Source organism: Passer domesticus, chromosome W (genome assembly GCF_036417665.1).
Source record: "Passer domesticus isolate bPasDom1 chromosome W, bPasDom1.hap1, whole genome shotgun sequence".
In the NCBI taxonomy this organism is placed as follows: domain Eukaryota; kingdom Metazoa; phylum Chordata; class Aves; order Passeriformes; family Passeridae; genus Passer; species Passer domesticus.
Window position 1 is genome coordinate 32,843,666 of NC_087511.1, and position 70,733 is coordinate 32,914,398.

Sequence of the window (70,733 nt, forward strand, 5' to 3'; positions counted from 1 at the left end):
CATGCAAACCCCTGGCCCCATGTTACAAGAGGATGGGGTCCTGAAATCTGTCCTGTCTCTGGATCCTTGATGAAGACTGGTGGTCTTTCCTTGAGCTTTGCCTGACTGGTATTGCTGAAATGCCTGAAAATTGGTGGTACCTGCTCCATAAAGGAATTGTTTAAGAAGTTAAAAACATATACAGCTTTATTCAGCCTCTCTATTGTAGAAAGCACTTCTGTCCCCCCTTTCTGTCTTTCTAGTATCATTTTCAATGACTTGTGTGCTCTTTCTACAATAGACTGGCCTGTGGAAGAATGTGGAATACCTGTGGTATGTTTGATACCCCAAGTTTTGAAAAACTCCTGCAATTTATTAGAAATGTAGGCTGGTCCGTTGTCAGTTTTGACTTCTTGAGGAATACCTAGGGATGCAAATGCTTGTAAGAAATGTTTAATCACATCTCTACTTTTTTCTCCTTGATGTGCAGAAGCAAAAATTGCTCCTGAGAAGGTATCTATTGATACATGTATATGTTTGAACTTTGCAAATGACTGATATTGAGTGATGTCCGTTTGCCATATCTGCAGGCTATTTAAGCCTCGAGGGTTAACTCCTGTTGCTATTGCTGGTATAGCTAATTTCTGGTAATCTGGACATGACTGAACAATTGCTTTTGCCTGATTCTGAGAGATGTTAAACATTCTTACTAAAGCAGGTGCATTTTGGTGATAGAAAGCATGGCTCATTCTTGCTTGTTCAATAACATTAGGAAGTGTGTGCTGGATTGGCATGGCTAACAAATCAGCCATGGCATTTCCCTCTGCTAAGAAACCTGGAAGAGAAGAATGTGAGCGAATGTGCATTACAAAGTAAGGTTCTTGTCGAATGGAAAGAAGTAAGATTAACTGTTTGAGCAAACTATATAACTGATCATTAGCAACTTCTTTTAGCAGAGATCCTTCTGCTCTTTCCACCACACCTGCAACGTAAATTGAATCTGTTACTAAATTAAAAGGAAATGTGAATTTTGAAAAGACCCGTACAACTGCTGCCAACTCTGTAATCTGTGCAGAACCATTTACTTCCTCAATATCTGATTCCCATTTTTTTGTCTCTGAATTTTGCCAAGCAATCACAGATTTTTTAGACTTCCCAGAACCGTCTGTAAAAAATGTGATTGCCTCAAGGGGTACATTACTTCTTAAAGGCTTATGAATTAATTTTAAAGATGAACTTAATAGCTCATGTTTGGGACAATTGACTGAAATTTTTCCTGCAAAATTTTCCAAAGCAAATTGCATAACTTCTGAATTTTGAATTAACCATTCTAAGTAGATGGTTGTGACAGGCAGAAAGATTTCTGCAAAATCTCTTCCTGCAAGGGAAAGCATTCGAGATCTAGCCTTGATAATCAATTGTGAAATAATTTCAGGGCAAGTTGTTATAGTTTTACCCAATTGACGCGATAGGAAAACCCACTCTAAGATTATCAGATGGTCCTTCTTCTCTAGATCCCACTGGAATATCAAACCATGAAGTTGTGGACTCTCCCCTAAAACTGCAAACAAAAAAGACAGGTTAGGATTATACCGATGAGCCTGACGTGACTGGATGGCTCTCATCACTTTCTCTAAAGCATTTTGAGCTTCTTTGTTGAATTCTCGCGGTGAGTTTAAGGCTGTGTCTCCTCTTAACAAATCTGCCAGAGGAGCCAAGTCCTGATTTGAAAGGCCTAGTAGTGGACGAAGCCAGTTCAGAGTCCCTACGAGCTGCTGCACTTCATTCAAGGTCTTTGGATTTGTCCTTAGTTGGAGTGGCTGCGGAGTTACCGTTTGTTCTGTGATCCTGTATCTTAAATATTTCCAGGGAGGAAGTGTCTGTATTTTTTCTTTTGCTACAGTGAGTCCTGCTTTCTCTACTGCTGAGATGACCTGATCTGTTGTCTCTTGCATTGATGTTTGGTCCTTTGCTGCTACTAAGATATCTTGTTAAAATCCAGTTTCTAACCTGAGATGCTATTGTGATAAAATGTCCCGTCCCCAAAGAACTATATCAGCTCCTACAATGAATGGTCTTGTGGTGGCAACACGACCTTCAGGCCCCTCAAATGTGACTGCGTGCGAGCTTCGAAAGCTCTCACAGTGACCACCAATACCTGCCAGCTGATCCAGCGTAGGCACGACGGTCCAGTCCTGTGGCCATTTCGATCTCGATATTAGAGTGACGTCTGCTCCGGTATCTATCAGGCCAGTGAGGGTGATGGCTTGCCCGAGGTGCTTCAGGACACAGGTGAGCTGAGGCCGCCCGCGGCTGATGTGCCTGGTCTAAGCGATGACAGCTGTGTTGTTCTGTGACTCTGGTAGGAGGAAAGCTTGCGCTATGGTTAACCCTTTGGGTAAAAAACATGGAGGGTCTGGACACAAAGCTAAGACTGTAATTTCTTGTGAACAGGTGACAGACAGCACAGTTGGAATGACATAAAACCCTTCTGCATGGGATTTGCTCACTCCCACTATTAAGAACTGACGTGGTTGTGATTCAGGTCCCAGCTGTCCTGTAGACACTGTGTGAGCAACAGCATTGGTTAGCATCACTGGCTGGGCTGTAGACAGCTCCAGTCTGGTACCTGGGGACATTGTGGTCGGAAGTCCTGCAAGGATGTGTTGCAGTTCTGAACTTGGTGGCTTGTGGTGGTCTCTGGCCTTTGGTGCAGTGGTTTTTGTATCATGGCACGCCACTGCCCCGTGCTGGACTGCACGTTTCCCGGCAGATGGCACGAAAAACCCTGTGCTGGGTAAAAGCTGTTAGTATTGTGACAGAAACCTCTGCATCCACTGTTTCTTGGCAATGGCCTTCTGCGGGTCCTAGGACATCCCCTTTTAAAATGACCTCTCTGACTACACGAATAGCACGAGTCCCTTGGAATTTGTTGGTTCTCAATTGCACCTTTGAATGCTATTAAAGCTTCTGCTAGGGTTTGTGTTTGCCTTTCTACTGCTTTTTCCTGCTGCTTTAGGGTGTTTTCTTGAGCTGTTGTGATGGCACTGGCCAATACTTCTGCCTGCATGGCTGCTGCATGCTCAGGGGTGCTCAGGCGGTTGCAAGCATCTACTAGCTGTGTCAGGGTGGGCTCAGGATCCTGTGGTAATGTACGTAATGCCTTTTTACAGGTTGGGTTTGCATTAGAAATTGCAAGTCGTTTTAATAACTCTTGTCTGGCTCGGTCTATTGGAATCTGCTTTTCTAATGCCATTTTTAAACGGTCCAAAAACTTAATATAAGGCTCATCTATGCCCTGTTTTATTTCTGTGAAATCTAGTTCTGGCTTGTTGCCATCAGGGACCTGTAACAAAGCTGTTTTTGCTGCTTCTTTGACATCCTGCAATACTTGTCTACTAAGAGTTCGGGCTTGTATTTGAGGATCTGTATGAGCTCTTTCACCTGAGAGCTGATCTATAGTCAAATTTGCAGTAGCTGGAGTTCCTGCATAACCTCTTAAAAGGTCGTTTAACAAACGTTTCTATGCTAGTTCCCACAGAGAAAATTCTGTTGGAGATAGCAGGGATGTGCAAAGCTGTTTTAGATCATGTGGAGTGAATATGTTTGCTGTAAAGGTGGCCTGTAATAGGCTTCTGAAATAGGCAGAATCTCTACCATACAGACGAGAGGCTTTGCAAATCTCTTTTAACTCAGCAAAGTTGATTTGTTGCCATGTACCCCTTGGTGTAGGACCTGCAGTGTATTTCACAGGAAAAACCTTCAATTTCGATGCAATTTCCCACTCTCTTTCCTGAACTGCATCCTTTCTTATCCTCTGCCAGGTATCTGTGACTCTCTGTGTGTTAAACTCTTCCTTAGATTGTTTGAAATTACATTGTGGAGCATAGGAATAGTTTGTTTTTTGTTCCGGTAAGTTATCGGACATGGGCGCCGCCATTTTGGACAGGGTCAGTTCCGGCGCATCACTTCCGGTTCCCACGCTCGGCAGAGAGGGGGTGTGCCGTCCCGGGCTGTGGGCGGGGAGCAGGGGCAGGGACACCGACCGGGCACCGCCTACAAAAGGGGCGCGTCCCTGCTCCGATGGACAGGAGCTCAGGGAGCAGCCACCCAGGGACTCCTGGGAGTCCGACGAGGATGGCGAGCCACGCCCACGAAGGACAGAGCTGGGCTCGGGGCTATAATGGCGATTGCCACGTGCTCTATTGTTCTCAGACTGGATTCTATCGGCTCGGCTTTTTCCAGTTTTACTGTCAAAATTCACCGATTTTGAACGCCAAAGCAAGGTTTTGAGAGGAGATATAGAGGACTTTGTTCTGGTAGGGTTTTTGGAAGACGGGTTTTGCAGACAAGCCTGGCCAGGGCTGGTCTGCTCCCCCCTGTTTCGGGATGGGGTCGGTGAGGCAGGCGGGGGGGCAGCTGGCCTGGCTGCCTCCCGGCCTCTCTACCGGGGTTTCTCGGCTGGGATAAAGGAAGGTTTTTGGGTCCCCTCAGAACTTCGCTTTCTCCTGTCTTCTCTGTCCTGCCTGCATTCTGCTCTCTCCCTGGTCTTTGCTTGCTTTTCATTTTCCATTATTACAAATTTCAATACCGTCCTGAATATTGGACGCAGCTTTAAGTTGGACTTCTTGTTCTTTTCTGTGTTATATAATTTCAGTCCAACTGAATCCCAGAAGTCTGGATCGAGTTTCTGAGACATGTCTGAGTTTGGGAACTCTTTTAAGACCCATTTTACAAGCTTTTTAAGCTGTTTTTTGTCAAACTGAATATCTTGGATTTCCAACTTATAATTAAAATACGAAAAAAATTCCTGCTCAGCTACTGACAACCGATTCCCCATGGTGAAACTCACCGAGTCTTCTGGTCGTCCTTCTTGGTATAGACTTTTTCCCGGGTCCTGGGTGCAACAGTTTCAGCTTAGCCGATTCACAGTATCCTCTGAGGGTGTGTGCCGTTTGCTCCCGTCCCGTCTGAATTATAGCCTCTTCTTCACCGGTATGAGGCTTCGAATTGGGATTCCCTCTAAACCTCAAATCTCTTCTTCTGAGTTTTCTTTTTTAACGCGACAAAAAACTCAGGTGCAGGCCTGCTTCCCCAAAAACGCAAATACCAAGGAAAATTGTCCTATTTTGATTGAGGTAATCAAAAATTCCTAGACCATCTTCCTCAATATGAGAAATTCTGTCCAGGTGCCACGTATTAAGTTTTGTTTCGTCGGGCCAGGGTTTTATGAGCTTTTAAAAGAAAACTTAATACCAAAGGATAGCTCAGCTATTACCTTTGGAGGCAAATAATGAGCAGGATGGCTTCTGCTGCAGTGTTGGAAACAAAACTGTTTAATAAAAGGAAAAACAATAAACAGAAAATCCGATCCAGGTACAGAGGTCTGCTCCTGGTAAAACACCTTCACAAAAGCCTCGCAGTTCTTTTGTCTTCTCTTTTTCTACCTGATGGCCCAGGCGGGATCTTTTGGCTCTCATCCAATTAGGTGACCCCAAGGTTTTAGTGAAGTCTCTGGGGTCCTATAAGGTGGCTTTTCACCTGATCGTTGGGAGAAACTTCTGGGCCTTCTTCCTTTTTTGGGGGACAAAGGCTAGTTTGTCCCTCTCTCATTGGGGGCATCCCCCTACACTCCTTCAACGTGCCTCCTGAAAACTGACATCAGGAACCAGGCCTGGTGAGTTTTGTTTCTCTGAGGAAAGGCCATGGTTCATGTCCGGGGCCGGGTGGCCCCGAGTGGCCGGCTGCCTGCTGAAATTCCGCACGGATCAGGATACGTCCTAGATGCAAGGTGCCCCCACCGGCAACTGTGGCTGGTTTGACAGTGCCAAGTGCCTCCTGCAAACTGACACCAGGAACCTGCCCTGGTGCATTTTGTTTCTCTGTGGAAAGGCCATCGTTCGTGTCCAGGGCCTGATGGCCTGGAGTGGCCGGCTGCCTGCTGAAATTCCGCACCAATCAGGATGCCTCCCGGACTGAAGGTACCACGACAGGCAACTGTGGCTGGTTTGGCAGTGCCAATTGCCGCCTGCAAACTGACAGCAGGAACCTGGCCTGGTGACTTGTGTCTCTAAGGGAAAGGCCATGGTTGATATCCAGGGCCGGGTGGCCCCGAGTGGCCGGCTGCCTGCTGAAATTCCGCACGGATCAGGATACGTCCTAGATGCAAGGTGCCCCCACCGGCAACTGTGGCTGGTTTGACAGTGCCAAGTGCCTCCTGCAAACTGACATCAGGAACCTGGCCTGCTGAATTTTGTTTCTCAGGGGAAAGGCCATCGTTCGTGTCCAGGGCCCGGTGGCCCGGAGTGGCCGGCTGCCTACTGAAATTCCACACTGATCAGGATCCCTCCCGGACCGAAGGTACCACCACAGGCAACTGTGGCTGCTTTGACAGCGCCAAGTGCCTCCTGCAAATTGACATCTGGAACCTGGCCTGGTGCGTTTTGTTTCTAAGGGAAAGGCCATGGTTTAGATCCAGGGCCCGGTGGCCCGGAGTGGCCGGCTGCCTGCTGAAATTCCGCACGGATCAGGATGCCTCCTACATGCAAGGTGCCCCCACAGGCAACTGTGGCTGGTTTGACAGTGCCAAGTGCCTCCTGCAAACTGACACCAGGAACCTGGCCTGGTGCATTTTGTTTCTCAGGGGAAAGGCCATTGTTCGTGTCTAGGGCCCGGTGGCACGGAGTGGCCGGCTGCCTGCTGAAATTCCGCACCGATCAGGATGCCTCCCAGAGCGAAGGTACCACTACAGGCAACTGTGGCTGGTTTGACAGTGCCAAGTGCCTCCTGCAAACAGAGATGAGGAACCTGGCCTGGTGAGTTTTGTTTCTCAGGGGAAAGGCCATCGTTCGTGTCCAGGGCCCGATGGCCTGGAGTGGCCGGCTGCCTGCTGAAATTCCGCACCGATCCGGATGCCTCCGGGACTGAAGGAACCACGACAGGCAACTGTGGCTGGTTTGACAGTGCCACGTGCCTCCTGCAAACTGACATCAGGAAAATGGCCTGGTGCGTTTTGTTTCTCAGGGGAAAGGCCATCGTTCGTGTCCGGGGCCGGATGGCCTGGTGTGGCCGGCTGCCTGCTGAAATTCTTCGCCGATCAGGATGCCGCCCGGACCGAAGGTACCACCACAGGCAACTGTAGCTGGTTTGACAGTGCCAAGTGCCTCCTGCAAACTGAGATGAGGAACCTGGCCTGGTGAGTTTTGTTTCTCTGGGGAAAGGCCATCGTTCCTGTCCGGGGCCGGGTGGCCCCGAGTGGCCTGCTGCCTGCTGAAATTCCACACAGATCTGGATGCCTCCCGGACTGAAGGTACCACGACAGGAATCTGCGGCTGGTTTGACAGTGCCAATTGCCGCCTGCAAACTGACAGCAGGAACCTGGCCTGGTGACTTTTGTTTCTAAGGGAAAGGCCATGGTTGATATCCAGGGCCCGGTGGCCCGGAGTGGCCGGCTGCCTGCTGAAATTCCGCACGGATCAGGATGCCTCCTACATGCAAGGTGCCCCCACAGGCAACTGTGGCTGGTTTGACAGTGCCAAGTGCCTCCTGCAAACTGACACCAGGAACCTGGCCTGGTGCGTTTTGTTTCTCTGGGGAAAGGCCATAGTTCGTGTCCAGGGCCCGGTGGCCTGGAGTGGCCAGCTGCCTGCTGAAATTCCGCACCGATCAGGATGCCTCCCGGACCGAAGGTACCACCGCAGGCAACTGTGGCTGGTTTGACAGTGCCAAGTGCCTCCTGCAAACAGAGATGAGGAACCTGGCCTGGTGAGTTTTGTTTCTCAGGGGAAAGGCCATCGTTCGTGTCCAGGGCCCGATGGCCTGGAGTGGCCGGCTGCCTGCTGAAATTCCGCACCGATCAGGATGCCTCCCGGGCCCAAGGCACCACCACAGGCAACTGTGGCTGGTTTGACAGTGCCACGTGCCTCCTGAAAACTGACATCAGGAACCAGGCCTGGTGAGTTTTGTTTCTCTGAGGAAAGGCCATGGTTCATGTCCGGGGCCGGGTGGCCCCGAGTGGCCGGCTGCCTGCTGAAATTCCGCACGGATCAGGATACGTCCTAGATGCAAGGTGCCCCCACCGGCAACTGTGGCTGGTTTGACAGTGCCAAGTGCCGCCTGCAAACTGACACCAGGAACCTGCCCTGGTGCGTTTTGTTTCTCTGTGGAAAGGCCATCGTTCGTGTCCAGGGCCCGGTGGCCCGGAGTGGCCGGCTGCCTGCTGAAATTCCGCACTGATCAGGATGCCTCCCGGGCCGAAGGTACCACCACAGGCAACTGTGGCTGGTTTGACAGTGCCACGTGCCTCCTGCAAACTGACATCAGGAACCTGGCCTGGTGAGTTTGGTTTCTCTGAGGAAAGGCCATCGTTCCTGTCCGGGGCCGGGTGGCCCCGAGTGGCCGGCTGCCTGCTGAAATTCCGCACCAATCAGGATGCCTCCCGGACTGAAGGTACCACGACAGGCAACTGTGGCTGGTTTGGCAGTGCCAATTGCCGCCTGCAAACTGACAGCAGGAACCTGGCCTGGTGACTTTTGTTTCTAAGAGAAAGGCCATGGTTGATATCCAGGGCCCGGTGGCCCAGAGTGGCCGGCTGCCTGCTGAAATTCCGCACGGATCACGATACGTCCTATATGCAAGGTGCACCCACAGGCAACTGTGGCTGGTTTGACAGTGCCAAGTGCCTCCTGCAAACTGACACCAGGAACCTGGCCTGGTGCGTTTTGTTTCTCTGTGGAAAGGCCATCGTTCGTGTCCAGGGCCCGGTGGCCCGGAGTGGCCGGCTGCCTGCTGACATTCCGCACCGATCAGGATGCCTCCCGGTCCGAAGGTACCACCACAGGCAACTGTGGCTGGTTTGACAGTGCCAAGTGCCTCCTGCAAACTGACATCAGGAACCTAGCCTGCTGAATTTTGTTTCTCAGGGGAAAGGCCATCGTTCGTGTCCAGGGCCCGGTGGCCCGGAGTGGCCGGCTGCCTACTGAAATTCCACACCGATCAGGATCCCTCCCGGACCGAAGGTACCACCACAGGCAACTGTGGCTGCTTTGATAGCGCCAAGTGCCTCCTGCAAATTGACATCTGGAACCTGGCCTGGTGACTTTAGTTTCTAAGGGAAAGGCCATGGTTTAGATCCAGGGCCCGGTGGCCCGGAGTGGCCGGCTGCCTGCTGAAATTCCGCACCGATCAGGATGCCTCCCAGAGCGAAGGTACCACTACAGGCAACTGTGGCTGGTTTGACAGTGCCAAGTGCCTCCTGCAAACAGAGATGAGGAACCTGGCCTGGTGAGTTTTGTTTCTCAGGGGAAAGGCCATCGTTCGTGTCCAGGGCCCGATGGCCTGGAGTGGCCGGCTGCCTGCTGAAATTCCTCACCGATCCGGATGCCTCCCGGACTGAAGGAACCACGACAGGCAACTGTGGCTGGTTTGACAGTGCCACGTGCCTCCTGCAAACTGACATCAGGAAAATGGCCTGGTGCGTTTTGTTTCTCAGGGGAAAGGCCATCGTTCGTGTCCAGGGCCCGATGGCCTGGTGTGGCCGGCTGCCTGCTGAAATTCCGTGCCGATCAGGATGCCGCCCGGACCGAAGGTACCAACACAGGCAACTGTGGCTGGTTTGACAGTGCCAAGTGCCTCCTGCAAACTGAGATGAGGAACCTGGCCTGGGGAGTTTTGTTTCTCTGGGGAAAGGCCATCGTTCGTGTCCAGGGCCTGATGGCCTGGAGTGGCCGGCTGCCTGCTGAAATTCCGCACAGATCACGATATGTCCAAGATGCAAGGTGCACCCACAGGCAACTGTGGCTGGTTTGACAGTGCCAAGTGCCTCCTGCAAACTGACACCAGGAACCTGGCCTGGTGCGTTTTGTTTCTCTGTGGAAAGGCCATCGTTTGTGTCCAGGGCCCGGTGGCCCGGAGTGGCCGGCTGCCTGCTGAAATTCCGCACCGATCAGGATGCCTCCCGGGCCGAAGGTACCACCACAGGCAACTGTGGCTGGTTTGACAGTGCCACGTGCCTCCTGCAAACTGACATCAGGAACCTGGCCTGGTGAGTTTTGTTTCTCTGGGGAAAGGCCATCGTTCCTGTCCGGGGCCGGGTGGCCCCGAGTGGCCTGCTGCCTGCTGAAATTCCACACAGATCTGGATGCCTCCCGGACTGAAGGTACCACGACAGGAATCTGCGGCTGGTTTGACAGTGCCAATTGCCGCCTGCAAACTGACAGCAGGAACCTGGCCTGGTGACTTTTGTTTCTAAGGGAAAGGCCATGGTTGATATCCAGGGCCCGGTGGCCCGGAGTGGCCGGCTGCCTGCTGAAATTCCGCACGGATCAGGATGCCTCCTACATGCAAGGTGCCCCCACAGGCAACTGTGGCTGGTTTGACAGTGCCAAGTGCCTCCTGCAAACTGACACCAGGAACCTGGCCTGGTGCGTTTTGTTTCTCTGGGGAAAGGCCATAGTTCGTGTCCAGGGCCCGGTGGCCTGGAGTGGCCAGCTGCCTGCTGAAATTCCGCACCGATCAGGATGCCTCCCGGACCGAAGGTACCACCGCAGGCAACTGTGGCTGGTTTGACAGTGCCAAGTGCCTCCTGCAAACAGAGATGAGGAACCTGGCCTGGTGAGTTTTGTTTCTCAGGGGAAAGGCCATCGTTCGTGTCCAGGGCCCGATGGCCTGGAGTGGCCGGCTGCCTGCTGAAATTCCGCACCGATCAGGATGCCTCCCGGGCCCAAGGCACCACCACAGGCAACTGTGGCTGGTTTGACAGTGCCACGTGCCTCCTGAAAACTGACATCAGGAACCAGGCCTGGTGAGTTTTGTTTCTCTGAGGAAAGGCCATGGTTCATGTCCGGGGCCGGGTGGCCCCGAGTGGCCGGCTGCCTGCTGAAATTCCGCACGGATCAGGATACGTCCTAGATGCAAGGTGCACCCACAGGCAACTGTGGCTGGTTTGACAGTGCCAAGTGCCTCCTGCAAACTGACACCAGGAACCTGCCCTGGTGCGTTTTGTTTCTCAGGGGAAAGGCCATCGTTCGTGTCCAGGGCCCGATGGCCTGGTGTGGCCGGCTGCCTGCTGAAATTCCGTGCCGATCAGGATGCCGCCCGGACCGAAGGTACCAACACAGGCAACTGTGGCTGGTTTGACAGTGCCAAGTGCCTCCTGCAAACTGAGATGAGGAACCTGGCCTGGGGAGTTTTGTTTCTCTGGGGAAAGGCCATCGTTCGTGTCCAGGGCCTGATGGCCTGGAGTGGCCGGCTGCCTGCTGAAATTCCGCACCAATCAGGATGCCTCCCGGACTGAAGGTACCACGACAGGCAACTGTGGCTGGTTTGGCAGTGCCAATTGCCGCCTGCAAACTGACAGCAGGAACCTGGCCTGGTGACTTTTGTTTCTAAGAGAAAGGCCATGGTTGATATCCAGGGCCCGGTGGCCCGGAGTGGCCGGCTGCCTGCTGAAATTCCGCACGGATCAGGATACGTCCTATATGCAAGGTGCACCCACAGGCAACTGTGGCTGGTTTGACAGTGCCAAGTGCCTCCTGCAAACTGACACCAGGAACCTGGCCTGGTGCGTTTTGTTTCTCTGTGGAAAGGCCATCGTTCGTGTCCAGGGCCCGGTGGCCCGGAGTGGCCGGCTGCCTGCTGAAATTCCGCACCGATCAGGATGCCTCCCGGGCCGAAGGTACCACCACAGGCAACTGTGGCTGGTTTGACAGTGCCACGTGCCTCCTGCAAACTGACATCAGGAACCTGGCCTGGTGAGTTTTGTTTCTCTGGGGAAAGGCCATCGTTCCTGTCCGGGGCCGGGTGGCCCCGAGTGGCCTGCTGCCTGCTGAAATTCCACACAGATCTGGATGCCTCCCGGACTGAAGGTACCACGACAGGCATCTGCGGCTGGTTTGACAGTGCCAATTGCCGCCTGCAAACTGACAGCAGGAACCTGGCCTGGTGACTTTTGTTTCTAAGGGAAAGGCCATGGTTGATATCCAGGGCCCGGTGGCCTGGAGTGGCCGGCTGCCTGCTGAAATTCCGCACCAATCAGGATGCCTCCCAGACTGAGGGAACCACGACAGGCAACTGTGGCTGGTTTGACAGTGCCACGTGCCTCCTGCAAACAGACATCAGGAACCTGGCCTGGTGCGTTTTGTTTCTCTGGGGAAAGGCCATAGTTCGTGTCCAGGGCCCGGTGGCCTGGAGTGGCCAGCTGCCTGCTGAAATTCCGCACGGATCAGGATGCCTCCCGGGCCGAAGGCACCACCACAGGCAACTGTGGCTGGTTTGACAGTGCCAAGTGCCTCCTGCAAACAGAGATGAGGAACCTGGCCTGGTGAGTTTTGTTTCTCAGGGGAAAGGCCATCGTTCGTGTCCAGGGCCCGATGGCCTGGAGTGGCCGGCTGCCTGCTGAAATTCCGCACAGATCAGGATGCCTCCCGGGCCGAAGGCACCACCACAGGCAACTGTGGCTGGTTTGACAGTGCCACGTGCCTCCTGAAAACTGACATCAGGAACCAGGCCTGGTGAGTTTTGTTTCTCTGAGGAAAGGCCATGGTTCATGTCCAGGGCCCGGTGGCCGGGAGTGGCCGGCTGCCTGCTGAAATTCCGCACGGGTCAGGATACGTCCTAGATGCAAGGTGTCCCCACAGGCAACTGTGGCTGGTTTGACAGTGCCAAGTGCCTCCTGTAAACTGACACCAGGAACCTGCCCTGGTGCGTTTTGTTTCTCTGTGGAAAGACCATCGTTCGTGTCCAGGGCCCGGTGGCCCGGAGTGGCCGGCTGCCTGCTGAAATTCCGCACCGATCAGGATGCCTCCCGGGCCGAAGGTACCACCACAGGCAACTGTGGCTGGTTTGACAGTGCCACGTGCCTCCTGCAAACTGACATCAGGAACCTGGCCTGGTGAGTTTTGTTTCTCTGGGGAAAGGCCATCGTTCCTGTCCGGGGCCGGGTGGCCCCGAGTGGCCGGCTCCCTGCTGAAATTCCACACAGATCAGGATATCTCCCAGATGCAAGGTGCCCCCACAGGCAACGGTGGCTGGTTTGACAGTGCCACGTGCCTCCTGCAAACTGACAGCAGGAACCGGGCCTGGTGACTTGTGTTTCTAAGGGAAAGGCCATGGTTTAGATCCAGCGCCCGATGGCCCGGAGTGGCCGGCTGCCTGCTGAAATTCCGCACGGATCAGGATGCCTCCTACATGCAAGGTGCCCCCATAGGCAACTGTGGCTGGTTTGACAGTGCCAAGTGCCTCCTGCAAACTGACACCAGGAACCTGGCCTGGTGCGTTTTGTTTCTCTGTGGAAAGGCCATCGTTCGTGTCCAGGGCCCGGTGGCCCGGAGTGGCCGGCTGCCTGCTGAAATTCCGCACCGATCAGGATTCCTCCCAGACCGAAGGTACCACCGCAGGCAACTGTGGCTGGTTTGACAGTGCCAAGTGCCTCCTGCAAACTGAGATGAGGAACCTGGCCTGGTGAGTTTTCTTTCTCAGGGGAAAGGCCATCGTTCGTGTCCAGGGCCCGATGGCCTGGAGTGGCCGGCTGCCTGCTGAAATTCCGCACCGATCAGGATGCCTCCCGGACTAAAGGAACCACGACAGGCAACTGTGGCTGGTTTGACAGTGCCAAGTGCCTCCTGCAAACAGAGATGAGGAACCTGGCCTGGTGACTTTTGTTTCTAAGAGAAAGGCCATGGTTGATATCCAGGGCCCGATGGCCCGGAGTGGCCGGCTGCCTGCTGAAATTCCGCACGGATCAGGATACGTCCTATATGCAAGGTGCACCCACAGGCAACTGTGGCTGGTTTGACAGTGCCAAGTGCCTCCTGCAAACTGACACCAGGAACCTGGCCTGGTGCGTTTTGTTTCTCTGTGGAAAGGCCATCGTTTGTGTCCAGGGCCCGGTGGCCCGGAGTGGCCGGCTGCCTGCTGAAATTCCGCACCGATCAGGATGCCTCCCGGGCCGAAGGTACCACCACAGGCAACTGTGGCTGGTTTGACAGTGCCACGTGCCTCCTGCAAACTGACATCAGGAACCTGGCCTGGTGAGTTTTGTTTCTCTGGGGAAAGGCCATCGTTCCTGTCCGGGGCCGGGTGGCCCCGAGTGGCCTGCTGCCTGCTGAAATTCCACACAGATCAGGATGCCTCCCGGACTGAAGGTACCACGACAGGCATCTGCGGCTGGTTTGACAGTGCCAATTGCCGCCTGCAAACTGACAGCAGGAACCTGGCCTGGTGACTTTTGTTTCTAAGGGAAAGGCCATGGTTGGTATCCAGGGCCCGGTGGCCTGGAGTGGCCGGCTGCCTGCTGAAATTCCGCACGAATCAGGATGCCTCCCGGACTGAGGGAACCACGACAGGCAACTGTGGCTGGTTTGACAGTGCCACGTGCCTCCTGCAAACAGGCATCAGGAACCTGGCCTGGTGAGTTTTGTTTCTCTGGGGAAAGGCCATAGTTCGTGTCCAGGGCCCGGTGGCCTGGAGTGGCCAGCTGCCTGCTGAAATTCCGCACCGATCAGGATGCCTCCCGGACCGAAGGTACCACCGCAGGCAACTGTGGCTGGTTTGACAGTGCCAAGTGCCTCCTGCAAACAGACATGAGGAACCTGGCCTGGTGAGTTTTGTTTCTCAGGGGAAAGGCCATCGTTCGTGTCCAGGGCCCGATGGCCTGGAGTGGCCGGCTGCCTGCTGAAATTCCGCACCGATCAGGATGCCTCCCGGGCCCAAGGCACCACCACAGGCAACTGTGGCTGGTTTGACAGTGCCACATGCCTCCTGAAAACTGACATCAGGAACCAGGCCTGGTGAGTTTTGTTTCTCTGAGGAAAGGCCATGGTTCATGTCCGGGGCCGGGTGGCCCCGAGTGGCCGGCTGCCTGCTGAAATTCCGCACGGATCAGGATACGTCCTAGATGCAAGGTGCCCCCACCGGCAACTGTGGCTGGTTTGACAGTGCCATGTGCCCCCTGCAAACTGACACCAGGAACCTGCCCTGGTGCGTTTTGTTTCTCTGTGGAAAGGCCATCGTTCGTGTCCAGGGCCCGGTGGCCCGGAGTGGCCAGCTGCCTGCTGAAATTCTGCACCGATCAGGATGCCTCCCGGGCCGAAGGTACCACCACAGGCAACTGTGGCTGGTTTGACAGTGCCACGTGCCTCCTGCAAACTGACATCAGGAACCTGGCCTGGTGAGTTTTGTTTCTCTGGGGAAAGGCCATCGTTCCTGTCCGGGGCCGGGTGGCCCCGAGTGGCCGGCTGCCTGCTGAAATTCCACACAGATCAGGATATCTCCCAGATGCAAGGTGCCCCCACAGGCAACGGTGGCTGGTTTGACAGTGCCACGTGCCTCCTGCAAACTGACAGCAGGAACCGGGCCTGGTGACTTGTGTTTCTAAGGGAAAGGCCATGGTTTAGATCCAGGGCCCGATGGCCCGGAGTGGCCGGCTGCCTGCTGAAATTCCGCACGGATCAGGATGCCTCCTACATGCAAGGTGCCCCCATAGGCAACTGTGGCTGGTTTGACAGTGCCAAGTGCCTCCTGCAAACTGACACCAGGAACCTGGCCTGGTGCGTTTTGTTTCTCTGTGGAAAGGCCATCGTTCGTGTCCAGGGCCCGGTGGCCCGGAGTGGCCGGCTGCCTGCTGAAATTCCGCACCGATCAGGATTCCTCCCAGACCGAAGGTACCACCGCAGGCAACTGTGGCTGGTTTGACAGTGCCAAGTGCCTCCTGCAAACTGAGATGAGGAACCTGGCCTGGTGAGTTTTCTTTCTCAGGGGAAAGGCCATCGTTCGTGTCCAGGGCCCGATGGCCTGGAGTGGCCGGCTGCCTGCTGAAATTCCGCACCGATCAGGATGCCTCCCGGACTAAAGGAACCACGACAGGCAACTGTGGCTGGTTTGACAGTGCCAAGTGCCTCCTGCAAACAGAGATGAGGAACCTGGCCTGGTGACTTTTGTTTCTAAGAGAAAGGCCATGGTTGATATCCAGGGCCCGGTGGCCCGGATTGGCCGGCTGCCTGCTGAAATTCCGCACGGATCAGGATACGTCCTATATGCAAGGTGCACCCACAGGCAACTGTGGCTGGTTTGACAGTGCCAAGTGCCTCCTGCAAACTGACACCAGGAACCTGGCCTGGTGCGTTTTGTTTCTCTGTGGAAAGGCCATCGTTTGTGTCCAGGGCCCGGTGGCCCGGAGTGGCCGGCTGCCTGCTGAAATTCCGCACCGATCAGGATGCCTCCCGGGCCGAAGGTACCACCACAGGCAACTGTGGCTGGTTTGACAGTGCCACGTGCCTCCTGCAAACTGACATCAGGAACCTGGCCTGGTGAGTTTTGTTTCTCTGGGGAAAGGCCATCGTTCCTGTCCGGGGCCGGGTGGCCCCGAGTGGCCTGCTGCCTGCTGAAATTCCACACAGATCAGGATGCCTCCCGGACTGAAGGTACCACGACAGGCATCTGCGGCTGGTTTGACAGTGCCAATTGCCGCCTGCAAACTGACAGCAGGAACCTGGCCTGGTGACTTTTGTTTCTAAGGGAAAGGCCATGGTTGGTATCCAGGGCCCGGTGGCCTGGAGTGGCCGGCTGCCTGCTGAAATTCCGCACGAATCAGGATGCCTCCCGGACTGAGGGAACCACGACAGGCAACTGTGGCTGGTTTGACAGTGCCACGTGCCTCCTGCAAACAGGCATCAGGAACCTGGCCTGGTGAGTTTTGTTTCTCTGGGGAAAGGCCATAGTTCGTGTCCAGGGCCCGGTGGCCTGGAGTGGCCAGCTGCCTGCTGAAATTCCGCACCGATCAGGATGCCTCCCGGACCGAAGGTACCACCGCAGGCAACTGTGGCTGGTTTGACAGTGCCAAGTGCCTCCTGCAAACTGACACCAGGAACCTGGCCTGGTGAGTTTTGTTTCTCAGGGGAAAGGCCATCGTTCGTGTCCAGGGCCCGATGGCCTGGAGTGGCCGGCTGCCTGCTGAAATTCCGCACCGATCAGGATGCCTCCCGGGCCCAAGGCACCACCACAGGCAACTGTGGCTGGTTTGACAGTGCCACATGCCTCCTGAAAACTGACATCAGGAACCAGGCCTGGTGAGTTTTGTTTCTCTGAGGAAAGGCCATGGTTCATGTCCGGGGCCGGGTGGCCCCGAGTGGCCGGCTGCCTGCTGAAATTCCGCACGGATCAGGATACGTCCTAGATGCAAGGTGCCCCCACCGGCAACTGTGGCTGGTTTGACAGTGCCATGTGCCCCCTGCAAACTGACACCAGGAACCTGCCCTGGTGCGTTTTGTTTCTCTGTGGAAAGGCCATCGTTCGTGTCCAGGGCCCGGTGGCCCGGAGTGGCCGGCTGCCTGCTGAAATTCCGCACCGATCAGGATGCCTCCCGGGCCGAAGTTACCACCGCAGGCAACTGTGGCTGGTTTGACAGTGCCATGTGCCTCCTGCAAACTGACATCAGGAACCTGGCCTGGTGAGTTTTGTTTCTCTGGGGAAAGGCCATCGTTCCTGTCCGGGGCCGGGTGGCCCCGAGTGGCCGGCTGCCTGCTGAAATTCCGCACCAATCAGGATGCCTCCCGGACTGAAGGTACCACGACAGGCAACTGTGGCTGGTTTGGCAGTGCCAATTGCCGCCTGCAAACTGACAGCAGGAACCTGGCCTGGTGACTTTTGTTTCTAAGAGAAAGGCCATGGTTGATACCCAGGGCCCGGTGGCCCGGAGTGGCCGGCTGCCTGCTGAAATTCCGCACGGATCACGATACGTCCTATATGCAAGGTGCACCCACAGGCAACTGTGGCTGGTTTGACAGTGCCAAGTGCCTCCTGCAAACTGACACCAGGAACCTGGCCTGGTGCGTTTTGTTTCTCTGTGGAAAGGCCATCGTTCGTGTCCAGGGCCCGGTGGCCCGGAGTGGCCGGCTGCCTGCTGAAATTCCGCACCGATCAGGATGCCTCCCGGGCCGAAGGTACCACCACAGGCAACTGTGGCTGGTTTGACAGTGCCACGTGCCTCCTGCAAACTGACATCAGGAACCTGGCCTGGTGAGTTTTGTTTCTCTGGGGAAAGGCCATCGTTCCTGTCCGGGGCCGGGTGGCCCCGAGTGGCCTGCTGCCTGCTGAAATTCCACACAGATCTGGATGCCTCCCGGACTGAAGGTACCACGACAGGCATCTGCGGCTGGTTTGACAGTGCCAATTGCCGCCTGCAAACTGGCAGCAGGAACCTGGCCTGGTGACTTTTGTTTCTAAGGGAAAGGCCATGGTTGATATCCAGGGCCCGGTGGCCTGGAGTGGCCGGCTGCCTGCTGAAATTCCGCACCAATCAGGATGCCTCCCAGACTGAGGGAACCACGACAGGCAACTGCTGCTGGTTTGACAGTGCCAAGTGCCTCCTGTAAAGTGACACCAGGAACCTGCCCTGGTGCGTTTTGTTTCTCTGTGGAAAGACCATCGTTCGTGTCCAGGGCCCGGTGGCCCGGAGTGGCCGGCTGCCTGCTGAAATTCCGCACCGATCAGGATGCCTCCCGGGCCGAAGGTACCACCACAGGCAACTGTGGCTGGTTTGACAGTGCCACGTGCCTCCTGCAAACTGACATCAGGAACCTGGCCTGGTGAGTTTTGTTTCTCTGAGGAAAGGCCATCGTTCCTGTCCGGGGCCGGGTGGCCCCGAGTGGCCGGCTGCCTGCTGAAATTCCACACAGATCAGGATATCTCCCAGATGCAAGGTGCCCCCACAGGCAACTGTGGCTGGTTTGACAATGCCACGTGCCTCCTGCAAACTGACAGCAGGAACCGGGCCTGGTGACTTGTGTTTCTAAGGGAAAGGCCATGGTTTAGATCCAGGGCCCGGTGGCCCGGAGTGGCCGGCTGCCTGCTGAAATTCCGCACCAATCAGGATGCCTCCCGGACTGAAGGTACCACGACAGGCATCTGCGGCTGGTTTGACAGTGCCACGTGCCTCCTGCAAACTGACAGCAGGAACCGGGCCTGGTGACTTGTGTTTCTAAGGGAAAGGCCATGGTTTAGATCCAGGGCCCGATGGCCCGGAGTGGCCGGCTGCCTGCTGAAATTCCGCACGGATCAGGATGCCTCCTACATGCAAGGTGCCCCCATAGGCAACTGTGGCTGGTTTGACAGTGCCAAGTGCCTCCTGCAAACTGAGATGAGGAACCTGGCCTGGTGAGTTTTCTTTCTCAGGGGAAAGGCCATCGTTCGTGTCCAGGGCCCGATGGCCTGGAGTGGCCGGCTGCCTGCTGAAATTCCGCACCGATCAGGATGCCTCCCGGACTAAAGGAACCACGACAGGCAACTGTGGCTGGTTTGACAGTGCCAAGTGCCTCCTGCAAACAGAGATGAGGAACCTGGCCTGGTGACTTTTGTTTCTAAGAGAAAGGCCATGGTTGATATCCAGGGCCCGGTGGCCCGGAGTGGCCGGCTGCCTGCTGAAATTCCGCACGGATCAGGATACGTCCTATATGCAAGGTACCACCCACAGGCAACTGTGGCTGGTTTGACAGTGCCAAGTGCCTCCTGCAAACTGACACCAGGAACCTGGCCTGGTGCGTTTTGTTTCTCTGTGGAAAGGCCATCGTTTGTGTCCAGGGCCCGGTGGCCCGGAGTGGCCGGCTGCCTGCTGAAATTCCGCACCGATCAGGATGCCTCCCGGGCCGAAGGTACCACCACAGGCAACTGTGGCTGGTTTGACAGTGCCACGTGCCTCCTGCAAACTGACATCAGGAACCTGGCCTGGTGAGTTTTGTTTCTCTGGGGAAAGGCCATCGTTCCTGTCCGGGGCCGGGTGGCCCCGAGTGGCCTGCTGCCTGCTGAAATTCCACACAGATCAGGATGCCTCCCGGACTGAAGGTACCACGACAGGCATCTGCGGCTGGTTTGACAGTGCCAATTGCCGCCTGCAAACTGACAGCAGGAACCTGGCCTGGTGACTTTTGTTTCTAAGGGAAAGGCCATGGTTGGTATCCAGGGCCCGGTGGCCTGGAGTGGCCGGCTGCCTGCTGAAATTCCGCACGAATCAGGATGCCTCCCGGACTGAGGGAACCACGACAGGCAACTGTGGCTGGTTTGACAGTGCCACGTGCCTCCTGCAAACAGGCATCAGGAACCTGGCCTGGTGAGTTTTGTTTCTCTGGGGAAAGGCCATAGTTCGTGTCCAGGGCCCGGTGGCCTGGAGTGGCCAGCTGCCTGCTGAAATTCCGCACCGATCAGGATGCCTCCCGGACCGAAGGTACCACCGCAGGCAACTGTGGCTGGTTTGACAGTGCCAAGTGCCTCCTGCAAACAGACATGAGGAACCTGGCCTGGTGAGTTTTGTTTCTCAGGGGAAAGGCCATCGTTCGTGTCCAGGGCCCGATGGCCTGGAGTGGCCGGCTGCCTGCTGAAATTCCGCACCGATCAGGATGCCTCCCGGGCCCAAGGCACCACCACAGGCAACTGTGGCTGGTTTGACAGTGCCCCATGCCTCCTGAAAACTGACATCAGGAACCAGGCCTGGTGAGTTTTGTTTCTCTGAGGAAAGGCCATGGTTCATGTCCGGGGCCGGGTGGCCCCGAGTGGCCGGCTGCCTGCTGAAATTCCGCACGGATCAGGATACGTCCTAGATGCAAGGTGCCCCCACCGGCAACTGTGGCTGGTTTGACAGTGCCATGTGCCCCCTGCAAACTGACACCAGGAACCTGCCCTGGTGCGTTTTGTTTCTCTGTGGAAAGGCCATCGTTCGTGTCCAGGGCCCGGTGGCCCGGAGTGGCCAGCTGCCTGCTGAAATTCCGCACCGATCAGGATGCCTCCCGGGCCGAAGGTACCACCACAGGCAACTGTGGCTGGTTTGACAGTGCCACGTGCCTCCTGCAAACTGACATCAGGAACCTGGCCTGGTGAGTTTTGTTTCTCTGGGGAAAGGCCATCGTTCCTGTCCGGGGCCGGGTGGCCCCGAGTGGCCGGCTGCCTGCTGAAATTCCACACAGATCAGGATATCTCCCAGATGCAAGGTGCCCCCACAGGCAACGGTGGCTGGTTTGACAGTGCCACGTGCCTCCTGCAAACTGACAGCAGGAACCGGGCCTGGTGACTTGTGTTTCTAAGGGAAAGGCCATGGTTTAGATCCAGGGCCCGATGGCCCGGAGTGGCCGGCTGCCTGCTGAAATTCCGCACGGATCAGGATGCCTCCTACATGCAAGGTGCCCCCATAGGCAACTGTGGCTGGTTTGACAGTGCCAAGTGCCTCCTGCAAACTGACACCAGGAACCTGGCCTGGTGCGTTTTGTTTCTCTGTGGAAAGGCCATCGTTCGTGTCCAGGGCCCGGTGGCCCGGAGTGGCCGGCTGCCTGCTGAAATTCCGCACCGATCAGGATTCCTCCCAGACCGAAGGTACCACCGCAGGCAACTGTGGCTGGTTTGACAGTGCCAAGTGCCTCCTGCAAACTGAGATGAGGAACCTGGCCTGGTGAGTTTTCTTTCTCAGGGGAAAGGCCATCGTTCGTGTCCAGGGCCCGATGGCCTGGAGTGGCCGGCTGCCTGCTGAAATTCCGCACCGATCAGGATGCCTCCCGGACTAAAGGAACCACGACAGGCAACTGTGGCTGGTTTGACAGTGCCAAGTGCCTCCTGCAAACAGAGATGAGGAACCTGGCCTGGTGACTTTTGTTTCTAAGAGAAAGGCCATGGTTGATATCCAGGGCCCGGTGGCCCGGAGTGGCCGGCTGCCTGCTGAAATTCCGCACGGATCAGGATACGTCCTATATGCAAGGTGCACCCACAGGCAACTGTGGCTGGTTTGACAGTGCCAAGTGCCTCCTGCAAACTGACACCAGGAACCTGGCCTGGTGCGTTTTGTTTCTCTGTGGAAAGGCCATCGTTTGTGTCCAGGGCCCGGTGGCCCGGAGTGGCCGGCTGCCTGCTGAAATTCCGCACCGATCAGGATGCCTCCCGGGCCGAAGGTACCACCACAGGCAACTGTGGCTGGTTTGACAGTGCCACGTGCCTCCTGCAAACTGACATCAGGAACCTGGCCTGGTGAGTTTTGTTTCTCTGGGGAAAGGCCATCGTTCCTGTCCGGGGCCGGGTGGCCCCGAGTGGCCTGCTGCCTGCTGAAATTCCACACAGATCAGGATGCCTCCCGGACTGAAGGTACCACGACAGGCATCTGCGGCTGGTTTGACAGTGCCAATTGCCGCCTGCAAACTGACAGCAGGAACCTGGCCTGGTGACTTTTGTTTCTAAGGGAAAGGCCATGGTTGGTATCCAGGGCCCGGTGGCCTGGAGTGGCCGGCTGCCTGCTGAAATTCCGCACGAATCAGGATGCCTCCCGGACTGAGGGAACCACGACAGGCAACTGTGGCTGGTTTGACAGTGCCACGTGCCTCCTGCAAACAGGCATCAGGAACCTGGCCTGGTGAGTTTTGTTTCTCTGGGGAAAGGCCATAGTTCGTGTCCAGGGCCCGGTGGCCTGGAGTGGCCAGCTGCCTGCTGAAATTCCGCACCGATCAGGATGCCTCCCGGACCGAAGGTACCACCGCAGGCAACTGTGGCTGGTTTGACAGTGCCAAGTGCCTCCTGCAAACAGACATGAGGAACCTGGCCTGGTGAGTTTTGTTTCTCAGGGGAAAGGCCATCGTTCGTGTCCAGGGCCCGATGGCCTGGAGTGGCCGGCTGCCTGCTGAAATTCCGCACCGATCAGGATGCCTCCCGGGCCCAAGGCACCACCACAGGCAACTGTGGCTGGTTTGACAGTGCCACATGCCTCCTGAAAACTGACATCAGGAACCAGGCCTGGTGAGTTTTGTTTCTCTGAGGAAAGGCCATGGTTCATGTCCGGGGCCGGGTGGCCCCGAGTGGCCGGCTGCCTGCTGAAATTCCGCACGGATCAGGATACGTCCTAGATGCAAGGTGCCCCCACCGGCAACTGTGGCTGGTTTGACAGTGCCATGTGCCCCCTGCAAACTGACACCAGGAACCTGCCCTGGTGCGTTTTGTTTCTCTGTGGAAAGGCCATCGTTCGTGTCCAGGGCCCGGTGGCCCGGAGTGGCCGGCTGCCTGCTTAAATTCCGCGCCGATCAGGATGCCTCCCGGGCCGAAGTTACCACCGCAGGCAACTGTGGCTGGTTTGACAGTGCCATGTGCCTCCTGCAAACTGACATCAGGAACCTGGCCTGGTGAGTTTTGTTTCTCTGGGGAAAGGCCATCGTTCCTGTCCGGGGCCGGGTGGCCCCGAGTGGCCGGCTGCCTGCTGAAATTCCGCACCAATCAGGATGCCTCCCGGACTGAAGGTACCACGACAGGCAACTGTGGCTGGTTTGGCAGTGCCAATTGCCGCCTGCAAACTGACAGCAGGAACCTGGCCTGGTGACTTTTGTTTCTAAGAGAAAGGCCATGGTTGATATCCAGGGCCCGGTGGCCCGGAGTGGCCGGCTGCCTGCTGAAATTCCGCACGGATCAGGATACGTCCTATATGCAAGGTGCACCCACAGGCAACTGTGGCTGGTTTGACAGTGCCAAGTGCCTCCTGCAAACTGACACCAGGAACCTGGCCTGGTGCGTTTTGTTTCTCTGTGGAAAGGCCATCGTTCGTGTCCAGGGCCCGGTGGCCCGGAGTGGCCGGCTGCCTGCTGAAATTCCGCACCGATCAGGATGCCTCCCGGGCCGAAGGTACCACCACAGGCAACTGTGGCTGGTTTGACAGTGCCACGTGCCTCCTGCAAACTGACATCAGGAACCTGGCCTGGTGAGTTTTGTTTCTCTGGGGAAAGGCCATCGTTCCTGTCCGGGGCCGGGTGGCCCCGAGTGGCCTGCTGCCTGCTGAAATTCCACACAGATCTGGATGCCTCCCGGACTGAAGGTACCACGACAGGCATCTGCGGCTGGTTTGACAGTGCCAATTGCCGCCTGCAAACTGGCAGCAGGAACCTGGCCTGGTGACTTTTGTTTCTAAGGGAAAGGCCATGGTTGATATCCAGGGCCCGGTGGCCTGGAGTGGCCGGCTGCCTGCTGAAATTCCGCACCAATCAGGATGCCTCCCAGACTGAGGGAACCACGACAGGCAACTGCTGCTGGTTTGACAGTGCCAAGTGCCTCCTGTAAAGTGACACCAGGAACCTGCCCTGGTGCGTTTTGTTTCTCTGTGGAAAGACCATCGTTCGTGTCCAGGGCCCGGTGGCCCGGAGTGGCCGGCTGCCTGCTGAAATTCCGCACCGATCAGGATGCCTCCCGGGCCGAAGGTACCACCACAGGCAACTGTGGCTGGTTTGACAGTGCCACGTGCCTCCTGCAAACTGACATCAGGAACCTGGCCTGGTGAGTTTTGTTTCTCTGAGGAAAGGCCATCGTTCCTGTCCGGGGCCGGGTGGCCCCGAGTGGCCGGCTGCCTGCTGAAATTCCACACAGATCAGGATATCTCCCAGATGCAAGGTGCCCCCACAGGCAACTGTGGCTGGTTTGACAATGCCACGTGCCTCCTGCAAACTGACAGCAGGAACCGGGCCTGGTGACTTGTGTTTCTAAGGGAAAGGCCATGGTTTAGATCCAGGGCCCGGTGGCCCGGAGTGGCCGGCTGCCTGCTGAAATTCCGCACGGATCAGGATGCCTCCTACATGCAAGGTGCCCCCATAGGCAACTGTGGCTGGTTTGACAGTGCCAAGTGCCTCCTGCAAACTGACACCAGGAACCTGGCCTGGTGCGTTTTGTTTCTCTGTGGAAAGGCCATCGTTCGTGTCCAGGGCCCGGTGGCCCGGAGTGGCCGGCTGCCTGCTGAAATTCCGCACCGATCAGGATTCCTCCCAGACCGAAGGTACCACCGCAGGCAACTGTGGCTGGTTTGACAGTGCCACGTGCCTCCTGCAAACTGACATCAGGAACCTGGCCTGGTGAGTTTTCTTTCTCAGGGGAAAGGCCATCGTTCATGTCCAGGGCCCGGTGGCCCGGAGTGGCCGGCTGCCTGCTGAAATTCCGCACCGATTAGGATACATCCCAGATGCAAGGTGCCCCCACAGGCAACTGTGGCTGGTTTGACAGTGCCACGTGCCTCCTGCAAACAGACATCAGGAACCTGGCCTGGTGCATTTTGTTTCTCAGGGGAAAGGCCATCGTTCGTGTCCAGGGCCCGATGGCCTGGAGTGGCCGGCTGCCTGCTGAAATTCCGCACCGATCAGGATGCCTCCCGGACTAAAGGAACCACGACAGGCAACTGTGGCTGGTTTGACAGTGCCAAGTGCCTCCTGCAAACAGAGATGAGGAACCTGGCCTGGGGAGTTTTGTTTCTCAGGGGAAAGGCCATCGTTCGTGTCCAGGGCCTGATGGCCTGGTGTGGCCGGCTGCCTGCTGGAATTCCGCACCAATTAGGATGCCTCCCGGACTGAAGGTACCACGACAGGCATCTGCGGCTGGTTTGACAGTCCAATTGCCGCCTGCAAACTGACAGCAGGAACCTGGCCTGGTGACTTGTGTCTCTAAGGGAAAGGCCATGGTTGATATCCAGGGCCCGGTGGCCCGGAGTGGCCGGCTGCCTGCTGAAATTCCGCACGGATCAGGATACGTCCTATATGCAAGGTGCCCCCACAGGCAACTGTGGCTGGTTTGACAGTGCCAAGTGCCTCCTGCAAACAGGCATCAGGAACCTGGCCTGGTGAGTTTTGTTTCTCTGGGGAAAGGCCATAGTTCGTGTCCAGGGCCCGGTGGCCTGGAGTGGCCAGCTGCCTGCTGAAATTCCGCACCGATCAGGATGCCTCCCGGACCGAAGGTACCACCGCAGGCAACTGTGGCTGGTTTGACAGTGCCAAGTGCCTCCTGCAAACAGACATGAGGAACCTGGCCTGGTGAGTTTTGTTTCTCAGGGGAAAGGCCATCGTTCGTGTCCAGGGCCCGATGGCCTGGAGTGGCCGGCTGCCTGCTGAAATTCCGCACCGATCAGGATGCCTCCCGGGCCCAAGGCACCACCACAGGCAACTGTGGCTGGTTTGACAGTGCCACATGCCTCCTGAAAACTGACATCAGGAACCAGGCCTGGTGAGTTTTGTTTCTCTGAGGAAAGGCCATGGTTCATGTCCAGGGCCGGGTGGCCCCGAGTGGCCGGCTGCCTGCTGAAATTCCGCACGGATCAGGATACGTCCTAGATGCAAGGTGCCCCCACCGGCAACTGTGGCTGGTTTGACAGTGCCATGTGCCCCCTGCAAACTGACACCAGGAACCTGCCCTGGTGCGTTTTGTTTCTCTGTGGAAAGGCCATCGTTCGTGTCCAGGGCCCGGTGGCCCGGAGTGGCCGGCTGCCTGCTTAAATTCCGCGCCGATCAGGATGCCTCCCGGGCCGAAGTTACCACCGCAGGCAACTGTGGCTGGTTTGACAGTGCCATGTGCCTCCTGCAAACTGACATCAGGAACCTGGCCTGGTGAGTTTTGTTTCTCTGGGGAAAGGCCATCGTTCCTGTCCGGGGCCGGGTGGCCCCGAGTGGCCGGCTGCCTGCTGAAATTCCGCACCAATCAGGATGCCTCCCGGACTGAAGGTACCACGACAGGCAACTGTGGCTGGTTTGGCAGTGCCAATTGCCGCCTGCAAACTGACAGCAGGAACCTGGCCTGGTGACTTTTGTTTCTAAGAGAAAGGCCATGGTTGATATCCAGGGCCCGGTGGCCCGGAGTGGCCGGCTGCCTGCTGAAATTCCGCACGGATCAGGATACGTCCTATATGCAAGGTGCACCCACAGGCAACTGTGGCTGGTTTGACAGTGCCAAGTGCCTCCTGCAAACTGACACCAGGAACCTGGCCTGGTGCGTTTTGTTTCTCTGTGGAAAGGCCATCGTTCGTGTCCAGGGCCCGGTGGCCCGGAGTGGCCGGCTGCCTGCTGAAATTCCGCACCGATCAGGATGCCTCCCGGGCCGAAGGTACCACCACAGGCAACTGTGGCTGGTTTGACAGTGCCACGTGCCTCCTGCAAACTGACATCAGGAACCTGGCCTGGTGAGTTTTGTTTCTCTGGGGAAAGGCCATCGTTCCTGTCCGGGGCCGGGTGGCCCCGAGTGGCCTGCTGCCTGCTGAAATTCCACACAGATCTGGATGCCTCCCGGACTGAAGGTACCACGACAGGCATCTGCGGCTGGTTTGACAGTGCCAATTGCCGCCTGCAAACTGGCAGCAGGAACCTGGCCTGGTGACTTTTGTTTCTAAGGGAAAGGCCATGGTTGATATCCAGGGCCCGGTGGCCTGGAGTGGCCGGCTGCCTGCTGAAATTCCGCACCAATCAGGATGCCTCCCAGACTGAGGGAACCACGACAGGCAACTGCTGCTGGTTTGACAGTGCCAAGTGCCTCCTGTAAAGTGACACCAGGAACCTGCCCTGGTGCGTTTTGTTTCTCTGTGGAAAGACCATCGTTCGTGTCCAGGGCCCGGTGGCCCGGAGTGGCCGGCTGCCTGCTGAAATTCCGCACCGATCAGGATGCCTCCCGGGCCGAAGGTACCACCACAGGCAACTGTGGCTGGTTTGACAGTGCCACGTGCCTCCTGCAAACTGACATCAGGAACCTGGCCTGGTGAGTTTTGTTTCTCTGAGGAAAGGCCATCGTTCCTGTCCGGGGCCGGGTGGCCCCGAGTGGCCGGCTGCCTGCTGAAATTCCACACAGATCAGGATATCTCCCAGATGCAAGGTGCCCCCACAGGCAACTGTGGCTGGTTTGACAATGCCACGTGCCTCCTGCAAACTGACAGCAGGAACCGGGCCTGGTGACTTGTGTTTCTAAGGGAAAGGCCATGGTTTAGATCCAGGGCCCGGTGGCCCGGAGTGGCCGGCTGCCTGCTGAAATTCCGCACGGATCAGGATGCCTCCTACATGCAAGGTGCCCCCATAGGCAACTGTGGCTGGTTTGACAGTGCCAAGTGCCTCCTGCAAACTGACACCAGGAACCTGGCCTGGTGCGTTTTGTTTCTCTGTGGAAAGGCCATCGTTCGTGTCCAGGGCCCGGTGGCCCGGAGTGGCCGGCTGCCTGCTGAAATTCCGCACCGATCAGGATTCCTCCCAGACCGAAGGTACCACCGCAGGCAACTGTGGCTGGTTTGACAGTGCCACGTGCCTCCTGCAAACTGACATCAGGAACCTGGCCTGGTGAGTTTTCTTTCTCAGGGGAAAGGCCATCGTTCATGTCCAGGGCCCGGTGGCCCGGAGTGGCCGGCTGCCTGCTGAAATTCCGCACCGATTAGGATACATCCCAGATGCAAGGTGCCCCCACAGGCAACTGTGGCTGGTTTGACAGTGCCACGTGCCTCCTGCAAACAGACATCAGGAACCTGGCCTGGTGCATTTTGTTTCTCAGGGGAAAGGCCATCGTTCGTGTCCAGGGCCCGATGGCCTGGAGTGGCCGGCTGCCTGCTGAAATTCCGCACCGATCAGGATGCCTCCCGGACTAAAGGAACCACGACAGGCAACTGTGGCTGGTTTGACAGTGCCAAGTGCCTCCTGCAAACAGAGATGAGGAACCTGGCCTGGGGAGTTTTGTTTCTCAGGGGAAAGGCCATCGTTCGTGTCCAGGGCCTGATGGCCTGGTGTGGCCGGCTGCCTGCTGGAATTCCGCACCAATTAGGATGCCTCCCGGACTGAAGGTACCACGACAGGCATCTGCGGCTGGTTTGACAGTCCAATTGCCGCCTGCAAACTGACAGCAGGAACCTGGCCTGGTGACTTGTGTCTCTAAGGGAAAGGCCATGGTTGATATCCAGGGCCCGGTGGCCCGGAGTGGCCGGCTGCCTGCTGAAATTCCGCACGGATCAGGATACGTCCTATATGCAAGGTGCCCCCACAGGCAACTGTGGCTGGTTTGACAGTGCCAAGTGCCTCCTGCAAACTGACACCAGGAACCTGGCCTGGTGCGTTTTGTTTCTCTGTGGAAAGGCCATCGTTCGTGTCCAGGGCCCGGTGGCCCGGAGTGGCCGGCTGCCTGCTTAAATTCCGCGCCGATCAGGATGCCTCCCGGGCCGAAGGTACCACCACAGGCAACTGTGGCTGGATTGACAGTGCCACGTGCCTCCTGCAAACTGACATCAGGAACCTGGCCTGGTGAGTTTTCTTTCTCAGGGGAAAGGCATCGTTCATGTCCAGGGCCCGGTGGCCCGGAGTGGCCGGCTGCCTGCTGAAATTCCGCACCGATTAGGATACATCCCAGATGCAAGGTGCCCCCACAGGCAACTGTGGCTGGTTTGACAGTGCCACGTGCCTCCTGCAAACAGACATCAGGAACCTGGCCTGGTGCATTTTGTTTCTCAGGGGAAAGGCCATCGTTCGTGTCCAGGGCCCGGTGGCCTGGAGTGGCCGTCTGCCAGCTGAAATTAATCCACCGATCAGGATGCCTCCCTGACCGAAGGTACCACCGCAGGCAACTGTGGCTGGTTTGACAGTGCCAAGTGCCTCCTGCGACCAGACAAGAGGAACCGGGCCTGGTGCGTTTTGTTTCTCAGGGGAAAGGCCATTGTTCGTGTCCAGGGCCCGATGGTCTGGAGTGGCCGGCTGCCTGCTGAAATTCCGCACCAATCAGGATGCCTCCCGGACTGAAGGTACCACGACAGGCATGTGCGGCTGCTTTGACAGTGCCAATTGCCGCCTGCAAACTGACAGCAGGAACCTGGCCTGGTGACTTTTGTTTCTAAGAGAAAGGCCATGGTTGATATCCAGGGCCCGGTGGCCCGGAGTGGCTACCTGCCTGCTGAAATTCCGCACGGATCAGGATATGTCCCAGATGCAAGGTGCCCCCACAGGCAACTGTGGCTGGTTTGACAGGGCCAAGTGCCTCCTGCAAACTGACATCAGGAACCTGGCCTGGTGAGTTTTGTTTCTCAGGGGAAAGGCCATCGTTCGTGCCCAGGGCCCAGTGGCCCGGAGGGGCCGGCTGCCTGCTGAAATTCCGCACCGATCAGGATGCCTCCTAGATGCAAGGTGCCCCCACAGGCAACTGTGGCTGGTTTGACAGTGCCAAGTGCCTCCTGCAAACTGACACCAGGAACCTGGCCTGGTGAGTTTTGTTTCTCAGGGGAAAGGCCATCGTTCGTGTCCAGGGCCCGGTGGCCCGGAGTGGCCGGCTGCCTGCAGAAATTCCGCACCGATCAGGATGCCTCCCGGGCCGAAGGTATCACCACAGGCAACTGTGGCAGGTTTGACAGTGCCACGTGCCTCCTGCAAACTGACATCAGGAACCTGGCCTGGTGAGTTTTGTTTCTCTGGGGAAAGGCCATCGTTCGTTTCCAGGGCCCGGTGGCCTGGAGTGGCCGGCTGCCTGCTGAAATTCCGCACCAATCAGGATGCCTCCCGGACTGAAGGTACCACGACAGGCATCTGCGGCTGGTTTGACAGTGCCAATTGCCGCCTGCAAACTGACAGCAGGAACCTGGCCTGGTGACTTGTGTCTCTAAGGGAAAGGCCATGGTTGATATCCAGGGCCCGGTGGCCCGGAGTGTCCGGCTGCCTGCTGAAATTCCGCACGGATCAGGATACGTCCTATATGTAAGGTGCCCCCCCAGGCAACTGTGGCTGGTTTGACAGTGCCAAGTGCCTCCTGCAAACTGACATCAGGAACCTGGCCTGCTGAATTTTGTTTCTCAGGGGAAAGGCCATCGTTCGTGTCCAGGGCCCGGTGGCCCGGAGTGGCCGGCTGCCTACTGAAATTCCACACCGATCAGGATCCCTCCCGGACCGAAGGTACCACCACAGGCAACTGTGGCTGCTTTGACAGCGCCAAGTGCCTCCTGCAAATTGACATCTGGAACCTGGCCTGGTGACTTTAGTTTCTAAGGGAAAGGCCATGGTTTAGATCCAGGGCCCGGTGGCCCGGAGTGGCCGGCTGCCTGCTGAAATTCCGCACGGATCAGGATGCCTCCTACATGCAAGGTGCCCCCACAGGCAACTGTGGCTGGTTTGACAGTGCCACGTGCCTCCTGCAAACTGACATCAGGAACCTGGCCTGGTGCGTTTTGTTTCTCAGGGGAAAGGCCATCGTTCGTGTCCAGGGCCCGATGGCCTGGTGTGGCCGGCTGCCTGCTGAAATTCCGCGCCGATCAGGATGCCGCCCGGACCGAAGGTACCACCACAGGCAACTGTGGCTGGTTTGACAGTGCCAAGTGCCTCCTGCAAACTGAGATGAGGAACCTGGCCTGGGGAGTTTTGTTTCTCAGGGGAAAGGCCATCGTTCGTGTCCAGGGTCTGATGGCCTGGTGTGGCCGGCTGCCTGCTGAAATTCCGCGCCGATCAGGATGCCGCCCGGACCGAATGTACCACCACAGGCAACTGTGGCTGGTTTGACAGTGCCAAGTGCCTCCTGCAAACTGACACCAGGAACCTGCCCTGGTGCGTTTTGTTTCTCTGTGGAAAGGCCATCGTTCGTGTCCAGGGCCCGGTGGCCCGGAGTGGCCAGCTGCCTGCTGAAATTCCGCACCGATCAGGATGCCTCCCGGGCCGAAGGTACCACCACAGGCAACTGTGGCTGGTTTGACAGTGCCAAGTGCCTCCTGCAAACTGACATCAGGAACCTGGCCTGGTGAGTTTTGTTTCTCTGGGGAAAGGCCATCGTTCCTGTCCGGGGCCGGGTGGCCCCGAGTGGCCTGCTGCCTGCTGAAATTCCACACAGATCAGGATGCCTCCCGGACTGAAGGTACCACGACAGGCATCTGCGGCTGGTTTGACAGTGCCAATTGCCGCCTGCAAACTGACAGCAGGAACCTGGCCTGGTTACTTTTGTTTCTAAGGGAAAGGCCATGGTTGATATCCAGGGCCCGGTGGCCTGGAGTGGCCGGCTGCCTGCTGAAATTCCGCACCAATCAGGATGCCTCCCGGACTGAGGGAACCACGACAGGCAACTGTGGCTGGTTTGACAGTGCCACGTGCCTCCTGCAAACAGACATCAGGAACCTGGCCTGGTGCGTTTTGTTTCTCTGGGGAAAGGCCATAGTTCGTGTCCAGGGCCCGGTGGCCTGGAGTGGCCAGCTGCCTGCTGAAATTCCGCACCGATCAGGATGCCTCCCGGACCGAAGGTACCACCGCAGGCAACTGTGGCTGGTTTGACAGTGCCAAGTGCCTCCTGCAAACAGAGATGAGGAACCTGGCCTGGTGAGTTTTGTTTCTCAGGGGAAAGGCCATCGTTCGTGTCCAGGGCCCGATGGCCTGGAGTGGCCGGCTGCCTGCTGAAATTCCGCACCGATCAGGATGCCTCCCGGGCCGAAGGCACCACCACAGGCAACTGTGGCTGGTTTGACAGTGCCACATGCCTCCTGAAAACTGATATCAGGAACCAGGCCTGGTGAGTTTTGTTTCTCTGAGGAAAGGCCATGGTTCATGTCCAGGGCCCGGTGGCCGGGAGTGGCCGGCTGCCTGCTGAAATTCCGCACGGATCAGGATACGTCCTAGATGCAAGGTGCCCCCACCGGCAACTGTGGCTGGTTTGACAGTGCCAAGTGCCTCCTGCAAACTGACACCAGGAACCTGCCCTGGTGCGTTTTGTTTCTCTGTGGAAAGGCCATCGTTCGTGTCCAGGGCCCGGTGGCCCGGAGTGGCCGGCTGCCTGCTGAAATTCCGCACCGGTCAGGATGCCTCCCGGGCCGAAGGTACCACCACAGGCAACTGTGGCTGGTTTGACAGTGCCACGTGCCTCCTGCAAACTGACATCAGGAACCTGGCCTGGTGAGTTTTGTTTCTCTGGGGAAAGGCCATCATTCCTGTCCGGGGCCCGGTGGCCCCGAGTGGCCGGCTGCCTGCTGAAATTCCACACAGATCAGGATATGTCCCAGATGCAAGGTGCCCCCACAGGCAACTGTGGCTGGTTTGACAGTGCCAATTGCCTCCTGCAAACAGACATCAGGAACCTGGCCTGGTGCGTTTTGTTTCTCTGGGGAAAGGCCATAGTTCGTGTCCAGGGCCCGGTGGCCTGGAGTGGCCGGCTGCCTGCTGAAATTCCGCACCAATCAGGATGCCTCCCGGACTGAAGGTACCACGACAGGCATCTGCGGCTGGTTTGACAGTGCCAATTGCCGCCTGCAAACTGACAGCAGGAACCTGGCCTGGTGACTTGTGTTTCTAAGGGAAAGGCCATGGTTTAGATCCAGGGCCCGGTGGCCCGGAGTGGCAGGCTGCCTGCTGAAATTCCGCACGGATCAGGATGCCTCCTACATGCAAGGTGCCCCCATAGGCAACTGTGGCTGGTTTGACAGTGCCAAGTGCCTCCTGCAAACTGACACCAGGAACCTGGCCTGGTGCGTTTTGTTTCTCTGTGGAAAGGCCATCGTTCGTGTCCAGGGCCCGGTGGCCCGGAGTGGCCGGCTGCCTGCTGAAATTCCGCGCCGATCAGGATGCCGCCCGGACCGAAGGTACCACCACAGGCAACTGTGGCTGGTTTGACAGTGCCAAGTGCCTCCTGCAAACTGAGATGAGGAACTTGGCCTGGGGAGTTTTGTTTCTAAGGGGAAAGGCCATCGTTCGTGTCCAGGCCCTGATGGCCTGGAGTGGCCGGCTGCCTGCTGAAATTCCGCACCAATCAGGATGCCTCCCGGACTGAAGGTACCACGACAGGCAACTGTGGCTGGTTTGGCAGTGCCAATTGCCGCCTGCAAACTGACAGCAGGAACCTGGCCTGGTGACTTTTGTTTCTAAGAGAAAGGCCATGGTTGATATCCAGGGCCCGGTGGCCCGGAGTGGCCGGCTGCCTGCTGAAATTCCGCACGCATCAGGATACGTCCTATATGCAAGGTGCACCCACAGGCAACTGTGGCTGGTTTGACAGTGCCACGTGCCTCCTGCAAACAGACATCAGGAACCTGGCCTGGTGCGTTTTGTTTCTCTGTGGAAAGGCCATCGTTCGTGTCCAGGGCCCGGTGGCCCGGAGTGGCCGGCTGCCTGCTGAAATTCCGCACCGATCAGGATGCCTCCCGGGCCGAAGGTACCACCACAGGCAACTGTGGCTGGTTTGACAGTGCCACGTGCCTCCTGCAAACTGACATCAGGAACCTGGCCTGGTGACTTTTGTTTCTAAGGGAAAGGCCATGGTTGATATCCAGGGCCCGGTGGCCTGGAGTGGCCGGCTGCCTGCTGAAATTCCGCACCAATCAGGATGCCTCCCGGACTGAGGGAACCACGACAGGCAACTGTGGCTGGTTTGACAGTGCCACGTGCCTCCTGCAAACAGACATCAGGAACCTGGCCTGGTGCGTTTTGTTTCTCTGGGGAAAGGCCATAGTTCGTGTCCAGGGCCCGGTGGCCTGGAGTGGCCGGCTGCCTGCTGAAATTCCGCACCAATCAGGATGCCTCCCGGACTGAAGGTACCACGACAGGCATCTGCGGCTGGTTTGACAGTGCCAATTGCCGCCTGCAAACTGACAGCAGGAACCTGGCCTGGTGACTTGTGTTTCTAAGGGAAAGGCCATGGTTTAGATCCAGTGCCCGGTGGCCCGGAATGGCCGGCTGCCTGCTGAAATTCCGCACGGATCAGGATGCCTCCTACATGCAAGGTGCCCCCATAGGCAACTGTGGCTGGTTTGACAGTGCCAAGTGCCTCCTGCAAACTGAGATGAGGAACCTGGCCTGGTGAGTTTTGTTTCTCAGGGGAAAGGCCATCATTCGTGTCCAGGGCCCGGTGGCCCGGAGTGGCCGGCTGCCTGCTGAAATTCCGCACCGATCAGGATGCCTCCCGGACTAAAGGAACCACGACAGGCATCTGTGGCTGGTTTGACAGTGCCACGTGCCTCCTGCAAACTGACATGAGGAACCTGGCCTGGTGCGTTTTGTTTCTCAGGGGAAAGGCCATCGTTCGTGTCCAGGGCCCGATGGCCTGGTGTGGCCGGCTGCCTGCTGAAATTCCGCGCCGATCAGGATGCCGCCCGGACCGAAGGTACCACCACAGGAAACTGTGGCTCGTTTGAAAGTGCCAAGTGCCTCCTACAAACAGAGATGAGGAACCTGGCCTGGTGCGTTTTGTTTCTCAGGGGAAAGGCCATCGTTCGTGTCCAGGGCCCGGTGGCCTGGAGTGGCCGGCTGCCTGCTGAAATTCCGCACCAATCAGGATGCCTCCCGGACTGAAGGTACCACGACAGGCATCTGCGGCTGGTTTGACAGTGCCAATTGCCGCCTGCAAACTGACATCAGGAACATGGCCTGGTGACTTGTGTTTCTAAGGGAAAGGCCATCGTTCCTGTCCGGGGCCGGGTGGCCCCGAGTGGCCGGCTGCCTGCTGAAATTCCACACAGATCAGGATATGTCCCAGATGCAAGGTGCCCCCACAGGCAACTGTGGCTGGTTTGACAGTGCCACGTGCCTCCTGCAAACAGACATCAGGAACCTGGCCTGGTGAGTTTTGTTTCTCAGGGGAAAGGCCATCGTTCGTGTCCCGGGCCCGGTGGCCTGGAGTGGCCGGCTGCCTGCTGAAATTCCACACAGATCAGGATCCCTCCCGGACCGAAGGTACCACCACAGGCAACTGTGGCTGCTTTGACAGCGCCAAGTGCCTCCTGCAAATTGACATCTGGAACCGGGCCTGGTGACTTTAGTTTCTAAGGGAAAGGCCATGGTTTAGATCCAGGGCCCGGTGGCCCGGAGTGGCCGGCTGCCTGCTGAAATTCCGCACGGATCAGGATGCCTCCTACATGCAAGGTGCCCCCACAGGCAACTGTGGCTGGTTTGACAGTGCCAAGTGCCTCCTGCAAACTGACACCAGGAACCTGGCCTGGTGCGTTTTGTTTCTCAGGGGAAAGGCCATCGTTCGTGTCTAGGGCCGGTGGCCCGGAGTGGCCAGCTGCCTGCTGAAATTCCGCACCGATCAGGATGCCTCCCAGACCGAAGGTACCACCGCAGGCAACTGTGGCTGGTTTGACAGTGCCAAGTGCCTCCTGCAAACTGAGATGAGGAACCGGGCCTGGTGCGTTTTGTTTCTCAGGGGAAAGGCCATCGTTCGTGTCCAGGGCCCGATGGCCTGGAGTGGCCGGCTGCCTGCTGAAATTCCGCACCGATCAGGATATGTCCCAGATGCAAGGTGCCCCCACAGGCAACTGTGGCTGGTTTGACAGTGCCAATTGCCTCCTGCAAACAGACATCAGGAACCTGGCCTGGCGCGTTTTGTTTCTCTGGGGAAAGGCCATAGTTCGTGTCCAGAGCCCGGTGGCCTGGAGTGGCCGGCTGCCTGCTGAAATTCCGCACCAATCAGGATGCCTCCCGGACTGAAGGTACCACGACAGGCATCTGCGGCTGGTTTGACAGTGCCAATTGCCGCCTGCAAACTGACAGCAGGAACCTGGCCTGGTGACTTGTGTTTCTAAGGGAAAGGCCATGGTTTAGATCCAGGGCCCGGTGGCCCGGAGTGGCCGGCTGCCTGCTGAAATTCCGCACGGATCAGGATGCCTCCTACATGCAAGGTGCCCCCACAGGCAACTGTGGCTGGTTTGACAGTGCCAAGTGCCTCCTGCAAACTGACACCAGGAACCTGGCCTGGTGCCTTTTGTTTCTCTGTGGAAAGGCCATCGTTCGTGTCCAGGGCCCGGTGGCCCGGAGTGGCCGGCTGCCTGCTGAAATTCCGCACCGATCAGGATTCCTCCCAGACCGAAGGTACCACCGCAGGCAACTGTGGCTGGTTTGACAGTGCCAAGTGCCTCCTGCAAACTGAGATGAGGAACCTGGCCTGGTGAGTTTTGTTTCTCAGGGGAAAGGCCATCATTCGTGTCCAGGGCCCGGTGGCCCGGAGTGGCCGGCTGCCTGCTGAAATTCCGCACCGATCAGGATGCCTCCCGGACTAAAGGAACCACGACAGGCATCTGTGGCTGGTTTGACAGTGCCACGTGCCTCCTGCAAACTGACATGAGGAACCTGGCCTGGTGCGTTTTGTTTCTCAGGGGAAAGGCCATCGTTCGTGTCCAGGGCCCGATGGCCTGGTGTGGCCGGCTGCCTGCTGAAATTCCGCGCCGATCAGGATGCCGCCCGGACCGAAGGTACCACCACAGGAAACTGTGGCTCGTTTGAAAGTGCCAAGTGCCTCCTACAAACAGAGATGAGGAACCTGGCCTGGTGCGTTTTGTTTCTCAGGGGAAAGGCCATCGTTCGTGTCCAGGGCCCGGTGGCCTGGAGTGGCCGGCTGCCTGCTGAAATTCCGCACCAATCAGGATGCCTCCCGGACTGAAGGTACCACGACAGGCATCTGCGGCTGGTTTGACAGTGCCAATTGCCGCCTGCAAACTGACATCAGGAACATGGCCTGGTGACTTGTGTTTCTAAGGGAAAGGCCATCGTTCCTGTCCGGGGCCGGGTGGCCCCGAGTGGCCGGCTGCCTGCTGAAATTCCACACAGATCAGGATATGTCCCAGATGCAAGGTGCCCCCACAGGCAACTGTGGCTGGTTTGACAGTGCCACGTGCCTCCTGCAAACAGACATCAGGAACCTGGCCTGGTGAGTTTTGTTTCTCAGGGGAAAGGCCATCGTTCGTGTCCCGGGCCCGGTGGCCTGGAGTGGCCGGCTGCCTGCTGAAATTCCACACAGATCAGGATCCCTCCCGGACCGAAGGTACCACCACAGGCAACTGTGGCTGCTTTGACAGCGCCAAGTGCCTCCTGCAAATTGACATCTGGAACCGGGCCTGGTGACTTTAGTTTCTAAGGGAAAGGCCATGGTTTAGATCCAGGGCCCGGTGGCCCGGAGTGGCCGGCTGCCTGCTGAAATTCCGCACGGATCAGGATGCCTCCTACATGCAAGGTGCCCCCACAGGCAACTGTGGCTGGTTTGACAGTGCCAAGTGCCTCCTGCAAACTGACACCAGGAACCTGGCCTGGTGCGTTTTGTTTCTCAGGGGAAAGGCCATCGTTCGTGTCTAGGGCCGGTGGCCCGGAGTGGCCAGCTGCCTGCTGAAATTCCGCACCGATCAGGATGCCTCCCAGACCGAAGGTACCACCGCAGGCAACTGTGGCTGGTTTGACAGTGCCAAGTGCCTCCTGCAAACTGAGATGAGGAACCGGGCCTGGTGCGTTTTGTTTCTCAGGGGAAAGGCCATCGTTCGTGTCCAGGGCCCGATGGCCTGGAGTGGCCGGCTGCCTGCTGAAATTCCGCACCGATCAGGATATGTCCCAGATGCAAGGTGCCCCCACAGGCAACTGTGGCTGGTTTGACAGTGCCAATTGCCTCCTGCAAACAGACATCAGGAACCTGGCCTGGCGCGTTTTGTTTCTCTGGGGAAAGGCCATAGTTCGTGTCCAGAGCCCGGTGGCCTGGAGTGGCCGGCTGCCTGCTGAAATTCCGCACCAATCAGGATGCCTCCCGGACTGAAGGTACCACGACAGGCATCTGCGGCTGGTTTGACAGTGCCAATTGCCGCCTGCAAACTGACAGCAGGAACCTGGCCTGGTGACTTGTGTTTCTAAGGGAAAGGCCATGGTTTAGATCCAGGGCCCGGTGGCCCGGAGTGGCCGGCTGCCTGCTGAAATTCCGCACGGATCAGGATGCCTCCTACATGCAAGGTGCCCCCACAGGCAACTGTGGCTGGTTTGACAGTGCCAAGTGCCTCCTGCAAACTGACACCAGGAACCTGGCCTGGTGCCTTTTGTTTCTCTGTGGAAAGGCCATCGTTCGTGTCCAGGGCCCGGTGGCCCGGAGTGGCCGGCTGCCTGCTGAAATTCCGCACCGATCAGGATTCCTCCCAGACCGAAGGTACCACCGCAGGCAACTGTGGCTGGTTTGACAGTGCCAAGTGCCTCCTGCAAACTGACATGAGGAACCTGGCCTGGTGCGTTTTGTTTCTCAGGGGAAAGGCCATCGTTCGTGTCCAGGGCCCGATGGCCTGGTGTGGCCGGCTGCCTGCTGAAATTCCGCGCCGATCAGGATGCCGCCCGGACCGAAGGTACCACCACAGGAAACTGTGGCTGGTTTGACAGTGCCAAGTGCCTCCTACAAACAGAGATGAGGAACCTGGCCTGGTGCGTTTTGTTTCTCAGGGGAAAGGCCATCGTTCGTGTCCAGGGCCCGGTGGCCTGGAGTGGCAGGCTGCCTGCTGAAATTCCGCACCAATCAGGATGCCTCCCGGACTGAAGGTACCACGACAGGCATCTGCGGCTGGTTTGACAGTGCCAATTGCCGCCTGCAAACTGACATCAGGAACCTGGCCTGGTGATGTCGCTACAGGACACAAGACAACACGACGCAGACACGCTGCTGCTCTCAGACAGGAAAAAGAGAGAGTTTATTTTCTGACTCCTACATTTATAGATTTCCAAAGGTGACAGAGGATTGGAAGGTGAAAGTGCCACCTCTCCAGGGACACTGGACAAACCATCAGTCCATCAAATTTCTCCTCCTCCATAAAAGAATGCAAACAATAAGTTGTTTACAGAAAAGTGTGTGAGAAAGTTTCATACAAGAATGCAAACATCAGAAGGCTTTAGAAAGTCTTAAAAAATCAGGGCGACATCTCACCCTTCTCAGTTTTAAAAAGAAAAGGAAAAAATGAACAACGTGAAAATTAAAAAACCCATGAACAAAATTCAGCATCCATCCATGGAGGAATCATCGGAGTGATCACCCGCATCATCTGCATCCGAATCATCACTCCATGATTCACCCACTTGACGCCTTTCAGGTTGGTCACGGCTTCTGTTTTGCCTGTCAGTCGGATTCTGTCTCTGCGGTTGCAGGTCAGGGCGAACACACTTTGAAGGTACCCAGCGCACCCCGGTATCTGTGGATACACAAGCATACCCACGCCCCGAAGCAATAAGATCATAGGGACCTTCCCACTCTTTGGTGACTAAATTCCGCACCCGAACCTTCGCTCGAGGCTGATGTGCTTCGTCCGCCGCCTGCAACGAGAGATGGTGATTCAAAACAACAGGGTTATTTGAGTTCTGCGGCACCGTAAGATGATTGATGGTGTACAATGCCTTTGCCAACCGACTGTGCGGGGTTTCACCCTGCATTCCCCGTTTTTGTTTTTGAAGAACCCGCTTCAGAGTAGCATGAGCACGTTCTACAATAGCTTGGCCAGTCGGAGAATGAGGGATACCAAACTTGTGTGACACACCCCACAACTGCAGGAACTGCCGCACCTTTTGCGATGCGTAAGCAGGACCATTGTCGGTCTTCACAGCAGAAGGTATGCCCAGAACGGCAAAGGCCTGCCTCCAGTGGGCAAGGACATCACGGGCCTTCTCTCCGGTGTGAGCAGAAGCCCACATTGCAGAGGAGAATGTGTCCACCGTGACATGCACATACTTGAGCCGGCCAAACTCGGCAATCTGGGTGACATCGGTCTGCCAAAGCTCCAAGGCCCTAAGGCCCCTGGGGTTTACCCCTGCCGGTAAAGGCGGAGCCAGTGCATGGCAGTCATCACATGACTCAACAATGTCACGAGCCTCTGTTGGCGTCAGCTGAAACTGCTTCTGCAGAGTATGTGCGTTCTGGTGGAAAAACCCATGAGATGCCTTGGCCTGCGCGAGTGTATCAGGCTGAGGGGCTACCCACGCTGGGTTAGCTAACTTGTCAGCCCTCGCGTTACCTTCCACTATAAAGCCTGGCAAATTGGTGTGACTCCTTACATGCAGAACGTAGAAAGGATGAACCCGAGCCTGAATGGCACACCACAAGGCCTTCAGCAAATGAAACAAGGCAGGGTTACTGACCTCTTTCAAGACCGAGTGACCCAACCGCTGTGCAATGTAGGCCACATAGGCAGAATCCGTGACCAAGTTGAAAGGTTCCTGGGAAAATTTCTCAAATGCCATGACAGCAGCCTTCAATTCAACCAATTGGGCTGACCCATCCTCATGACCTTCCAGAACCTGCCACTCAGATCCGTCCCTCCAGGTAACAATGGCCTTTCCTGTCCTCCCTGAACCGTCGGTAAAGACGGTGGGTCCTTGCACAGGTTCCTGACTATTTTTGGGCCGCAAAGAGATTTGTGTGGACTTCGCCATATGCAACAGCCTATGGCTGGGCAGATGATAAGTGATCTGCCCTGAAAAGTTTTCCAGAGCACTCTGCAGGGACACACTGTTTGCAAAGCTCCAGTCAAAATCCTCCCGCTGTACTGGGAGTATGATCTTTGCGGGATCCGCACCCATCAATTGCAAGCACCGTTGCCGGCATTTGATTATCAAACGAGCAAAAAGCTCAGACAATGGGGTTGCCGTCTTTTGCGGCTGATGGGGCAGGAAAACCCATTCCAAAACGTGCAAGGAATCGGACCATTTGTCACTCCATTGGCCAATGATACCTGTGGGATGCGAATCTGGAGCGGTGATGAACACAGTGACATCAATGGAGGGATCAATGCGGTAAACTTGGCAAGCCGAAACGGCCTGCTGAACCACCTCCAGCACCTGACGTGCCTCAGGGGTCAATGAACGAGGCGACTTTAGATCAGAGTCTCCTTTTAGTAGATCATACAATGGAGACAGTTGTGCATCGGTTAGCCCCAGGTATGGACGTAACCAAGTGATGACACCTACCAACTTTTGGGCATCATTCAGTGTCTTCACAGGATGCACGAATTGCACCTCCTGGTGACAGATTGTCTGTTCCAGAATTTTGACCCCCAAATACTTCCAAGGCGGTTGTTGCTGGACCTTTTCTGGAGCCACCTGCAGTCCATGTGCATTTAAAGCATCGAGCAACTGAGGCTGAATTCTCAGCAGCTCATCCTGGGTGGGCGCAGCCACCAAAATGTCGTCCATATAATGATACAGACGTGCACCAGGAAACTGCTCACGAACTCCAGACAAGGCACGGGCCACATACCACTGGCATATGGCCGGAGAATTGCGCATGCCCTGAGGAAGGGTCCTCCATTGATACCTCTGTGCGGGCTCAGCGTTGTTAATTGCTGGCACTGAGAAGGCAAATTTCGGCCTGTCATTGGGATGCAAAGGAATCGTGAAGAAACAATCCTTCAGATCCACAATGAGGACCGGCCAATCGGCAGGCAGCATGGCAGGCGATGGCATGCCCGCCTGCAATGTTCCCATGCCTTCCATCACGGCATTGACCTTTCGGAGGTCTTGCAACAACCTCCATTTCCCAGATTTCTTCTTGATGCAAAAGACAGGAGTGTTCCAGGGACTGGTAGAAGGCTCCAAATGACCCTGGTCCAACTGCTCCTGCACCAGATTCCGAAGGGCGACCAATTTATCTCGAGGGAGGGGCCACTGGTTCTCCCAAACAGGTTTGTCCACCAACCACCGTATAGGAGGCGTAGGACAGTCCGCGCCCTTCATCGCAGTGGCCCCCATCAAAAACCCGTCCCGATGCGCACCCCCCACGCTGACAGAACATCCCTCCCCCAGAGGTTAACAGGAGTAGAAGTAACATGCGGCCTGATCCAGGCCGTCTGTCCCTCTGGGTTCGTGACCAGCACGGACTGCTGGCTCACGTAACACTGCGCCGTTCCCCCCAGCCCCCTGACAGGCGTCTCCACCGGATCCAGGGGCCAGTCCGGAGGCCAGGCAGCAAGAGAGAGAATCGTGATGTCAGCGCCGCTGTCAAGAAGCCCGCGAAGGCGAGTCTCCGACGGCGTCACACCAGGAATGGACAGGGCACACATCATCTCAGGACGTTCCTTGGTCAGAACAGCAGTCCAGTGCACTTGAGGCGGCCCAGTGGATCCGAAACCGCCAGCTCCACGCGACCGGTCCGCTGCCCTGCAAACAGAGGACTTAAAGGGCACAAGTTGAGCAAGTCGTGTCCCTTTCGGGATCGTGACCGGGGGGGTGGGTGTGGAAACCATGGCACAAATCTGCCCTGTAAAGTCTGCATCAATGAGCCCCAGATGCACAACGATGCCCTGAAGGGTGGCACTAGACCTCCCCATCAGGAGAGCACTCATGCCCCCACCCAAGGGACCAAAGGCATCTAGGGGAACCCTGTGTACTTCACAAGATTCTAACACAGCTGTTGCTGCTGTGCAGACGTCTACACCCGCTGAGCCGCGGGTGCTGGCTGCAAGCCGGCTGAGCAAACCTCCATCGGCTCCGGGGTCTGGAGAGAAGCTTGTGTCTGAGCGCGTCTCCCCTTCGCGCTTCGCTTCCCGTTTCCCGAGCCCGGCAGTGCCTGGCCATTAGCATGAACCGTTGCCTTGCAGACATTAGTCATATGGTTCGGTCTTCCACACCGACCACACAGAAACATAGGAATCTTTTCCTTCCGTTCTTTCTTCCCCCGTTTCTTGCTGCCCTGAGCATTCCCCTGCTGCTTCTGCCAGCCCTGTGGCGCTGCCCAGGCTGGCTGCGCAGCAGTAGCCCAGGCAGCCATCTTCTGAACAGGGGGACCTATGACCGAACAGGCCTCCGTCATTTGTGAGACAGTAGCCCCACCAGGAAGAGCGTCTATGACTCTCTTACAGTCTGCTGTACAGTTGCTCCTCGCTAGGTCCGCAATCACAGCCTCTCTTGTCAGCGGATTTGTCAGCTGCCTCTCCACTGAGGCAGTCAGCCTCCCCACGAATGTCATGAAAGGCTCATCAGCCTTCTGGACAATGGTTGAAAATGGTTGCCGTGGAGCAGCCATTTCTACAGTCTGAATCACTGCCGACATGCCTAGTGCTTGACACTGCTCAAGCACGGAGGGAGAGAAACCAGCCTGCCCCTGAGGCTCAGTGTAATTGCCTGTACCCATCAGCATGTCAACGTCAGCCACTCTCCTGGGATCCTGCGGCCCCAGTGTAGCATTATGCTGTGCTGTAGTGGCTGCCAAGCGAGCCCACTTGGTCTCAAAGACGCCAAATTGCACGGGATCAAAAAGAGCACGCGCAACATCACGGACATCGGCAGGCGTGCGCACCTCAGGAGAAATCATGCGAAGCATGTGCATGACTTCAGAAGAGCCCAGACCATGTCGAGCAACCGTCTCACGGAGTTTTGTCTTTGTCTTGAAGGGCAGAGGCTCATAAGTGTTATGAGCAAGGCCCCTGATCACAGGAAAAGCCTGGGGGCCTTCTGGCAAGGCCGCAATACCTGCCATGTCCCGTCCCGTGGGCCCCACGGGAACAAGAGCAGCTGCCTGACTGCGAGGCACTGCGACAGCACTCGACCCCGCATCCCCCGCAGCACCAGCAGAGCCAGAGGAGCCCCCTCCATGATCCTGCAGACGCTGCGAGGAGACAGGCTCACGCATCTCATCAGCCGTAGCTCCGACTTCCCCCAAATCGTCTGGGATCCTTCGGACGCACGGTCACCTGGCACGGGGGAAGAGTCCACACACCCGGCAGGGAGGACCTGCGACCCCGGGAGAACACCGGTTTCCCGCTGGCCGCGTCAGCAGTCGCGCTAAAGGTGAACACCCCAGCGCCCTGGCGCGCCGCAGCCCCCGCAGAAGACGGGGACTGCGGGGCCGAACCAGCTGCTCCCCCGGCAGCGCCGTCCGCCTCGGCACCGGCAGAGGGCGCCGCAGTGGACGCAGGCGCCGGCAGAGACCGCAAACCCGACGCGGAGCCACCCGTCTCCCGCGCAGGGGAGGGGCGGGACACAGGGAGAGATGCGGCTCGCGGAGCCACGTCAGCGCGGGGCGGCACAAGGGAGGTTGGCACAGCCCCTAGCAGCACCCGCCCCATCTCACGGGAGGCCGCAGCCGACTCCGCCTCCGCTGTACACAGAGAGGCAGGCATGCCGCCCACCATGATGGGACGAGATCGAGCACCGACCAACGCCCCGCCTCCGGCAGCCTCCACCGCCTGCGCATGCCCGGCGGGCTGCTCAGGCTCAGAAACAGGAGAAAGTGTCCCCCCGCGAGACGGGCCCGAATCTGAAGCGGGTGAACCCGCTTCCGCCGGCCGCAGGGAATATGTTGTGGACTTACCACAATGCGAACAGAGCGTTGTCACCAAATCAGACCCGAACAAAACCGGGCACTGATCCAGGGGCCCCTCATCGCCCCCGAGCGCCGGGAAGGCACAGGGGGACGACGGCTGCCCCTCCACACCGCGGTTCGGGGCAGGGCGAGTCAGCCGAGCTGCCTCCCCGGGACCCCCAGAAACCCGCGGGACTCCGCCCCCCGGCTGACCACTCTGGAACCGAGGGGTGAGAGACCGATCCTCCTCCGAGGACCAACCACCACCCTCGGAGGCGGAATCATGCTCCAGCTCCCCCCACCGGGAAGCGGAGGAAGCCTCTGCGTCGCTCAAAAGCTCAGATTCCCTTTCATCCCCATCCGAGACGGACAGGTCCCTCCGGGAACCTGCAGAGCTGCAGGATTCAGACCCCCATACAGCCCGAGCAACATCCTGCAATGTGTGCCACATCAATTTCACGCTGGCAGGACCACCAGCAATCATCTCCTGCACGAGGTGGTCATTCACGCAAGACCACGCCGCCTCAGAGAACGTCTCCGTAGCGTCGGAAAAGAATCCCCGCTGTGTAGCCCAGCAATGGAGTGTTTCGAAATCACTCCAGGGCACGGAGATCTTACTGTTCTCCAGGACCCGTCTCCACGAACCCAACATACCAAACGCACTCATGATACCCACAGGAGTGCCGCTATCACAGGACAGCAAGCCAAGCTCCCAGCAGGGAAAGGGCAAACGGCACAATCTCACCCGACAGCCCGAACTCTCTGCCTCCAGCCTAGGCTGCAGTACACTTCGGTGGTCACCAGATGTCGCTACAGGACACAAGACAACACGACGCAGACACGCTGCTGCTCTCAGACAGGAAAAAGAGAGAGTTTATTTTCTGACTCCTACATTTATAGATTTCCAAAGGTGACAGAGGATTGGAAGGTGAAAGTGCCACCTCTCCAGGGACACTGGACAAACCATCAGTCCATCAAATTTCTCCTCCTCCATAAAAGAATGCAAACAATAAGTTGTTTACAGAAAAGTGTGTGAGAAAGTTTCATACAAGAATGCAAACATCAGAAGGCTTTAGAAAGGCTTAAAAAATCAGGGCGACATGGTGACTTGTGTTTCTAAGGGAAAGGCCATCGTTCCTGTCCGGGGCCGGGTGGCCCCGAGTGGCCGGCTGCCTGCTGAAATTCCACACAGATCAGGATATGTCCCAGATGCAAGGTGCCCCCACAGGCAACTGTGGCTGGTTTGACAGTGCCACGTGCCTCCTGCAAACAGACATCAGGAACCTGGCCTGGTGAGTTTTGTTTCTCAGGGGAAAGGCCATCGTTCGTGTCCCGGGCCCGGTGGCCTGGAGTGGCCGGCTGCCTGCTGAAATTCCACACAGATCAGGATCCCTCCCGGACCGAAGGTACCACCACAGGCAACTGTGGCTGCTTTGACAGCGCCAAGTGCCTCCTGCAAATTGACATCTGGAACCTGGCCTGGTGACTTTAGTTTCTAAGGGAAAGGCCATGGTTTAGATCCAGGGCCCGGTGGCCCGGAGTGGCCGACTGCCTGCTGAAATTCCGCACGGATCAGGATGCCTCCTACATGCAAGGTGCCCCCACAGGCAACTGTGGCTGGTTTGACAGTGCCAAGTGCCTCCTGCAAACTGACACCAGGAACCTGGCCTGGTGCGTTTTGTTTCTCAGGGGAAAGGCCATCGTTCGTGTCTAGGGCCGGTGGCCCGGAGTGCCCGGCTGCCTGCTGAAATTCCGCACCGATCAGGATGCCTCTCGGACCGAAGGTACCACCGCAGGCAACTGTGGCTGGTTTGACAGTGCCAAGTGCCTCCTGCAAACTGAGATGAGGAACCGGGCCTGGTGCGTTTTGTTTCTCAGGGGAAAGGCCATCGTTCGTGTCCAGGGCCCGGTGGCCCGGAGTGGCCGGCTGCCTGCTGAAATTCCGCACCAATCAGGATGCCTCCCGGGCCGTAGGTACCACCACAGGCAACGGTGGCTGGTTTGACAGTGCCAAGTGCCTCCAGCAAACTGACATCAGGAACCTGGCCTGGTGAGTTTTCTTTCTCAGGGGAAAGGCCATCGTTCCTGTCCGGGGCCGGGTGGCCCCGAGTGGCCGGCTGCCTGCTGAAATTCCACACAGATCACGATATGTCCCAGATGCAAGGTGCCCCCACAGGCAACTGTGGCTGGTTTGACAGTGCCAAGTGCCTCCTGCAAACTGACATCAGGAACCTGGCCTGGTGAGTTTTCTTTCTCAGGGGAAAGGCCGTCGTTCGTGTCCAGGGCCCGGTGGCCTGGAGTGGCCGGCTGCCTGCTGAAATTCCGCACCGATTAGGATACATCCCAGATGCAAGGTGCCCCCACAGGCAACTGTGGCTGGTTTGACAGTGCCACGTGCCTCCTGCAAACAGACATCAGGAACCTGGCCTGGTGCGTTTTGTTTTTCTGGGGAAAGGCCATCGTTCGTGTCCAGGGCCCGATGGCCTGGAGTGGCCGGCTGCCTGCTGAAATTCCGCACCAATCAGGATGCCTCCCGGACTGAAGGTACCACCGCAGGCAACTGTGGCTGGTTTGACAGCGCCAAGTGCCTCCTGCAAACTGACATCAGGAACCTGGCCTGGTGCATTTTGTTTCTCAGGGGAAAGGCCATCGTTCGTGTCCAGGGCCCGATGGCCTGGAGTGGCCGGCTGCCTGCTGAAATACCGCGCCGATCAGGATGCCGCCCGGACTGAAGGTACCACGACAGGCAACTGTGGCTGGTTTGGCAGTGCCAATTGCCGCCTGCAAAGTGACATCAGGAACCTGGCCTGGTGAGTTTTGTTTTTCAGGGGAAAGGCCATCGTTCGTGTCTAGGGCCCGGTGGCACGGAGTGGCCGGCTGCCTGCTGAAATTCCGCACCGATCAGGATGCCTCCCAGACCGAAGGTACCACTACAGGCAACTGTGGCTGGTTTGACAGTGCCAAGTGCCTCCTGCAAACAGAGATGAGGAACCTGGCCTGGTGAGTTTTGTTTCTCAGGGGAAAGGCCATCGTTCGTGTCCAGGGCCCGATGGCCTGGAGTGGCCGGCTGCCTGCTGAAATTCCGCACCAATCAGGATGCCTCCCGGACTGAAGGTACCACCACAGGCAACGGTGGCTGGTTTTACAGTGCCACGTGCCTCCTGCAAAGTGACATCAGGAACCTGGCCTGGTGAGTTTTGTTTCTCAGGGGAAAGGCCATCGTTCCTGTCCGGGGCCGGGTGGCCCCGAGTGGCCGGCTGCCTGCTGAAATTCCACACAGATCACGATATGTCCCAGATGCAAGGTGCCCCCACAGGCAACTGTGGCTGGTTTGACAGTGCCAAGTGCCTCCAGCAAACTGACATCAGGAACCTGGCCTGGTGAGTTTTCTTTCTCAGGGGAAAGGCCGTCGTTCGTGTCCAGGGCCCGGTGGCCTGGAGTGGCCGGCTGCCTGCTGAAATTCCGCATCGATTAGGATACATCCCAGATGCAAGGTGCCCCCACAGGCAACTGTGGCTGGTTTGACAGTGCCACGTGCCTCCTGCAAACAGACATCAGGAACCTGGCCTGGTGCGTTTTGTTTTTCAGGGGAAAGGCCATCGTTCGTGTCTAGGGCCCGGTTGCACGGAGTGGCCGGCTGCCTGCTGAAATTCCGCACCGATCAGGATACCTCCCAGACCGAAGGTACCACTACAGGCAACTGTGGCTGGTTTGACAGTGCCAAGTGCCTCCTGCAAACAGAGATGAGGAACCTGGCCTGGTGAGTTTTGTTTCTCAGGGGAAAGGCCATCGTTCGTGTCCAGGGCCCGATGGCCTGGAGTGGCCGGCTGCCTGCTGAAATTCCGCACCAATCAGGATGCCTCCCGGACTGAAGGTACCACCGCAGGCAACTGTGGCTGGTTTGACAGTGCCAAGTGCCTCATGCAAACTGACATCAGGAACCTGGCCTGGTGCGTTTTGTTTCTCAGGGGAAAGGCCATCGTTCGTGTCCAGGGCCCGATGGCCTGGTGTGGCCGGCTGCCTGCTGAAATTCCGCGCCGATCAGGATGCCGCCCGGACCGAACGTACCACCACAGGCAACTGTGGCTGGTTTGACAGTGCCAAGTGCCTCCTGCAAACTGAGATGAGGAACCTGGCCTGGTGAGTTTTGTTTCTCAGGGGAAAGGCCATAGTTCGTGTCCAGGGCCCGATGGCCTGGAGTGGCCGGCTGCCTGCTGAAATTCCGCACCAATCAGGATGCCTCCTGGACTGAAGGTACCACGACAGGCAACTGTGGCTGGTTTGGCAGTGCCAATTGCCGCCTGCAAACTGACAGCAGGAACCTGGCCTGGTGACTTTTGTTTCTAAGAGAAAGGCCATGGTTGATATCCAGGGCCCGGTGGCCCGGAGTGGCCGGCTGCCTGCTGAAATTCCGCACGGATCAGGATACGTCCTATATGCAAGGTGCACCCACAGGCAACTGTGGCTGGTTTGACAGTGCCAAGTTCCTCCTGCAAACTGACATCAGGAACCTGGCCTGGTGAGTTTTGTTTCTCTGGGGAAAGGCCATAGTTCGTGTCCAGGGCCCGGTGGCCTGGAGTGGCCAGCTGCCTGCTGAAATTCCGCACCGATCAGGATGCCTCCCGGACCGAAGGTACCACCGCAGGCAACTGTGGCGGGTTTGACAGTGCCAAGTGCCTCCTGCAAACAGAGATGAGGAACCTGGCCTGGTGAGTTTTGTTTCTCAGGGGAAAGGCCATCGTTCGTGTCCAGGGCCCGATGGCCTGGAGTGGCCGGCTGCCTGCTGAAATTCCGCACCGATCAGGATGCCTCCCGGGCCGAAGGCACCACCACAGGCAACTGTGGCTGGTTTGACAGTGCCACGTGCCTCCTGAAAACTGACATCAGGAACCAGGCCTGGTGAGTTTTGTTTCTCTGAGGAAAGGCCATGGTTCATGTCCAGGGCCCGGTGGCCGGGAGTGGCTGGCTGCCTGCTGAAATTCCGCACGGATCAGGATACATCCTAGATGCAAGGTGCCCCCACCGGCAACTGTGGCTGGTTTGACAGTGCCAAGTGCCTCCTGCAAACTGACACCAGGAACCTGCCCTGGTGCGTTTTGTTTTTCAGGGGAAAGGCCATCGTTCGTGTCCAGGGCCCGGTGGCCTGGAGTGGCCGGCTGCCTGCTGAAATTCCGCACCAATCAGGATGCCTCCCGGACTGAAGGTACCACGACAGGCATCTGCGGCTGGTTTGACAGTGCCAATTGCCGCCTGCAAACTGACAGCAGGAACCTGGCCTGGTGACTTGTGTTTCTAAGGGAAAGGCCATGGTTTAGATCCAGGGCCCGGTGGCCCGGAGTGGCCGGCTGCCTGCTGAAATTCCACACGGATCAGGATGCCTCCTACATGCAAGGTGCCCCCATAGGCAACTGTGGCTGGTTTGACAGTGCCAAGTGCCTCCTGCAAACTGACACCAGGAACCTGGCCTGGTGCGTTTTGTTTCTCTGTGGAAAGGCCATCGTTCGTGTCCAGGGCCCGGTGGCCCGGAGTGGCCGGCTGCCTGCTGAAATTCCGCACCGATCAGGATTCCTCCCAGACCGAAGGTACCACCGCAGGCAACTGTGGCTGGTTTGACAGTGCCAAGTGCCTCCTGCAAACTGACACCAGGAACCTGGCCTGGTGCGTTTTGTTTCTCAGGGGAAAGGCCATCGTTCGTGTCCAGGGCCCGATGGCCTGGAGTGGCCGGCTGCCTGCTGAAATTCCGCACCGATCAGGATGCCTCCCGGACTAAAGGAACCACGACAGGCATCTGCGGCTGGTTTGAGAGTGCCAATTGCCGCCTGCAAACTGACAGCAGGAACCTGGGCTGGTGACTTGTGTTTCTAAGGGAAAGGCCATGGTTGATATCCAGGGCCCGGTGGCCCGGTGTGGCCGGCTGCCTGCTGAAATTCCGCACGGATCAGGATACGTCCTATATGTAAGGTGCCCCCCCAGGCAACTGTGGCTGGTTTGACAGTGCCACGTGCCTCCTGCAAACAGACATCAGGAACCTGGCCTGGTGCGTTTTGTTTCTCTGGGGAAAGGCCATCGTTCGTGTCCAGGGCCCTGTGGCCCGGAGTGGCCGGCTGCCTACTGAAATTCCACACAGATCAGGATCCCTCCCGGACCGAAGGTACCACCACAGGCAACTGTGGCTGCTTTGACAGCGCCAAGTGCCTCCTGCAAATTGACATCTGGAACCTGGCCTGGTGACTTTACTTTCTAAGGGAAAGGCCATGGTTTAGATCCAGGGCCCGGTGGCCCGGAGTGGCCGGCTGCCTGCTGAAATTCCGCACGGATCAGGATGCCTCCTACATGCAAGGTGCCCCCACAGGCAACTGTGGCTGGTTTGACAGTGCCAAGTGCCTCCTGCAAACTGACACCAGGAACCTGGCCTGGTGCGTTTTGTTTCTCAGGGGAAAGGCCATCGTTCGTGTCTAGGGCCGGTGGCCCGGAGTGGCCGGCTGCCTGCTGAAATTCCGCACCGATCAGGATGCCTCCCGGACCGAAGGTACCACCGCAGGCAACTGTGGCTGGTTTGACAGTGCCAAGTGCCTCCTGCAAACTGAGATGAGGAACCGGGCCTGGTGCGTTTTGTTTCTCAGGGGAAAGGCCATTGTTCGTGTTCAGGGCCCGATGGCCAGGAGTGGCCGGCTGCCTGCTGAAATTCCGCACCGATCAGGATGCCTCCCGGACTGAAGGAACCACGACAGGCAACTGTGGCTGGTTTGACAGTGCCAAGTGCCTCCTGCAAACTGACATCAGGAACCTGGCCTGGTGCGTTTTGTTTCTCTGTGGAAAGGCCATCGTTCGTGTCCAGGGCCCGGTGGCCCGGAGTGGCCGGCTGCCTGCTGAAATTCCGCACCAATCAGGATGCCTCCCGGGCCGTAGGTACCACCACAGGCAACGGTGGCTGGTTTTACAGTGCCACGTGCCTCCTGCAAAGTGACATCAGGAACCTGGCCTGGTGAGTTTTGTTTCTCTGGGGAAAGGCCATCGTTCCTGTCCGGGGCCGGGTGGCCCCGAGTGGCCGGCTGCCTGCTGAAATTCCACACAGATCACGATATGTCCCAGATGCAAGGTGCCCCCACAGGCAATTGTGGCTGGTTTGACAGTGCCAAGTGCCTCCAGCAAACTGACATCAGGAACCTGGCCTGGTGAGTTTTCTTTCTCAGGGGAAAGGCCGTCGTTCGTGTCCAGGGCCCGGTGGCCTGGAGTGGCCGGCTGCCTGCTGAAATTCCGCACCGATCAGGATACATCCCAGATGCAAGGTGCCCCCACAGGCAACTGTGGCTGGTTTGACAGTGCCACGTGCCTCCTGCAAACAGACATCAGGAACCTGGCCTGGTGCGTTTTGTTTTTCAGGGGAAAGTCCATCGTTCGTGTCCAGGGCCCGGTGGCCTGGAGTGGCCGGCTGCCTGCTGAAATTAATCCACCGATCAGGATGCCTCCCGGACCGAAGGTACCACAGCAGGCAACTGTGGCTGGTTTGACAGTGCCAAGTGCCTCCTGCAAACTGACACCAGGAACCTGGCCTGGTGCGTTTTGTTTCTCTGTGGAAAGGCCATCGTTCGTGTCCAGGGCCCGGTGGCCCGGAGTGGCCGGCTGCCTGCTGAAATTCCGCACCGATCAGGATTCCTCCCAGACCGAAGGTACCACCGCAGGCAACTGTGGCTGGTTTGACAGTGCCAAGTGCCTCCTGCAAACTGACACCAGGAACCTGGCCTGGTGCGTTTTGTTTCTCAGGGGAAAGGCCATCGTTCGTGTCCAGGGCCCGATGGCCTGGAGTGGCCGGCTGCCTGCTGAAATTCCGCACCGATCAGGATGCCTCCCGGACTAAAGGAACCACGACAGGCATCTGCGGCTGGTTTGAGAGTGCCAATTGCCGCCTGCAAACTGACAGCAGGAACCTGGGCTGGTGACTTGTGTTTCTAAGGGAAAGGCCATGGTTGATATCCAGGGCCCGGTGGCCCGGTGTGGCCGGCTGCCTGCTGAAATTCCGCACGGATCAGGATACGTCCTATATGTAAGGTGCCCCCCCAGGCAACTGTGGCTGGTTTGACAGTGCCACGTGCCTCCTGCAAACAGACATCAGGAACCTGGCCTGGTGCGTTTTGTTTCTCTGGGGAAAGGCCATCGTTCGTGTCCAGGGCCCTGTGGCCCGGAGTGGCCGGCTGCCTACTGAAATTCCACACAGATCAGGATCCCTCCCGGACCGAAGGTACCACCACAGGCAACTGTGGCTGCTTTGACAGCGCCAAGTGCCTCCTGCAAATTGACATCTGGAACCTGGCCTGGTGACTTTACTTTCTAAGGGAAAGGCCATGGTTTAGATCCAGGGCCCGGTGGCCCGGAGTGGCCGGCTGCCTGCTGAAATTCCGCACGGATCAGGATGCCTCCTACATGCAAGGTGCCCCCACAGGCAACTGTGGCTGGTTTGACAGTGCCAAGTGCCTCCTGCAAACTGACACCAGGAACCTGGCCTGGTGCATTTTGTTTCTCAGGGGAAAGGCCATCGTTCGTGTCTAGGGCCGGTGGCCCGGAGTGGCCGGCTGCCTGCTGAAATTCCGCACCGATCAGGATGCCTCCCGGACCGAAGGTACCACCGCAGGCAACTGTGGCTGGTTTGACAGTGCCAAGTGCCTCCTGCAAACTGAGATGAGGAACCGGGCCTGGTGCGTTTTGTTTCTCAGGGGAAAGGCCATTGTTCGTGTTCAGGGCCCGATGGCCTGGAGTGGCCGGCTGCCTGCTGAAATTCCGCACCGATCAGGATGCCTCCCGGACTGAAGGAACCACGACAGGCAACTGTGGCTGGTTTGACAGTGCCAAGTGCCTCCTGCAAACTGACATCAGGAACCTGGCCTGGTGCGTTTTGTTTCTCTGTGGAAAGGCCATCGTTCGTGTCCAGGGCCCGGTGGCCCGGAGTGGCCGGCTGCCTGCTGAAATTCCGCACCAATCAGGATGCCTCCCGGGCCGTAGGTACCACCACAGGCAACGGTGGCTGGTTTTACAGTGCCACGTGCCTCCTGCAAAGTGACATCAGGAACCTGGCCTGGTGAGTTTTGTTTCTCTGGGGAAAGGCCATCGTTCCTGTCCGGGGCCGGGTGGCCCCGAGTGGCCGGCTGCCTGCTGAAATTCCACACAGATCACGATATGTCCCAGATGCAAGGTGCCCCCACAGGCAATTGTGGCTGGTTTGACAGTGCCAAGTGCCTCCAGCAAACTGACATCAGGAACCTGGCCTGGTGAGTTTTCTTTCTCAGGGGAAAGGCCGTCGTTCGTGTCCAGGGCCCGGTGGCCTGGAGTGGCCGGCTGCCTGCTGAAATTCCGCACCGATCAGGATACATCCCAGATGCAAGGTGCCCCCACAGGCAACTGTGGCTGGTTTGACAGTGCCACGTGCCTCCTGCAAACAGACATCAGGAACCTGGCCTGGTGCGTTTTGTTTTTCAGGGGAAAGTCCATCGTTCGTGTCCAGGGCCCGGTGGCCTGGAGTGGCCGGCTGCCTGCTGAAATTAATCCACCGATCAGGATGCCTCCCGGACCGAAGGTACCACCCCAGGCAACTGTGGCTGGTTTGACAGTGCCAAGTGCCTCCTGCAAACAGACATGAGGAACCGGGCCTGGTGCGTTTTGTTTCTCAGGGGAAAGGTCATTGTTCGTGTCCAGGGCCCGATGGCCTGGAGTGGCCGGCTGCCTGCTGAAATTCCGCACCAATCAGGATGCCTCCCGGACTGAAGGTACCACGACAGGCATCTGCAGCTGGTTTGACAGTGCCAAATGCCGCCTGCAAACTGACATCAGGAACCTGGCCTGGTGACTTTTGTTTCTAAGGCAAAGGCCATGGTTGATATCCAGGGCCCGGTGGCCCGGAGTGGCCGGCTGCCTGCTGAAATTCCGCACCGATCAGGATGCCTCCCGGGCCGAAGGTACCACCACAGGCAACTGTGGCTGGTTTGACAGTGCCACGTGCCTCCTGCAAACTGACATCAGGAACCTGGCCTGGTGAGTTTTGTTTCTCTGTGGAAAGGCCATCGTTTGTGTCCAGGGCCCGGTGGCCCGGAGTGGCCGGCTGCCTGCTGAAATTCCACACCGATCAGGATACCGCCCAGATGCAAGGTGCCCCCACAGGCAACTGTGGCTGGTTTGACAGGGCCAAGTGCCTCCTGCAAACAGACATCAGGAACCTGGCCTGGTGAGTTTTCTTTCTCAGGGGAAAGGCCATCGTTCATGTCCAGGGCCCGGTGGCCCGGAGTGGCCGGCTGCCTGCTGAAATTCCGCACCGATTAGGATACATCCCAGATGCAAGGTGCCCCCACAGGCAACTGTGGCTGGTTTGACAGTGCCACGTGCCTCCTGAAAACTGACATCAGGAACCTGGCCTGGTGCGTTTTGTTTCTCAGGGGAAAGGCCATCCTTCGTGTCCAGGGCCCGGTGGCCTGGCGTGGCCGGCTGCCTGCTGAAATTAATCCACCGATCAGGATGCCTCTCGGACCGAAGGTACCACCGCAGGCAACTGTGGCTGGTTTGACAGTGCCAAGTGCCTCCTGCGACCAGATATGAGGAACCGGGCCTGGTGCGTTTTGTTTCTCAGGGGAAAGGCCATTGTTCGTGTCCAGGGCCCGATGGCCTGGAGTGGCCGGCTGCCTGCTGAAATTCCGCACCAATCAGGATGCCTCCCGGACTGAAGGTACCACGACAGGCATGTGCGGCTGGTTTGACAGGGCCAAGTGCCTCCTGCAAACTGACATCAGGAACCTGGCCTGGTGAGTTTTGTTTCTCAGGGGAAAGGCCATCGTTCATGCCCAGGGCCCGGTGGCCCGGAGTGGCCGGCTGCCTGCTGAAATTCCGCACGGATCAGGATGCCTCCTACATGCAAGGTGCCCCCACAGGCAACTGTGGCTGGTTTGACAGTGCCAAGTGCCTCCTGCAAACTGACACCAGGAACCTGGCCTGGTGAGTTTTGTTTCTCTGTGGAAAGGCCATTGTTCGTGTCCAGGGCCCGGTGGCCTGGAGTGGCCGGCTGCCTGCTGAAATTAATCCACCGATCAGGATACCTCCCGGACCGAAGGTACCACCGCAGGCAACTGTGGCTGGTTTGACAGTGCCAAGTGCCTCCTGCAAACTGACATCAGGAACCTGGCCTGGTGAGTTTTCTTTCTCAGGGGAAAGGCCATTGTTCATGTCCAGGGCCCGGTGGCCCGGAGTGGCCGGCTGCCTGCTGAAATTCCGCACCGATTAGGATACATCCCAGATGCAAGGTGCCCCCACAGGCAACTGTGGCTGGTTTGACAGTGCCACATGCCTCCTGCAAACAGACATCAGGAACCTGGCCTGGTGCGTTTTGTTTCTCAGGGGAAAGGCCATCGTTCGTGTCCAGGGCCCGGTGGCCTGGAGTGGCCGGCTGCCTGCTGAAATTAATCCACCGATCAGGATGCCTCCCGGACCGAAGGTACCACCGCAGGCAACTGTGGCTGGTTTGACAGTGCCAAGTGCCTCCTGCAAACAGACATGAGGAACCGGGCCTGGTGCGTTTTGTTTCTCAGGGGAAAGGTCATTGTTCGTGTCCAGGGCCCGATGGCCTGGAGTGGCCGGCTGCCTGCTGAAATTCCGCACCAATCAGGATGCCTCCCGGACTGAAGGTACCACGACAGGCATCCGCAGCTGGTTTGACAGTGCCAAATGCCGCCTGCAAACTGACATCAGGAACCTGGCCTGGTGACTTTTGTTTCTAAGGCAAAGGCCATGGTTGATATCCAGGGCCCGGTGGCCCGGAGTGGCCGGCTGCCTACTGAAATTCCGCACCGATCAGGATGCCTCCCGGGCCGAAGGTACCACCACAGGCAACTGTGGCTGGTTTGACAGTGCCACGTGCCTCCTGAAAACTGACATCAGGAACCTGGCCTGGTGAGTTTTGTTTCTCTGTGGAAAGGCCATCGTTTGTGTCCAGGGCCCGGTGGCCCGGAGTGGCCGGCTGCCTGCTGAAATTCCGCACGGATCAGGATACCGCCCAGATGCAAGGTGCCCCCACAGGCAACTGTGGCTGGTTTGACAGTGCCAAGTGCCTCCTGCAAACAGACATCAGGAACCTGGCCTGGGGAGTTTTGTTTCTCAGGGGAAAGGCCATCGTTCGTGTCCAGGGCCCGGTGGCCAGGAGTGGCCGGCTGCCTGCTGAAATTCCGCACGGATCAGGATACCGCCCAGATGCAAGATGCCCCCACAGGCAACTGTGGCTGGTTTGACAGTGCCACGTGCCTCCTGCAAAGTGACATCAGGAACCTGGCCTGGTGAGTTTTCTTTCTCAGGGGAAAGGCCATCGTTCATGTCCAGGGCCTGGTGGCCCGGAGTGGCCGGCTGCCTGCTGAAATTCCGCACCGCTTAGGATACATCCCAGATGCAATGTGCCCCCACAGGCAACTGTGGCTGGTTTGACAGTGCCACGTGCCTCCTGCAAACAGACATCAGGAACCTGGCCTGGTGCGTTTTGTTTCTCAGGGGAAAGGCCATCGTTCGTGTCCAGGGCCCGGTGGCCTGGAGTGGCCGGCTGCCTCCTGAAATTAATCCACCGATCAGGATGCCTCCCGGACCGAAGGTACCACCGCAGGCAACTGTGGCTGGTTTGACAGTGCCAAGTGCCTCCTGCGACCAGACATGAGGAACCGGGCCTGGTGCGTTTTGTTTCTCAGGGGAAAGGCCATTGTTCGTGTCCAGGGCCCGATGGCCTGGAGTGGCCGGCTGCCTGCTGAAATTCCGCACCAATCAGGATGCCTCCCGGACTGAAGGTACCACGACAGGCATGTGCGGCTGGTTTGACAGTGCCAAGTGCCTCCTGCAAACAGAGATGAGGAACCTGGCCTGGTGAGTTTTGTTTCTCAGGGGAAAGGCCATCGTTCATGCCCAGGGCCCGGTGGCCCGGAGTGGCCGGCTGCCTGCTGAAATTCCGCACGGAACAGGATGCCTCCTAGGTGCAAGGTGCCCCCACAGGCAACTGTGGCTGGTTTGACAGTGCCAAGTGCCTCCTGCAAACTGACACCAGGAACCTGGCCTGGTGCGTTTTGTTTCTCTGTGGAAAGGCCATCGTTCGTGTCCAGGGCCCGGTGGCCTGGAGTGGCCGGCTGCCTGCTGAAATTAATCCACCGATCAGGATGCCTCCCGGACCGAAGGTACCACCGCAGGCAACTGTGGCTGGTTTGACAGTGCCAAGTGCCTCCTGCGACCAGACATCAGGAACCGGGCCTGGTGCGTTTTGTTTCTCAGGGGAAAGGCCATTGTTCGTGTCCAGGGCCCGGTGGCCCGGAGTGGCCGGCTGCCTGCTGAAATTCCGCACCGATCAGGATGCCTCCTAGATGCAAGGTGCCCCCACAGGCAACTGTGGCTGGTTTGACAGTGCCAAGTGCCTCCTGCAAACTGACACCAGGAACCTGGCCTGGTGAGTTTTGTTTCTCTGTGGAAAGGCCATCGTTCGTGTCCAGGGCCCGGTGGCCCGGAGTGGCCGGCTGCCTGCTGAAATTCCGCACCGATCAGGATGCCTCCCGGGCCGAAGGTATCACCACAGGCAACTGTGGCAGGTTTGACAGTTCCACGTGCCTCCTGCAAACTGACATCAGGAACCTGGCCTGGTGAGTTTCGTTTCTCAGGGGAAAGGCCATCGTTCGTGCCCAGGGCCCGGTGGCCCGGAGTGGCCGGCTGCCTGCTGAAATTCCGCACCGATCAGGATGCCTCCTACATGCCAGGTGCCCCCACAGGCAACTGTGGCTGGTTTGACAGTGCCAAGTGCCTCCTGCAAACTGACACCAGGAACCTGCCCTCGTGTCGCCCTGATTTTTTAAGACTTTCTAAAGCCTTCTGATGTTTGCATTCTTGTATGAAACTTTCTCACACACTTTTCTGTAAACAACTTATTGTTTGCATTCTTTTATGGAGGAGGAGAAATTTGATGGACTGATGGTTTGTCCAGTGTCCCTGGAGAGGTGGCACTTTCACCTTCCAATCCTCTGTCACCTTTGGAAATCTATAAATGTAGGAGTCAGAAAATAAACTCTCTCTTTTTCCTGTCTGAGAGCAGCAGCGTGTCTGCGTCGTGTTGTCTTGTGTCCTGTAGCGACATCTGGTGACCGCCGAAGTGTACTGCAGCCTAGGCTGGAGGCAGAGAGTTCGGGCTGTCGGGTGAAATTGTGCCGTTTGCCCCTTCCCTGCTGGGAGCTTGGCTTGCTGTCCTGTGATAACGGCACTCCTGTGGGTATCATGAGTGCGTTTGGTTTGTTGGGTTCGTACAGACGGGTCCTGGAGAACAGTAAGATCTCCGTGCCCTGGAGTGATTTCGAAACACTCCATTGCTGGGCTACACAGCGGGGATTCTTTTCCGACGCTACGGAGACGTTCTCTGAGGCGGCGTGGTCTTGCGTGAATGACCACCTCGTGCAGGAGATGATGGCTGGTGGTCCTGCCAGCGTGAAATTGATGTGGCACACATTGCAGGATGTTGCTCGGGCTGTATGGGGGTCTGAATCCTGCAGCTCTGCAGGTTCCCGGAAGGACCTGTCCGTCTCGGATGGGGATGAAAGGGAATCTGAGCTTTTGAGCGACGCAGAGGCTTCCTCCGCTTCCCGGTGGGGGGAGCTGGAGCATGATTCCGCCTCCGAGGGTGGTGGTTGGTCTTCGGAGGGGGATTGGACTCTCAACCCTCTGTTCCAGGGTGATCAGCCGGGGGGCGGAGTCCCGCGGGTTTCTGGGGGTCCCGGGGAGGCAGCTCGGCTGACTCGCCCTGCCCCGAACCGCGGTGTGGAGGGGCAGCCGTCGTCCCCCTGTGCCTTCCCGGCGCTCGGGGGCGATGAGGGGCCCCTGGATCAGTGCCCGGTTTTGTTCGGGTCTGATTTGGTGACAACGCTCTGTTCGCATTGTGGTAAGTCCACAACATATTCCCTGCGGCCGGCGGAAGCGGGTTCACCCGCTTCAGATTCGGGCCCGTCTCGCGGGGGGACACTTTCTCCTGTTTCTGAGCCTGAGCAGCCCGCCGGGCATGCGCAGGCGGTGGAGGCTGCCGGAGGCGGGGCGTTGGTCGGTGCTCGATCTCGTCCCATCATGGTGGGCGGCATGCCTGCCTCTCTGTGTACAGCGGAGGCGGAGTCGGCTGCGGCCTCCCGTGAGATGGGGCGGGTGCTGCTAGGGGCTGTGCCAACCTCCCTTGTGCCGCCCCGCGCTGACGTGGCTCCGCGAGCCACATCTCTCCCTGTGTCCCGCCCCTCCCCTGCGCGGGAGACGGGTGGCTCTGTGTCGGGTTTGCGGTCTGTGCCGGCGCCTGCGTCCACTGCGGCGCCCTCTGCCGGTGCCGTGGCGGACGGCGCTGCCGGGGGAGCAGCTGGTTCGGCCCCGCAGTCCCCGCCCTCCGCGGGGGCTGCGGCGCGCCAGGGCGCTGGGGTGTTCACCTTTAGCGCGACTGCTGACGCGGCCAGCGGGAAACCGGTGTTCTCCCGGGGTCGCAGGTCCTCCCTGCCGGGTGTGTGGACTCTTCCCCCGTGCCAGGTGACCGTGCGTCCGAAGGATCCCAGACGATTCTGGGGGGAAGTCGGAGCTACGGCTGATGAGATGCGTGAGCCTGTCTCCTCGCAGCGTCTGCAGGATCACGGAGGGGGCTCCTCTGGCTCTGCTGGTGCTGCGGGGGATGCGGGGTGGAGTGCTGTCGCAGTGCCTCGCAGTCAGGCAGCTGCTCTTGTTCCCGTGGGGCCCACGGGACGGGACATGGCAGGTATTGCGGCCTTGCCAGAAGGCCCCCAGGCTTTTCCTGTGATCAGGGGTCTTGCTCATAACACTTATGAGCTTCTGCCCTTCAAGACAAAGACAAAACTCCGTGAGACGGTTGCTCGACATGGTCTGGGCTCTTCTGAAGTCATGCACATGCTTCGCATGATTTCTCCTGAGGTGCGCACGCCTGCCGATGTCCGTGATGTTGCGCGTGCTCTTTTTGATCCCGTGCAATTTGGCGTCTTTGAGACCAAGTGGGCTCGCTTGGCAGCCACTACAGCACAGCATAATGCTACACTGGGGCCGTAGGATCCCAGGAGAGTGGCTGACGTTGACATGCTGATGGGTACAGGCAATTACACTGAGCCTCAGGGGCAGGCTGGTTTCTCTCCCTCCGTGCTTGAGCAGTGTCAAGCACTAGGCATGTCGGCAGTGATTCAAACCGTAGAAATGGCTGCTCCACGGCAACCATTTTCAACCATTGTCCAGAAGGCTGATGAGCCTTTCATGACATTCGTGGGGAGGCTGACTGCCTCAGTGGAGAGGCAGCTGACAAATCCGCTGACAAGAGAGGCTGTGATTGCGGACCTAGCGAGGAGCAACTGTACAGCAGACTGTAAGAGAGTCATAGACGCTCTTCCTGGTGGGGCTACTGTCTCACAAATGACGGAGGCCTGTTCGGTCATAGGTCCCCCTGTTCAGAAGATGGCTGCCTGGGCTACTGCTGCGCAGCCAGCCTGGGCAGCGCCACAGGGCTGGCAGAAGCAGCAGGGGAATGCTCAGGGCAGCAAGAAACGGGGGAAGAAAGAACAGAAGGAAAAGATTCCTATGTTTCTGTGTGGTCGGTGTGGAAGACCGAACCATATGACTAATGTCTGCAAGGCAACGGTTCATGCTAATGGCCAGGCACTGCCGGGCTCGGGAAACGGGAAGCGAAGCGCGAAGGGGAGACGCGCTCAGACACAAGCTTCTCTCCAGACCCCGGAGCCGATGGAGGTTTGCTCAGCCGGCTTGCAGCCAGCACCCGCGGCTCAGCGGGTGTAGACGTCTGCACAGCAGCAACAGCTGTGTTAGAATCTTGTGAAGTACACAAGGTTCCCCTAGATGCCTTTGGTCCCTTGGGTGGGGGCATGAGTGCTCTCCTGATGGGGAGGTCTAGTGCCACCCTTCAGGGCATCGTTGTGCATCTGGGGCTCATTGATGCAGACTTTACAGGGCAGATTTGTGCCATGGTTTCCACACCCACCCCCCCGGTCACGATCCCGAAAGGGACACGACTTGCTCAACTTGTGCCCTTTAAGTCCTCTGTTTGCAGGGCAGCGGACCGGTCGCGTGGAGCTGGCGGTTTCGGATCCACTGGGCCGCCTCAAGTGCACTGGACTGCTGTTCTGACCAAGGAACGTCCTGAGATGATGTGTGCCCTGTCCATTCCTGGTGTGACGCCGTCGGAGACTCGCCTTCGCGGGCTTCTTGACAGCGGCGCTGACATCACGATTCTCTCTCTTGCTGCCTGGCCTCCGGACTGGCCCCTGGATCCGGTGGAGACGCCTGTCAGGGGGCTGGGGGGAACGGCGCAGTGTTACGTGAGCCAGCAGTCCGTGCTGGTCACGAACCCAGAGGGACAGACGGCCTGGATCAGGCCGCATGTTACTTCTACTCCTGTTAACCTCTGGGGGAGGGATGTTCTGTCAGCGTGGGGGGTGCGCATCGGGACGGGTTTTTGATGGGGGCCACTGCGATGAAGGGCGCGGACTGTCCTACGCCTCCTATACGGTGGTTGGTGGACAAACCTGTTTGGGAGAACCAGTGGCCCCTCCCTCGAGATAAATTGGTCGCCCTTCGGAATCTGGTGCAGGAGCAGTTGGACCAGGGTCATTTGGAGCCTTCTACCAGTCCCTGGAACACTCCTGTCTTTTGCATCAAGAAGAAATCTGGGAAATGGAGGTTGTTGCAAGACCTCCGAAAGGTCAATGCCGTGATGGAAGGCATGGGAACATTGCAGGCGGGCATGCCATCGCCTGCCATGCTGCCTGCCGATTGGCCGGTCCTCATTGTGGATCTGAAGGATTGTTTCTTCACGATTCCTTTGCATCCCAATGACAGGCCGAAATTTGCCTTCTCAGTGCCAGCAATTAACAACGCTGAGCCCGCACAGAGGTATCAATGGAGGACCCTTCCTCAGGGCATGCGCAATTCTCCGGCCATATGCCAGTGGTATGTGGCCCGTGCCTTGTCTGGAGTTCGTGAGCAGTTTCCTGGTGCACGTCTGTATCATTATATGGACGACATTTTGGTGGCTGCGCCCACCCAGGATGAGCTGCTGAGAATTCAGCCTCAGTTGCTCGATGCTTTAAATGCACATGGACTGCAGGTGGCTCCAGAAAAGGTCCAGCAACAACCGCCTTGGAAGTATTTGGGGGTCAAAATTCTGGAACAGACAATCTGTCACCAGGAGGTGCAATTCGTGCATCCTGTGAAGACACTGAATGATGCCCAAAAGTTGGTAGGTGTCATCACTTGGTTACGTCCATACCTGGGGCTAACCGATGCACAACTGTCTCCATTGTATGATCTACTAAAAGGAGACTCTGATCTAAAGTCGCCTCGTTCATTGACCCCTGAGGCACGTCAGGTGCTGGAGGTGGTTCAGCAGGCCGTTTCGGCTTGCCAAGTTTACCGCATTGATCCCTCCATTGATGTCACTGTGTTCATCACCGCTCCAGATTCGCATCCCACAGGTATCATTGGCCAATGGAGTGACAAATGGTCCGATTCCTTGCACGTTTTGGAATGGGTTTTCCTGCCCCATCAGCCGCAAAAGACGGCAACCCCATTGTCTGAGCTTTTTGCTCGTTTGATAATCAAATGCCGGCAACGGTGCTTGCAATTGATGGGTGCGGATCCCGCAAAGATCATACTCCCAGTACAGCGGGAGGATTTTGACTGGAGCTTTGCAAACAGTGTGTCCCTGCAGAGTGCTCTGGAAAACTTTTCAGGGCAGATCACTTATCATCTGCCCAGCCATAGGCTGTTGCATATGGCGAAGTCCACACAAATCTCTTTGCGGCCCAAAAATAGTCAGGAACCTGTGCAAGGACCCACCGTCTTTACCGACGGTTCAGGGAGGACAGGAAAGGCCATTGTTACCTGGAGGGACGGATCTGAGTGGCAGGTTCTGGAAGGTCATGAGGATGGGTCAGCCCAATTGGTTGAATTGAAGGCTGCTGTCATGGCATTTGAGAAATTTTCCCAGGAACCTTTCAACTTGGTCACGGATTCTGCCTATGTGGCCTACATTGCACAGCGGTTGGGTCACTCGGTCTTGAAAGAGGTCAGTAACCCTGCCTTGTTTCATTTGCTGAAGGCCTTGTGGTGTGCCATTCAGGCTCGGGTTCATCCTTTCTACGTTCTGCATGTAAGGAGTCACACCAATTTGCCAGGCTTTATAGTGGAAGGTAACGCGAGGGCTGACAAGTTAGCTAACCCAGCGTGGGTAGCCCCTCAGCCTGATACACTCGCGCAGGCAGAGGCATCTCATGGGTTTTTCCACCAGAACGCACATACTCTGCAGAAGCAGTTTCAGCTGACGCCAACAGAGGCTCGTGACATTGTTGAGTCATGTGATGACTGCCATGCACTGGCTCCGCCTTTACCAGCAGGGGTAAACCCCAGGGGCCTTAGGGCCTTGGAGCTTTGGCAGACCGATGTCACCCAGATTGCCGAGTTTGGCCGGCTCAAGTATGTGCATGTCACGGTGGACACATTCTCCTCTGCAATGTGGGCTTCTGCTCACACCGGAGAAAAGGCCCGTGATGTCCTTGCCCACTGGAGGCAGGCCTTTGCCATTCTGGGCATACCTTCTGCTGTGAAGACCGACAATGGTCCTGCTTACGCATCGCAAAAGGTGCGGCAGTTCCTGCAGTTGTGGGGTGTGTCACACAAGTTTGGTATCCCTCATTCTCCGACTGGCCAAGCTATTGTAGAACGTGCTCATGGTACTCTGAAGCGGGTTCTTCAAAAACAAAAACGGGGAATGCAGGGTGAAACCCCGCACAGTCGGTTGGCAAAGGCATTGTACACCATCAATCATCTTACGGTGCCGCAGAACTCAAATAACCCTGTTGTTTTGAATCACCATCTCTCGTTGCAGGCTGCGGACGAAGCACATCAGCCTCGAGCGAAGGTTCGGGTGCGGAATTTAGTCACCAAAGAGTGGGAAGGTCCCTATGATCTTATCGCTTCAGGGCGTGGGTATGCTTGTGTATCCACAGATACCGGGGTGCGCTGGGTACCTTCAAAGTGTGTTCGCCCTGACCTGCAACCGCAGAGACAGAATCCGACTGACAGGCAAAACAGAAGCCGTGACCAACCTGAAAGGCGTCAAGTGGGTGAATCATGGAGTGATGATTCGGATGCAGATGATGCGGGTGATCACTCCGATGATTCCTCCATGGATGGATGCTGAATTTTGTTCATGGGTTTTTTAATTTTCACGTTGTTCATTTTTTCCTTTTCTTTTTAAAACTGAGAAGGGTGAGATGTCGCCCTGATTTTTTAAGACTTTCTAAAGCCTTCTGATGTTTGCATTCTTGTATGAAACTTTCTCACACACTTTTCTGTAAACAACTTATTGTTTGCATTCTTTTATGGAGGAGGAGAAATTTGATGGACTGTTGGTTTGTCCAGTGTCCCTGGAGAGGTGGCACTTTCACCTTCCAATCCTCTGTCACCTTTGGAAATCTATAAATGTAGGAGTCAGAAAATAAACTCTCTCTTTTTCCTGTCTGAGAGCAGCAGCGTGTCTGCGTCGTGTTGTCTTGTGTCCTGTAGCGACACCCTGGTGCGTTTTGTTTCTCTGTGGAAAGGCCATTGTTCGTGTCCAGGGCCCGGTGGCCCGGAGTGGCCGGCTGCCTGCTGAAATTCCGCACCGATCAGGATGCCTCCCGGGCCGAAGGTACCACCACAGGCAACTGTGGCTGGTTTGACAGTGCCACGTGCCTCCTGCAAACTGACATCAGGAACCTGGCCTGGTGAGTTTTGTTTCTCTGGGGAAAGGCCATCGTTCCTGTCCGGGGCCGGGTGGCCCCGAGTGGCCGGCTGCCTGCTGAAATTCCACACAGATCAGGATATGTCCCAGATGCAAGGTGCCCCCACAGGCAACTGTGGCTGGTTTGACAGTGCCACGTGCCTACTGCAAACTGACATCAGGAACCTGGCCTGGTGAGTCTTGTTTCTCAGGGGAAAGGCCATCGTTCGTGTCCAGGGCCCGATGGCCTGGAGTGGCCGGCTGCCTGCTGAAATTCCGCACCGATCAGGATGCCTCCCGGACTAAAGGAACCACGACAGGCAACTGTGGCTGGTTTGACAGTGCCAAGTGCCTCCTGCAAACAGAGATGAGGAACCTGGCCTGGTGAGTTTTGTTTCTCAGGGGAAAGGCCATCGTTCGTGTCCAGGGCCCGGTGGCCCGGAGTGGCCGGCTGCCTGCTGAAATTCCGCACGGATCAGGATATGTCCCAGATGCAAGGTGCCCCCACAGGCAACTGTGGCTGGTTTGACAGTGCCAAGTGCCTCCTGCAAACTGACATCAGGAACCTGGCCTGGTGAGTTTTCTTTCTCAGGGGAAAGGCCATCGTTCATGTCCAGGGCCCGGTGGCCCGGAGTGGCCGGCTGCCTGCTGAAATTCCGCACCAATCAGGATGCCTCCCGGACTGAAGGTACCACGACAGGCATCTGCAGCTGGTTTGACAGTGCCAATTGCCGCCTGCAAACTGACAGCAGGAACCTGGCCTGGTGACTTTTGTTTCTAAGGGAAAGGCCATGGTTGATATCCAGGGCCCGGTGGCCCGGAGTGGCCGGCTGCCTGCTGAAATTCCGCACGGATCAGGATACGCCCTAGATGCAAGGTGCCCCCACAGGCAACTGTGGCTGGTTTGACAGTGCCAAGTGCCTCCTGCAAACTGACACCAGGAACCTGGCCTGGTGAGTTTTGTTTCTCAGGGGAAAGGCCATCGTTCGTGTCCAGGGCCCGGTGGCCTGGAGTGGCCGGCTGCCTGCTGAAATTCCGCACGGATCAGGATACGCCCTACATGCAAGGTGCCCCCACAGGCAACTGTGGCTGGTTTGACAGTGCCAAGTGCCTCCTGCAAACTGACACCAGGAACCTGGCCTGGTGCGTTTTGTTTCTCTGTGGAAAGGCCATCGTTCGTGTCCAGGGCCCGGTGGCCCGGAGTGGCCTACTGCCTGCTGAAATTCCACACAGATCAGGATGCCTCCCGGACTGAAGGTACCACGACAGGCATCTGCGGCTGGTTTGACAGTGCCAATTGCCGCCTGCAAACTGACAGCAGGAACCTGGCCTGGTGACTTGTGTTTCTAAGGGAAAGGCCATGGTTTAGATCCAGGGCCCGGCGGCCCAGAGTGGCCGGCTGCCTGCTGAAATTCCGCACGGATCAGGATGCCTCCTACATGCAAGGTGCCCCCACAGGCAACTGTGGCTGGTTTGACAGTGCCAAGTGCCTCCTGCAAACTGACACCAGGAACCTGGCCTGGTGCGTTTTGTTTCTCTGTGGAAAGGCCATCGTTCGTGTCCAGGGCCCGGTGGCCCGGAGTGGCCGGCTGCCTGCTGAAATTCCGCACGGATCAGGATACGTCCTATATGCAAGGTGCCCCCACAGGCAACTGTGGCTGGTTTGACAGTGCCAAGTGCCTCCTGCAAACTGACACCAGGAACCTGGCCTGGTGCGTTTTGTTTCTCTGTGGAAAGGCCATCGTTCGTGTCCAGGGCCCGGTGGCCCGGAGTGGCCGGCTGCCTGCTGAAATTCCGCACCGACCAGGATGCCTCCCGGGCCGAAGGTACCACCACAGGCAACTGTGGCTGGTTTTACAGTGCCACGTGCCTCCTGCAAAGTGACATCAGGAACCTGGCCTGGTGAGTTTTGTTTCTCAGGGGAAAGGCCATCGTTCGTGTCCAGGGCCCGGTGGCCCTGAGTGGCCGGCTGCCTGCTGAAATTCCGCACGGATCAGGATGCCTCCTAGATGCAAGGTGCCCCCTCAGGCAACTGTGGCTGGTTTGACAGTGCCACGTGCCTACTGCAAACTGACATCAGGAACCTGGCCTGGTGAGTTTTGTTTCTCTGGGGAAAGGCCATCGTTCCTGTCCGGGGCCGGGTGGCCCCGAGTGGCCTGCTGCCTGCTGAAATTCCACACAGATCAGGATGCCTCCCGGACTGAAGGTACCACGACAGGCATCTGCGGCTGGTTTGACAGTGCCAATTGCCGCCTGCAAACTGACAGCAGGAACCTGGCCTGGTGACTTGTGTTTCTAAGGGAAAGGCCATGGTTTAGATCCAGGGCCCGGCGGCCCAGAGTGGCCGGCTGCCTGCTGAAATTCCGCACGGATCAGGATGCCTCCTACATGCAAGGTGCCCCCACAGGCAACTGTGGCTGGTTTGACAGTGCCAAGTGCCTCCTGCAAACTGACACCAGGAACCTGGCCTGGTGCGTTTTGTTTCTCTGTGGAAAGGCCATCGTTCGTGTCCAGGGCCCGGTGGCCCGGAGTGGCCGGCTGCCTGCTGAAATTCCGCACCGATCAGGATGCCTCCCGGGCCGAAGGTACCACCACAGGCAACTGTGGCTGGTTTTACAGTGCCACGTGCCTCCTGCAAAGTGACATCAGGAACCTGGCCTGGTGAGTTTTGTTTCTCAGGGGAAAGGCCATCGTTCGTGTCCAGGGCCCGGTGGCCCTGAGTGGCCGGCTGCCTGCTGAAATTCCGCACGGATCAGGATGCCTCCTAGATGCAAGGTGCCCCCTCAGGCAACTGTGGCTGGTTTGACAGTGCCACGTGCCTACTGCAAACTGACATCAGGAACCTGGCCTGGTGAGTTTTGTTTCTCTGGGGAAAGGCCATCGTTCCTGTCCGGGGCCGGGTGGCCCCGAGTGGCCTGCTGCCTGCTGAAATTCCACACAGATCAGGATGCCTCCCGGACTGAAGGTACCACGACAGGCATCTGCGGCTGGTTTGACAGTGCCAATTGCCGCCTGCAAACTGACAGCAGGAACCTGGCCTGGTGACTTGTGTTTCTAAGGGAAAGGCCATGGTTTAGATCCAGGGCCCGGCGGCCCAGAGTGGCCGGCTGCCTGCTGAAATTCCGCACGGATCAGGATGCCTCCTACATGCAAGGTGCCCCCACAGGCAACTGTGGCTGGTTTGACAGTGCCAAGTGCCTCCTGCAAACTGACACCAGGAACCTGGCCTGGTGCGTTTTGTTTCTCTGTGGAAAGGCCATCGTTCGTGTCCAGGGCCCGGTGGCCCGGAGTGGCCGGCTGCCTGCTGAAATTCCGCACGGATCAGGATATGTCCTATATGCAAGGTGCCCCCACAGGCAACTGTGGCTGGTTTGACAGTGCCAAGTGCCTCCTGCAAACTGACACCAGGAACCTGGCCTGGTGCGTTTTGTTTCTCTGTGGAAAGGCCATCGTTCGTGTCCAGGGCCCGGTGGCCCGGAGTGGCCGGCTGCCTGCTGAAATTCCGCACCGATCAGGATGCCTCCCGGGCCGAAGGTGCCACCACAGGCAACTGTGGCTGGTTTTACAGTGCCACGTGCCTCCTGCAAAGTGACATCAGGAACCTGGCCTGGTGAGTTTTGTTTCTCTGGGGAAAGGCCATCGTTCCTGTCCGGGGCCGGGTGGCCCCAAGTGGCCGGCTGCCTGCTGAAATTCCACACAGATCAGGATATGTCCCAGATGCAAGGTGCCCCCACAGGCAACTGCGGCTGGTTTGACAGTGCCAAGTGCCTCCAGCAAACTGACATCAGGAACCTGGCCTGGTGAGTTTTCTTTCTCAGGGGAAAGGCCATCGTTCATGTCCAGGGCCCGGTGGCCCGGAGTGGCCGGCTGCCTGCTGAAATTCCGCACCAATCAGGATGCCTCCCGGACTGAAGGTACCACGACAGGCATCTGCGGCTGGTTTGACAGTGCCAATTGCCGCCTGCAAACTGACAGCAGGAACCTGGCCTGGTGGCTTTTGTTTCTAAGGGAAAGGCCATGGTTGATATCCAGGGCCCGGTGGCCCGGAGTGGCCGGCTGCCTGCTGAAATTCCGCACGGATCAGGATACGCCCTAGATGCAAGGTGCCCCCACAGGCAACTGTGGCTGGTTTGACAGTGCCAAGTGCCTCCTGCAAACTGACATCAGGAACCTGGCCTGGTGAGTTTTGTTTCTCAGGGGAAAGGCCGTAGTTCGTTATGGCCCCCAGGGGCAGAAGCCCAGCGGGGAGGCCGGTTGTCCAGGATAGCTCAACGAGGGTCCAGGATCGCCCAGCGGGGGGTTCAGGCAGCCCAGGCAGCTATAGTGATTTGCAGCTCAGCTCTTTAGTGATTTCAGCTCTTTCAGCATGCCTGGGGCCGTCACCCTGGGTGTCGCCGCAGCAGACGCAGAGAGAGAGAGAGCAGTGCTGTGTGGGTTCCGCAGGGTTCTTTTATTGGTGTCTCCGCGAAGGTTCCAGTGACAGCCCTCCTCTGCCGAACCGGGCAGAGCTAGGGGTTTTTATACCTTATAGGGGGATTGAAAACTGTCCAATAGTAAGGGTCAGGGGAAAAGTGATCTATGAATTTACAGAGAGATAACAGGGTCCGAAAGGCGGAAGAGATGGGCTTCTAAAAACCTTAGTCATGCTGACTTTGGTATTTCCTAGCTCAGGCTTCTGATCTCCAGGGCCTTGCAGGCCTTGTGCCTGCTACAACTCCAATTTCTGTATTTAGAAAAAAGGCGTTCCCTATGGTTCTTTTAAAACAGTGGGCAAGGCATGAGAACATAAGTAACACGATGACAATTACAAGAAAAATCCACAACATTCCCTTAACCAAAGATGCAGCCCATCCCGTTAATCCCCATTGACCGAAGAGGTCATTGACCCAGTCTGGGGTCTGTTCTACTTTTAAGTCCTTCACAAGTCCCTTCAGTTTCTGGATGTTGGCGTGGATGGATTCCGAGCGTGAAGAGAGATTGAAGCAGCACATCCCTTCGAAGTCCTCACAGCCATGTCCGTGGGCAAGCAGCAGGAAGTCAATCGCTGCTCAATTTTGGAGTGAGGCATGTCTTGTGGTTTCTTCTTCCTTTAAGAGATCGCTCAGGGCAGCAGAAGTAGCGTTAGCTTGCTTACTGAGCCAGCACCCAAGGTGATTTATGTCACCCAGGGCCTTAGCTGCAGCTACCCATGGTAGGAATATAGAGACCGCTATCTTTTTAGGTTTGTTCCAAT